The 63,997-nt window shown below is 39.2% G+C and overlaps 2 protein-coding genes, 2 long non-coding RNA genes and 1 pseudogene across 5 annotated transcripts; 2 read left to right on the forward strand and 3 right to left on the reverse strand.

The window, feature by feature from the left end:
* Window positions 1-10,357: 10,357 nt before the first annotated feature.
* LOC143863385 (uncharacterized) lies at window positions 10,358-17,042 on the reverse strand. The gene is made up of 10 exons (XM_077374061.1): window positions 16,674-17,042; window positions 15,551-15,737; window positions 15,307-15,446; window positions 14,746-14,858; window positions 14,535-14,658; window positions 14,098-14,253; window positions 11,680-11,835; window positions 11,310-11,389; window positions 10,627-10,676; window positions 10,358-10,509 (listed from the first exon to the last, which is right to left on the reverse strand). Exons 1-10 carry the CDS (start codon window positions 17,040-17,042, stop codon window positions 10,358-10,360), a joined length of 1,527 nt encoding a protein of 508 aa, XP_077230176.1.
* Window positions 17,043-21,334: 4,292 nt separating this feature from the next.
* On the reverse strand, window positions 21,335-27,874 carry ILR1 (Peptidase M20/M25/M40 family protein). Its single transcript, XM_077374407.1, has 5 exons — window positions 27,408-27,874; window positions 25,055-25,180; window positions 24,565-24,879; window positions 22,426-22,554; window positions 21,335-21,998 (listed from the first exon to the last, which is right to left on the reverse strand). The coding sequence occupies exons 1-5, from the start codon at window positions 27,777-27,779 to the stop codon at window positions 21,624-21,626; spliced, it is 1,317 nt and encodes a 438-aa protein (XP_077230522.1). The 5' UTR covers window positions 27,780-27,874; the 3' UTR covers window positions 21,335-21,623.
* A 1,353-nt stretch (window positions 27,875-29,227) lies between these two features.
* On the forward strand, window positions 29,228-33,502 carry LOC143863387 (secoisolariciresinol dehydrogenase pseudogene; annotated as a pseudogene).
* Window positions 33,503-33,965: 463 nt separating this feature from the next.
* LOC143864045 (uncharacterized) lies at window positions 33,966-41,196 on the reverse strand. Of its 2 annotated transcripts, XR_013241062.1 has the most exons (4): window positions 41,099-41,196; window positions 35,460-35,528; window positions 34,614-35,326; window positions 33,966-34,171 (listed from the first exon to the last, which is right to left on the reverse strand). It is a non-coding gene; the product is annotated as an uncharacterized LOC143864045 (long non-coding RNA). The 2 variants fall into 2 exon arrangements; XR_013241061.1 differs by having other exon boundaries at window positions 33,966-35,326.
* A 3,201-nt stretch (window positions 41,197-44,397) lies between these two features.
* LOC143864055 (uncharacterized) lies at window positions 44,398-60,399 on the forward strand. The gene is made up of 3 exons (XR_013241065.1): window positions 44,398-46,028; window positions 60,015-60,142; window positions 60,258-60,399. It is a non-coding gene; the product is annotated as an uncharacterized LOC143864055 (long non-coding RNA).
* The last annotated feature ends 3,598 nt before the right edge of the window (window positions 60,400-63,997 follow it).

Raw genomic sequence — 63,997 nt, forward strand, 5'->3', positions numbered from 1 at the left:
ATGCACAAAACAGTAGTGCATATAGGTTCTTGATTTGTAGGTCAGATCATGTTGATATGCAACCTAACACTATAATAGAATCCAAAGATGCTGAATTCTTTGAAACCTTATTCCCTTATAAGACTAGTCTAAATGAGAACACACTTAAAAGACCCATTGAATCTATAAATAAAGACCATCTAGTGTCTGAAGAATCAATAGAGCCTAGAAGATGTAAAAGGGCAAGAGTAGAGAAAAACTTTGGTCAAGAGTTCATTGCCTATCTTCTAGAAGGAGATCCAAAGACATATAAAGAGGCAATGTCCCTTCCAGACTCTTCATTCTGAAAAGAAGCTGTCAAGAGTGAAATAGACTCCATTTTGAGTAATGGGACATGGATCTTGACAGATCTGCCTCCTGGTTGCAAACCTATTGGTTGCAAGTGGATCCTTAGGAAGAAATTAAAAACTGATGGAACTATAGATAAATATAAAGCTAGATTAGTAGCTAAAGGGTTCAAGCAAAAAGAAGGAATGGACTTCTTTGACACATATTCACCTGTAACCAGAATAACTACAATAAGAATTTTAATTGCCATAGCTGCAACCTATAACCTGGAAATCCATCAAATGGATGTCAAAACTGCATTTTTGAATGATGAATTAGATGAGGAGATCTATATGGATCAACCTGAAGGCTTTGTAATCCAAGGCCAAGAGCAAAATGTGTGTAAACTTATAAAATCTCTATATGGTTTGAAACAAGCCCCAAAATAATGGCATGAGAAGTTTGATAGTGTGATGCTATCAAATGGATTCATAATAAATGAATCAGATAAATGTGTATACAGCAAATTTAGTGGGGATAGTTGTGTTATTGTTTGTCTGTATGTAGATGATATGTTAATCATCGGAACAGACATTAGTGTAATTAAAGGCACTAAAAAATTTTTATCGAATAATTTTGATATGAAAGATCTGGGAAAGGCAGATGTAATCTTGGGTATTAAAATTAAAAGAAACCCAGAAGAAATAATTCTATCTCAGTCTCATTATGTAGAAAAAATTCTTAGAAGGTTTAATCAATTTGATTGTAAACCTGTGGCTACCCCATATGATTCTAGTATAAGATTATGTAAGAATAAAGGAAGTGGAGTAAATCCACTTGAATACTCTAGAGTTATAGGGAGTCTAATGTATTTGATGAACTGCACTAGGCCAGACATAGCCTATGCAGTAGGTAGACTCAGCAGCTATACCAGTAATCCTGGTAGTGATCATTGGGAAGCTCTAATTAGAGTATTGAAATATCTTAAAGGAACCATAGTCTATGGTTTGCATTTCACTAAATATCCTGTTGTACTGGATTTGAGACCAAATCAAGGAGTGGATATGTTTTCACTCTAGGAAGTGCAGCAGTTTCTTGAAAATCAACCAAGCAAACGTGTATAGCCAGATCAACTATGGAGTCTGAGTTTATTGCTTTAGAAAAAGCAAGTGAGGAAGCTGAATGGCTTAGAAACCTTCTAACTGATATTCCATTTTGGAATAAGCCAGTACCGGGTATTACAATCCACTGTGATTGTCAAGCTGCTATTGGGAGAGCAGGTAATAATGTATATAATGGTAAATCCCGACACATTTGTCGGAGACATAACTCCATAAGACAGTTGTTGAAGAATGGAGTGATAACCATTGATTATGTAAGATCAAGTGATAATATATCAGATTGTCTTACAAAAGGACTAAATAAAAATTTAGTCATGAGCACATCGAGGGGGATGGGGCTGAAGCCCACTGTTTAGATCACCTATAACAGGAACCCAACCTATCTGACTGGAGATCCCAAGAAGTAGGTTCAATGGGAAAACAAATTATTTGAGTGATCTGTTTTGCACCAAGTTGTATGTGAATTAAATTCACTAAGCCTATCCCTATGATGTGGGTGCAACCTGTAACAAAAAGAGGATGAGTTGTAGGATTCTTAATGTTATTTATAGCTGCCTAGCTGATTGTCAGTGGGGTGCGTAGTTACAGGGCACTCCTGATAGATATACCTATATGAGTGTGGAAGTGTGGCCGCTTCCTATGAGAATGAGCTAATTTCTCTAGAGCACTCATGAAAACAGGACATAGCACATGGCCGAAAAGTGCGACACCGTATGAACTTGCTTATGCCTTCTGTGTTGTGTGTGTGGTATGTTGTCTTAGTTTATTACTAAAAGTGCTTGGTTCAAGACGTATGTTCACCGAGTACTTGATAAACTCGATATACCTACACTAAGTAAATGTTCAAGTCCAAAAGACACCTCTACTGACGCATAACACATCTTGCCTTGATCAAATCTATTTACATTTATGATTTATTTATTTCTTGTAATTTTGAATTAGTGGGGGATTGTTGACTTTTATGTGAAAAGAAGTCTTTTTGTAATTCAAACTTACAATGGGGTGTTTTTAGTAATTTTATGTATGCTTTTGGGCTTCCCTCCAAAAAGACTAAAGTCATGAGAAAACTTTAGTCCTAGATGGGAAGTGTGAGAGGATGAGAGTGGCCATATATATACTTTCACTCTCTTAACCTTGTAAATGAGCAAGAGGTTATGGGGATCCTACGCGCACGGATCGCCCACTTGGGTCCGGTGGGCTTTTGATCTTACCATACACGCGCGCCGCCCGGCCCGGCGCGGCTCGGCCGGCCGCGCGCGTGGACTTAAGGCTTTTCTTTTTCTATTATTTATTTTTCCTTTTAACGGTCAAGAATTTATTTATTTTGTTTTAATTCTTTTTTTACCGTTTGAGATTCCTTAATCGTGGTTTAGTGACCGTTTGGAAAACGTCTCTCACGCACTAAAAGAGTGCGACGTTTCATCCTAACGGATCGATTACCTTTCTATATAAATCGGCTTTAGAAAAACAGAAGATTATCCTTGACGGATTCTTCTTCTGCTCTTTCTCTTCTCTGGCTTTCTCTCTGGTTTTCTGCTCAAGGCTTTTGGCAAATATAAGCAAGTTCTTAGGCATCCGGGCTGCGTGAGTGCATACCCCTGGAGCGAGAGTTGTTGTATCCTGGAGGCATACGCCGAGACGCCCATCTGCACCGTTGATTCGTAATAGTGGGGGTGAGATTTGCCTTAAGGACAACGAAGATTCTTCGTGCCTCAACTCGATAAGTGATCTAACGATTTCTTTTTCCTTTACAGATTATTATTGCAGAAAATAGTATTAGTAATCTCTGTCTTCAAGTTGTGAGATTAATTTCTTATAAGGTATTTTTGAATCCTAAATTACAGATTTGCACATAAATTTTCTAACACATCATGGCCCAACAAATTAACAGTTTGGATCACTCAAATAATGTGGGCCCTAGTGTTCTGGACTATTGATGATTTGGATTGTCTGCTTGCTAGAAGAGCATTTACAGTTGGTCCTAATTTAAGTTCTCGAATTGGATGATCAGGATTGCAAATATCTGATGGACCCGCTAGACGTTGTTGGTAAGAGAATCCGGTTTTGTTTCTAGGGTCTTCAAGCATGTTTGCATTTAGAAGACAAATTGGAGTACGTACGCTTGTGACTCAACAGTTTATAGAATGCAACTTGTTGGAAATTTTAAAGAATTTGAAAAGCCAAAAGTGATTTTTCCCTTGTCTTTAAAATTTAGAGGAAAAGATTCAAATTTTGATTTTCCTCTTATTTCAAAAGCTAGTGACTTTTGAGTGTTTTTTTTTTAAAAAAAAATGAAAAGATTCTTTTTAATGCCCAAAACGGTTTCCATTTTACCCCATTAATTGCTAAATAGTTATGATAATAACACCTATTAAAGTTGCAAATCCGTTTCATTTCCAACGGTCACAAATATGAATGTTGGAAGAGAAACGTTCAAGGCTCTTAATGGTGGCTTTTCTCAACATTAATACCCATAAATGATGGCTCTTTCCAACTGACACTTTGGTGCCTATAAAAAGGAGAAGAGAATACGGTTTGGATAAGGCTAAGAGTTTTTGGGGTCTACGTTTGGGGTGGCTTTTGCCAACAGAAAAAGAAAGAGGTTTACACAGAAAAAGGGTTATGTTTTCTGGTTTTACTTCATCTCCTTTTGTTCCTTCCGTGTCTGAGCACAGTTCTAAGGTGGTTCTGGGTGGACCAGTCAGCGAGTGCACGTGGACTGGAGCCAACTTTGGCTGTTTTATCTTGGAGCATCGGTTCGCGGATCCCGGTTGCAGCGGTAGGGGCGGATACGATTCTTAAAGAGAGTGACCAGTGGCACGACTCAGCTTTCTTCTTCTTAATCGGGTTTCCCATAAACGTTTTTCCATCAAAAGAGATAAGTACAATCTGTTTTCCATGTTTTATTTCAATTATGGTTTAATTTACAATACATGGATTTTTGGCTTCGACTTGTACTGTTTTGAGGTTGAGTAACATGTTTTCGTTTCAAGTAACGTGTTTTGGGTTCAACTAAGCCATATATCATTCTTTCATTATTTGTTTATAAGATCTGTAGAAATCTGATCCGTCTATTTTATCCAACAGTCTTAAGATTCATATTTGGGCTTCTTAAGATATAGATTCTATCCAACAAACTTAAGAATCGTAGTATTTCAGATTTACTACTTCTCTTATAAGGGTCAAACTTGTTACTGATCTATGATCTATGGCTTTATAAATAAAAAACCCAATTTTGGTGCAAACAAAGTCAAAAGATATGTTCAGATTTCTCAAAAGAAAATAGAACATTTTAATGATTTTTAGCCTCATGTTATGATGTTGATTGTTGATCCGTTTATGTTTGCTCTTTAAAACATGAAAAGTTCCATGATTTATTTCAATTACAGTTTTGGAATTTTACATGCTTGGTTGAAATTCATATGATGTTTTTTTTTCATCATTTAGTTAAAACACTTTTGATGTTTGGAACTAAATGGATCACATGGATGTGGTTTAGGAAACACCTTGTTTTTAAATTGGTGTAAAAACCATCTCTTATTTGGTTTGGCAAATTAAAAGGTTGAGTACCTTAGCACTCAATATTGTTCTTGGCACCCAAACTAGTAGATTATACTTGTTTGGCTTTGATGATTGATTTCCTTATTGTATCTTTATACAATTGCCTCAACATGTTAAATTTCTGTTTTAAGAAATTTTATTGGTTTATTGATAAAAGAAAAGGGAATTCATGGTTGATCATCATATGGGCTTGATATTTGGACCGTTTGTGGTGGCTCATAAAATCAGTAGCCTATGTTTTGATATCAACACCCATTTACCTAGTTAAATGTTTTGACACTTATTTGTTTTGATAATGGTACATGGTTAGAAAATGATGCTTGTCAAGTGTTTGCTAAAAAGCCTTTAAGAGATAAGCATGTCTTGTTGAATGCTTGTAAATGAATCTAATGGCAATATAAGTAATGATTAATTTTCAATGAGAAAAAATCTGCATTACTTGAATGGGAATGCTATATAGTTCATACACTATTAAAGTTTAAAGTTCTTGTTCTTGTTAAGGAACTTGGTGTATTGCCATCATGTATTGAAAATGATGTTTTATATGTACTATTGCATGAGAACTCTAAGAGCCAAATTGGGTTTGGCATTACCCTAACTAGTTTATTCCATCTAAAGAAGAATTGATGAAATTCATCAATATAATGCATGTTAAAATGTCATTCTAATTTTCTGTATTTTTTTTGGAAACCAAGTAGCTTTGGCATATTGGAACAAAATTTGAACAATATATGCATTATGTGCCTATTATATACATATTCTGCAGGTTGCAGAAAGTAAGTCCATAAGAATACTTATATAAAGATTGGATAATTGAATGTAATTGCGTATGAGTATCGTATGGATATGACTCTAAATTCTTGAATGGGAGGCTAACCATAATTTTTGGACTATGGCGGCTTAAAATGTAAATGCCATGTACTCACTTATGGTTTGTTGCTCGGAAGGTACATGTGTACATCAAATTGGGATGGGTATTACCTGGTAACTCAGAATTAAGAGGTAATTGTTCAAATTGTGGGGGCCCTGCTGTTCAAGAAGGCTAGGTTGTGCTAATGGATCTCTAATTGAGAGAATCCAGGTATACCAATGGGTACTTATTCACCTTAAGTGGTGGAGCGATTTCATGAGAATTGGTTAAACAAATGTATTGTAAAGACCCACTATGATAGCAAGATTATAGCCTTATCCCTAGCAGAAGGTGGAGCCAAATGGCTCAAGTTATGTTTTTATGGCAGATGGGCTGTTATGGCCAAGACCGGTTCCCTCAGTAATTTTATATAGTGACTGCCAAAAAAATAAAATGCTTTAGCGAAGGAAAAATGTAAGACCTTAAATGGCAAAAGGGGCATGATTGCCTCAGGCATAAATTGGTAAAGCAGATGAGGGACAATAACACTCGACTTTGTAAAGGCGAAGATGAGTCTGCAGATCCTCTGGTAAAGCCACATAAAGTGGTGTGTATAAGGCAACGGAAAGGAATGGGGTTAAAGCCCGAGGCATTAACCATTAGTGATGGACACCCAACCTCTGTGAAAGGAGATCCCTGGAATTAGGTTCAATGGGTACTAACAAGTCACCAGATGGTTTGTTAACACTATCACCCCCACTTCTAGATGCAAAATATTAGAAGATAGTGTTCACTGCAAATGCGGTAGGATGAGTTTGAGACTCTTAATCAATTCATAACCTGAATTGGGTGGTGTGTTACTTGTGGTGCACACTTGAGACTGACCTAAGTGAATGTGGAGGTGAGGCTGCTTCCTATGAGAATTTAACGGGTAATTCTCTAGAACATTCATGAGAACCAAGAGGGGAACAAGGCCAAAATATTCCAATACTGTGAATGAATCACTAAAGAATCGAAGGTAGGGTGTGGGTAACAGGTTAGCCAGTTACACCTTCGAGGAAAGGTTGAAGGAGTCTAACTCTACCTGTACTCGGTAACGTAATCTGTTTATCTTAAATATCGGTTGAAGTCCAAAAGACACCGGTATGAATCCACTCTATTTTTCTAATGTGCTCAGATGCTTCCGTTTTCAAATTGTAACTGTATTTTGAATCTTGTGGGGGATTGTTGGAAATTTTAAAGAATTTGAAAAGCCAAAAGTGATTTTTACCTTGTCTTTAAAATTTAGAGGAAAAGATTCAAATTTTGATTTCCCTTTTATTTCAAAAGCTAGTGACTTTTGAGTGTTTTTTTTTAAATGAAAAGATTCTTTTTAATGCCAAAAATGGTTTCCATTTTACCCCATTAATTGTTAAATGGTTATGATAATAACACCTATTAAAGTTGCAAATCCGTTTCATCTCCAACAGTCACAAATATGAATGTTGGAAGAGAAACGTTCAAGGCTCTTAATGGTGGCTTTTCTCAACATTAATACCCATAAATGGTGGCTCTTTCCAACTGACACTTTGGTGTCTATAAAAAGGAGAAGAGAATACGGTTTGGATAAGGCTAAGAGTTTTTGGGGTCTACGTTTGGGGTGGCTTTTGCCAACAGAAAAAGAAAGAGGTTTACACAGAAAAAGGGTTATATTTTCTGATTTTACTTCATCTCCTTCTGTTCCTTCCGTGTCTGAGCACGGTTCTAAGGTGGTTCTGGGTGGACCAGTCAGCGAGTGCACGTGGACTGGAGCCAACTTTAGCTGTTTTATCTTGGAGCATCGGTTCGCGGATCCCGGTTGCACCGGTAGGGGGCGGATACGATTCTTAAGGAGAGTGACCAGTGGCACGACTCAGCTTTCTTCTTCTTAATCGGGTTTCCCATAAATGTTTTTCCATCAAAAGAGATAAGTGTAATCTGTTTTCCATGTTTTATTTCAATTATGATTTAATTTACAATACATGGATTTTTGGCTTCGACTTGCACTGTTTTGAGGTCGAGTAACATGTTTTCGTTTCAAGTAACGTGCTTTGGGTTCAACTAAGCCATATATCCATTCTTTCATTATTTGTTTATAAGATCTGTAGAAATCTGATCCGTCTATTTTATCCAACAGTCTTAAGAATCATATTTGGGCTTCTTAAGATATGGATTCTATCCAACACAACTTCTATTCATCTGTCCTCTCCTACAAGTTACACAAAGCAAGTATGCTAAGTGATAGAATGTTGAAGCTGAAAGAGATCCTCAACAAAAGAAGCATAGATGACCTGCCTGTACAAGTCAAAATGGATATTTTGAAAGCAGTGGTTAAAAACTCGTTGACTCGACTCGAACTCGCCCGAGCCAAAAAAGCTAGTCGAAGCAAAAAAAAATTTGACTCGAACACAAAAACAATATTTACTTGAAGCCAAAAAAAAATTTACTCGAAGCCAAATAGAGGTTACTCGAAGCTAATAATAATTTACTTGAAGCCAACAAAATCTAGTTGAAGCCAAACAAAAGTTCCTCGAAGCAAAGAAAAATTTAGTCGAAGCCCAAAAAAAACTGACTTGAAGCCAAAAAAAAAAATGTTAGTCGAAGCCAATAATAATAACTCGAAGTGAAAACAAAAAGTAGTCCGAAGCTAATTTTTCGCTTCAAGCAACTTATTTTTACTTCGAGTAGTCCTTTTTCGCTTCGATTACCTTGTTTTTGGCTTCGAGTAACTATTTTTGGCTTCAACCATTATTTTTTTCTCTTCGATTACACTCTTTTGGCTTTGATTACCTATTTGGGTTTGGAGAATGAGGGAGAGAGAGGTCCAAACCGTTTTTCAACAGCAAGAAGGAAACCCTAACTTTAATGGAAGATTGGAGGAGGACGAGGCATAGAAAGCAACCCTAGTGTTCATAAAATAAATTTACATCACCTCCTTTAAAAAAGGAACAATGAGGGAAAGAGATAGAGAGAGAGCTTGTACCGGAGAAGATTTCGCCGGAGAGGAGAAGATCTCGCCGGAGAAGAAAAGAGAATGTTGGAAAACCCTCTTTCTCGTTTGCTATAGTAAAAGGTAAAGGTAAAACGCAAAATTGAAAGTTTAAAGCTTAAAGGTACTAAAGGGGCATTTTCATCCTTGAGTTGTTCTTTTCTTTAAAAATAACATTTATAAGGGTTTTTGAAACAACCAACATTTTTTGGTCATTTTATCAACACTACAACACGTAACAGTAATTTACCCTATATACTAGTACGAAGACATGGAGATGCAATAAATACTAGAGAGAGAGAGAGTACTATTATCAAAGTATGGTCGTGCGAATATCAGTCCCATCACATAATTTTCATAATAATTTTTTATTTTGTTTTTGAAAAATCTTTTGAATTTATGATCGTACAAATCTCACATGGTGGGCCCCTAGTATTGGATTATCAGGGAGTCATTATCATTTTGATTTCACTTTCTTGTCTTAGGTTGTGGATGATAACATGACACTCAGGCCTCTTCATTTGCCTCTCTTTGCGGCCAGATTGGTTTGAAAGGAAGAGGTGATAGATATTTTTGAAATTTCTCTCCATCTATATGTAACTCCTCAACTGTAGCTCTTTTCTTATTATGTTTCTTTGGAAGTGTTCAAAATACTGCTCAAGATTTCAGTTAAACAGGAACGATTGTTTATAAATTATACACCAAATCTAGGTGTATCTTCTTCCTCTACAGTCCAATCACTATGTATATATGTTAATCAATTTGGACCCCAGGGGGTTAAGGACTTACGGTTAATGGTTAGAGAAGAAGAGGGACTTGAGACTTGAGACTTGAGACATATGAATGACGAAATACTAGAAATAGGAATAGTTCAAGTGCAAAATGCATGACTACTTTTTGTCAAAGTACTCTTCAAATAATAATTAGAATGATAAAAAATGGACCGTATGTTTCTAAAATGGGATAATAGAATCAAATTTAGGACTGTCCGATGGGCTTTTGTTATAGTTGTCTGTATCCGATCTGGAATAATTTTCGCTCCTATGATAAGGATCCAAAACATGACGATGGATCTTGCTAATTAATGTGTCTAGATTTATCCGTTTTATGTTTTGTTTAGGATGGTCCATGGGGAACGTCTGGGTCCATTGACACCCCTAATCGGAGATTTGAAACCAAAAAAAGAAAAGAAAAAGAAATATAGCATCTCTCATCCACACGAGGAACATGAAAGATCCCACATCGGAAAGGGAGGAAAAGTTATTGGGCTATATATGTGGATTTCCCCCTTCCCTATGCAGACGAGTTTTCAACATCTCCAAGGGACGGGCCCTGTGGAGTGGGTCGGGCACGGTTAGTGCTGCTGGAAAACAAAACCGGGGAGGGTAGATGACACAGAACCGGACAATATCTACACAGTAGGATCGGGGCGTGACAGAACATTTGATGTAGATGAAACAAAGCAAATTAGCATTTTGGCATTAGAAGTTGAAAATGATCATTTGACGATCACTAGGGATAATTGAAGCTAGCGAATGGATGGCCCACGTCGCTGTAGTACTGTTTCAGCCACTTTGTTATGATCTTAATCTCCCTCTTCCTTATGTTTTGAAGCCACTCCGGATCTTCTTTAGTTGAGAATCTAAGGTCTACGTGGTGGGCCCCTGTCACAAGACAACGAAATGTATTGATATTTCAATATAATGGATAAATATAAGTTTGTGTTTGAGAGAGAGAGAGAGAGAGAGAGAGAGAGAGAGAGAGAGGTTTCGTTTGTAAACCTTGTGGTGCAACTATGGCAACAATGCTCTTTGATATGCTCTTCAACACCCTGTCAAAGAGGCATTTATATCAATGTTTTTGGGGGTGAATTAAATGAAATGATATATGCACGTTTTCAATTTGCTGGTGATTGCTTTCTGAGAGTAATAAGTTGTAACTGTTAAAAGTATAAAAGATAAATAATGCCTTTCTCCAACAGCTTAAGGTTTTGGAGAAGTTGGTAAGTTAACAAACTTCCTTTCATTATTTATGTAAAGAGAAGTTGGTAAGTTAACAAACTTCCTTTCGTTATTTATGTAAAGGAGTGCAGATATCATTCCCATTAATTAAAAAGTTACAGCTAAAGGTTTTGGAGAAGTTGGTAAGTTAACAAACTTCCTTTAATAGCTAATTAGGAAAGTGTAAATCAAAGAAAGGAGTGCCTTTATTTATGTAAAGGAGTGCAGATATCATTTCCATTAATTAAAAAGTTAAAGAAACCTTGAGGAATTCTAAACTGAAGGGTGCCCTTGCAAAAAAGACATGATGGTGATGTGCAGCCAATGGGGGAGCCCTTTCACCTCTTTTTTGCAAGGGCTCCATTCAGTCTAGACTTCCTCATAAACCTCTTGTACAAAAAGACATTCGAATATTAATGGACATAAATGAGAAGAAAATGGGAGTTATGGATTCATGAAATTACCCTCCACCACTCCAAGGGTCCCTTAGGCCGTTGAAGAAGATAATGTTGCTCCCAAATCGTTTCAAGACAATACTAATATTCTGCCACAGTGAAAAAAACAAGTATAAGAATTGCAAGTTTCAAACCAACTTCTAATGGGTTGTTATTTACCGCATGAGATTTTAAACAAGCTCTCAGCCATTATTTGTTTTGGATTTTGATGATCGATTTTCAGTCCAAAATAGATTATTGGACTCAAATTGGGTTCAAATTTGAGTTCAATAATCAGTTCAGACACAACAGATTCTCAAAATCCAAAACAAAAAAGGCGTCAATTATTTCAAAATTTGAAGTAAAAATCTTTCAGACTGTAGTTTTTTCTGATACCCACATGCCCACCGAATTCCGTTGTAATCCAAGTTGGTCTCGCTGGATCATAAAAGGAATCTTTATAGAAAGTTTCTTTATTATTGTAGTTGTTTTGGGAAGGATTAAATATACTGTCATTGCTCATCCCACCAATTGTCAGAATCATCTCTGTAGAAGCCTGCATAAATTCAAATATATACTATTCTTCAACTCAACTCAACTCAACTCAACTAAGCCTTTGTCCCAAAGTAGCTGAGTTTTTTTTTTTTCTTTTTTTAAAAGGAAAATATTTTTCATAGTCACAAGATAGTGTAACAGGGAGGTAAAAAAATACTATTCTTCATAAGTAAATAATCTACTTAGCCAAAGAAAGGTTAGGATAAATTAATTAACTAACTATAAAAAGGGTCAACCCTGTGCCATAGTTGTAAGAAAATGATATTTCCAACCCTTTTTGCTGTCTTTTCTTATAATAACATCATGTTATGCTATGCTAAATGGCAAAGAAGGTTTTTGATGGTAGTAGTTAAGTTCTTAATGAAGAGTCAAGGCCTTATCTGCCACATCACAAAAACTTCAAGAAAAATCAAGCAAATGTGGAATGAAAATGCTGCCGGGGGGGGGGGGGGGGGGGGAGGATGGTTAGAGAATTTCATTTACGTAGAAAAAATTGTGTAATTGCAGTGGATTGTTTTTCTACTTATTTTTGGGATTTCCACTTTAAAGTAGATGAATGTAGGATCATGCAGTGTTTCCAGCTGCCTTTCTATGGCTATGTTTGGATGGCAGGAAAAATACTTCCAGCGGAAAAACATTCCTTGGAATTATTTTCCTTTCCATTGTTTAGAGGGAAATGGGATGCTTTTGGCTTATTTAGAGAGATATCGTCATAAATAAAAACTTGAACTTGGTTGGTTTGGTTCTGTTAGAATATGTGAGATCTCAACTGTTAGATTAGTATTATCTTTCCTCTCTAGAAACTATCCAACGGTGAGATCTCAATCTAATCTAATGGTTGAGATCTCACATATTCTAATACGTTACACTTGTATTGCTTTTTGAGTAATCCAACAATGAAAAAGTAGGAAATTTTGAAAAAAAATTCCTTTCCAAACTTTTTTCAGAAAATTCTTGCAACCCAAACAATCCAAACAGGACTTAGAGAATTGAAAATTCTGAGCATTATTGACTTTCCTAAATTTAGAAAAATACAAAACATGTACATTTCACCCCATGAACCTTTTTTATAGGCCACCCCCTTGAACTTGACGTGAACTACGTCTTGCTCTCTTTTTATTTTCTTTCAAAAGAAAGTTATTTTTCCAGGGGCTGATATCTGCACGACTACATTTTGATCATGGGACGAATTTTTTTAAATAGCTATCAAAGCTATAACCATGGTTTTAAATTTCGGCCGAAATCTGAAATTTCAGATTTCGGTTGAGACCGTAACTGAAATTTGGCGAAACCTGAAATTCCGGGTTTTACCAAATTTCGGACATTTTAGCCAAAATTTCATGAGTTTTAATAAATATAGATATATTCCAAAATTTCAGCCAAAATTTGGTAATTTTTTAAATAATAATAATTTTTAGTTACCGGATTTCGGCCAAAATTTTGGTTTCGGTCAACACAAAAATGATACCCTAAACCGAAATTTAAAACCATTACTATAACTACTCCCAAAAAGCTCTCAGCTTTGTCTTGTTGCATGTATTTACCTTTTAGCATAGTGGTGTAAGTAGTCACCATGGAAGAGACAAGCGTTGGATTTACCAAGAACTTACCTCATAGAATAGTGGTACGTAGTACGTGTTTGGTTGTCTGTAGGGAGTGTAATTACCAAATATAGAGAGAGGAGGTAGATGGAAGAGAGATCAAAGAGAGAGAAAGTATCATTCCCCTGACATCCAAGCAAAAGAAAGAGCCTACCTTTCTTGGCTGGGATTTTACCCGGAGGAGACAAGGGTGACACATCTTAGACAAAAAATGATTAACTAGGTGACATCTCTCGTAGTCTCCTAAACAAAGTGATTCCTGCCGCTTTTAAAATATGTTCGTGCAGATATCAGTCCCCTTTTTCTATCTCCACTTTTATTCTTGTTGGGGAAAAAGACAAAAGAAAGAGTGCTGCTATGTCAAACTGTTGCCTAGCCCATAGTGGAACCTAACAAATACCAACAAGCCACATGACACAGGTGGGGTACTTATGCCATTGTAAGAGATTTTCAAAAAGAAAAAAGAACTATGATTGAAAATAACTTGCACCAGACCGGATTGGAGGAACATTCCTCTAGACCCGCTAATACTCCTAATAGTCTAATAGCAAAGGGTGTGGAAATATCAATTTCTGATATTTCCACACCCGCTGCTATTAGAGGGGTTGGAGGAAGTTCCACCAGACCGGTCTGGAGCAAAGTTCTGTTCGGATTCAACAGACCTGCCACCACCATGCCTCCATCCCATGCGGATCTGAAGTATCATTCAAATCGAAACACGTGGCATTCCCTGTATAGTTATAGTAGATATTCGCTGCACCGTACAATCTCGCGAATGTGTCATTCCCCACCGTCGGATCGTCTATTGCCTTGCACATCTGTCCAAAGAAAAAAAAAAAAAGCTTCAAACTAGTCAAGGGCTCTCATTAAATAAAAGGGAGCTCTTGTTTTCACCCCCTTTGTTTTGGTCCCTTGCACCTCTGAGATTTTATATGGTGTAAGCCCTTACAGTCCCTTATAGGATGATCCAAACCGTCCATGTGATGGAACACAACCTAAGTAGGTTGTGCCCCAAAAATATTTCTATCATCAGCTACAATTCCAAACGAGTCAAATGGGTGAAGATAATGAAGAAAAAACAACGGGGAAAAAAAAAAACCTGTTTGACAGGATAAGCCGGTAAAGGTTGTAGGAAGTTGGAAGGTGTGGGATAATCTGTCATGGCACCGTAAACGTACGCAGTTGAGAGCCAACCCTCTAGATAGCCAGCATCGATATAGTTCCTGTAAGAATTATATATCTATGTGAAGGAATTAACATTTGAAAAAGATATACAAGTGATTGTGGTGATGTAAGAATCGATTATTTACTTGCAGATTTTAAAAGAACTTCGGAGCTTTTCGAGTCCACCAGGCTGTTGCGCAGTATCCTCGATTTGCTGCCATGAGCCTCTGATTGTTCTGTAACAGCTTTCGCTCTCACTCTGATGGTTAAGATCAACTGATCAATCCATCTATATTTTGATTTGATTACAATAGTTAAAACATTTTTCACAGTCACAAGATAGTGTAACGGGACTCGCACTCCTAGCCCATGCTATACATTGTTAAAAAATAATGGGCCCAACTCCATCAAAACATGAGGACAAAATAGTGGGTTCCACCATATGCATGGGCTTGGGTAGAGATCGTAGGACACGCCCAATCAATGGATATGAGTCCTCACTCTATGCATGGATTTGGGTAGATATGTGGGCCCACTCATGAATGTAAAATGGTGGAGCCAACCATATGCATGGGTTTAAGTATAGATGATGGCCCTACCATGTCAAAACATTAGCTATAAAATGGCGCGTGTGTGTGTGTGTGTGTGTGTGTGAGAGAGAGAGAGAGAGAGAGAGAGAGAGAGAGAGAGAGAGAGAGAGAGAGGACCCTAAAATCTTGTGTGACAATTTCGTCGAAAGTGTATGGGTTAGCAAGATTAATGTCCTCAAAATCGAGGATTGGAGCAGATGATGCCAAGGCCCCAATAGCAACATGTGGGTATTTCAACCTGAACCATGCTGCCAACACTGCAAAATTCCAATTGTCACTTCAATATACTAAAAAACCAAGGTAAAGAAATATCATTTACAAAAGCAAAAAAAAAAAAAAAAGTGAAGAAAGAAAGCCGTACTTCCTCCATATGAACCCCCAAAGACAACCACAGGAGACTCTTGTGCAGTTAAATTCTTCTTCAAATCAATGATCAATGTTGCATAATCAGCCAAAGCCTGTGTTGAGCTCAAATACCCAAGCGTAGTTGCATTCTTGTAAGCCACCTCTTTACCACCAAAAGGAATCGACTCCCCATAATACCTATGCTGCAACAAAATCCCAAAAAAAAATAAAAATCAAATCAAATCCTACCCACTTTTTTGCTTTGAGCTAGGACCCATATTAATTAGTTTCTATGTATTGGGTTTCACTAATATACTCCATGGATGGGAAATAATAGCATATACTATGGATCATAGAACTAAAACACGTCAAAATTGCGACTTTTCCGAGTTGACGACTCACCATATTTTGATGATGGGACGAGCAAGGGGCGGAGCTCCATGTAGCATAAGTGGGGCAGCTGCCCTTGTTGAGTCGGCCAAAATCCTTAATAGGCCCAACTAAATTGGGCCCAGCCTTAACCCGCCCACCTTATGCATAATGCCCCCTTATGTATAACCTGCCCACCTTATGTATGAGTCCTCGCTCCGCCACGAGCCACACTGTTTTACACTTATCTGATTGGTTGCTGGGAGTTTTTGGGAAAGAATGACCTAGAGTGGAATTGAACAAATCCCTACTATATGCCCACATGGCATAGGGAGGGGTAGTTTTGTCATTTTCAGAAAAAAGGAATTTGGGCAAGCAGGTGTTAACGTGTGAAGAGGCTATTTGATAGTTCCATACCCAGTTCCTAACTTGGTTACCATATCATTATTCTTTTGGGAATTGTAATAGCTTTCTATCGCGGCTTCAAACATTTAAAACAAGATTAGTTCGTCCCATCATCAAAACATGGTCCTCCATTGCGTGTCTATATTTTAGTACCAATGCACCAATAGGAAAAAGTCATCTGAGTTTTTATGGGGTCGCCAATCACTCGTTCGGGTTGACTCAACTTGACCCACTTCGTGTCATCGCAGAGTTTACGTGTTCTTAAACAATGCCATGGGTATATTATCCCCAATAACTTTGAGATCATGGACTCAATACGTTCATACGCAGTGCGTAAAATATAACATGAAAGGATTCGAAATAACCTCAATAAAAACAAGAAGGGCCTGGAAATAAGGCGCGGTATCGAACATGAAGCCAGTGTTCTGCGCAAACCATTCGATATCGCCTTCGTTTCCCATATAAACAAAGATGGGCGATTTGTTTGCAGCACCCCCCCAATAGGTGTAGTTTATGAGATATCTCTGTTGGAATGTTTGGTAGCTCTGAGGCTGGTAATTGAAGTGATCAAGAGTCTGAGTAAAGTATTTTGTCTCATAAAGCTCCTCATATTGAGTCGAAAGAGATAATGAGAGAGAAGAAGGAAAGAGAGGGGGGAAATTGTTAATCGAGTGAGTAAGAGAAAAGAGAGACAAGTACAGTGAAGATAAAAAGAAGAAGAGTTTTAGAGCCATTTCCTTCTTCTTCTTCTTCTTATCTGTGGTTTAAAGATTGAGAAACCACCTTGTTAAAAGATAGAGGAGAGTCTCCTTTGTATCTATGTTGTTTGAGAGAGAGATGGAATTCTGAGTTATAGAAGGTTTTCAAGCTTTGTTGAGTATTATTTTAGTTGGGAGGATGGCTGAGAAAACTTTGGAATCCTCGACTATTTTGGGGTGCTCGGCCCGCCATGGGTGTATCATGGTCAAACTACAAACAATAAACACTCTAGCTGTCCTATTTGTCATCATGGCATAAAAAATAATTATCAATGGTTCACATTCAATCGATAAAAGTCCGAAGATCGAATGGACCGTCCTTAGACAATTTTTACTGTAGGATCCGCTTCTGTTGATGGGCCGGACTCAATCACACATGACACACTCGCCCCGCCATGGGTGTTTCATGTTCAAACTACAAACAATACACACTCTAGCTGTCCTATTTGTCGTCATGGCATAAAAAATAATGATCAATGGTTCACATTCAATCAATAAAAGTCCGAAGATCGAATGGACTGTCCTTAGACAATTTTTACTGTAGGATCCGCTTCTGTCAATGGGCCGGACTCAATCACACGCTCGGCCCCGCCATGGGTGTATCATGGTCAAAGTACAAACAATACACACTCTAGCTTTACTATTTGTCGTCAACTCGTCATGGCATAAAAAAGTGTTGAGAAAATCCGCCGGGCAAAATAATTTGATTGTGCACAAATTTAACGGAAAAGATAGAAGTAAACACAAGCCACAAGATGAACACCGAGATTTTACGTGGTTTGAGCCTACTCCATGAGTAAGAAACACGATCTTCCACTATGAGAAAAACAATATACAAGGATTACAATGGATTAAACCCAAATCCAAAACCCGCAATCCTTTCCTTGCTTCTCAACCCAAGACCGTAGAAGAGAGTAATCCAAGAGAAACCCACAAGAGAAACCCCAAGAAGAAACCCAAAAGAGGAGCCTAAGAAAAATCCACTTTCTCCTTCCCTCTTTGTCCCACCCTCTTGCTCTCTCTTTCTCTCTCTTCCCTTCTCTCTCTTTCCTCCTCTTGGCAGCTGAACCCAAACTTGCCACTCACAAAAGAAGAAAACCAATAGCCTTCTTGTTTTAACCAGGTTTTCTATAATAAAAATAACTAAAAATAGAATTTCCTATTTCTCTTTGCCTTTGCACCGAGTGGTGGGAAATAAGGCAACTTTCCCAACAAAAAGAATGATCAATGGTTTACATTCAATCGATAAAAGTCTGAAGATCGAACGGACCGTCCTTAGACAATTTTTACTGTAGGATCCGCTTCTGTCGATGGTCCGGACTCAATCACATGCGTGGCAGAAAAATGAATACCTCGAAGATCCCGGATGGATTCAGGCATAAGCAAAAATGATCATTGGGTTCACATTCAACGAAAAAATCTGAAGTTCGAATGGACGGTCTTTAGACAATCTTTATGGTGGGACTCACTTCTGTTAATGGGCCGGACTCAATCGCACCTTTGGCAGAAATATGAATAGCCCGAATCCACTTGGGATCCGGGGATCCGATCCAACAACAATGTAAATTTTGGATCCCATCTGGTCATGATTTGTGGAGGTCCTATGTACCCACAAACCAGGCGTCACTGACTCACTATGGAAGAATTTTGGTCCCGTCTAACCTGGTTGAACCGGAATTATCAGAATGTTTAACCTCCATCTTTGTCGCCCCGAAATCAGCCTCTCACGTTTTTGGGAAGAGTTGAGATTAATATCTCCAAAAAGTGTGCTTTTTAATGTCCGCCCTTCACAAAAACATGGAGGGCTGATTTTTAGGAAACACATTTAGGCCATATTTGGCAGCCAAGAAAAATTATTCCATGGAAATTTTGTGGGGCCAATTCTGTGAGGAGGGAGGAGTTGAATGGGATGGAGGAGGATAGCATAAAAAAATCCTTAGAAAGTAGTGAAAAGAAATATGTATTTTGAAGGGGAATGATCTCAAAGGATAAAATCCCCTCCTTTAACGATTTCTGAGAATGGTTCACTACTCTACTCGAGGATAAATTCACCCTCTTTTACTGTTTTTTTTTCTTACCTTTGAAAGTTAACAGATAACGGTTAGGGGGGGAGGGGGGGTGTGTGGATTTTATCGGTCAAAAGGGGGGGAATATCATTTCCCATTTTGAATTGGTTTTTTGGTTGTCGTGGTTAATTTGCAATAGCCCTCCCCTCACTCCCACCCTCTCAAGTCTCCCGCCATCTCTCACAACCGGTGTTAGGTATCTTACTAGTACGCCAAAAGCTCTAGAGCTGATGGAATGCGTTAGGCAAGGCCCTTTAAACCTGTCTCATACCATACCAGGTTGGCTCCCTCCCATACCTCGGTAGGGCCCCTATCCACGACCGAAACATAAATGTTACCCCTAGTTTTCTTTATTTAGATTATTTTCCTTATGAATATGCTTTTGTACTGCGTAGATTTCCATCTTTATGTTTCCTATTTTGCCAATTTCTTTTCCCGTTTTGGTCTTCTCCATTTCTATACAATGGAGATGGCGTATGGCAATTGAAATCAAGGAAAATAATCAGAGAGTGCTATTTACCACATTGGAGGCCTGAGTTTCCTCGAATTAACTAACCATTTTCCCTCTTTTTCTATCATCTACTTCTGTATTTTCTGTTTTGACAGAAGAATGTTCTATCAGCCGGCCCACAAATATTCCATGGAATATATTTTCATGGTTGCCAAACATGGCCTTAACCGCAATCGAAAGTGAATTAATTTCTTAAAGTCTAAAGCTAAAAAAGTTTCTTAGATGCTTAGAACTCACCATTAACCAAGTTATTATACAAATTAGTAGACAATCTAAATTATAGTTGATTTTTCTTCCAACTTTCCAAGTTAGAAGTTGATTATGTAGGGATGTCAAATTACAGGACATGAGCACAACAGCTAGATCCATAGGGTATGATTCAATCCATATCTTCACCTTGTAATATAAGCAATTGATAGTTAACGAGCATTCATTTTCACTGTTAAAAGTTGTTTGACTACCCAAAGACTTAATTGGAATCTAGAAGTGTTATGTTTACGCGGGCATGCCTGAAGAGTGATGTTAATTTTCCAAAATTCAATTCTAAGAGGTAATCAATCCGTCCCCTGGGATTGAATTTTTGGGCAGCTGAGAAGAGGTGGAGAGCTCCACTACTTCCTTGGGCACTTAATTTTTTTTTAAAAATTGACATATTTCATTGATATTGGAATAGCATTGGGGACCAGGCATCCTGCATTACAGAATATCAAAGAGACCTTCCTTGGGCACTTAATACCTTCTGAAACAAAGGACTTTTAAATTAATTACCAAAAAACAAAGCCTAAATTCAGAAGCAAGGATTGCAAATAACAAGGTCGAAGTAGATAGATATTCAGTCAATTAATCAACAGAAAAGCACAGGCAGGGAACAATGTGTGTATATAGAACAGAAATTAAGAGGAAATGCTCAACTATGTGGATGAATCAATTCCTTCTAGACTTCATGCTATTAAGTAAAATTACAACTAACAGTAAAAATCTATGGAAAATTTAAGATAAATTTAATATAAATCAAGACATGTTTTGTATTGGTTCTGAGGCCTTGTCTTTGAATGCAGTCATCCTTTTATATAGATTTCTATTGCAACTGTCTATAACTCCTCTTGGCCTTTGAGGAAATATGTCATAACTGTCAGCTCCCAATTTTAAATTTCAAATTCTAACGAGTTGAGAATAACTATCATCAACCTTATTTTTTGGGAAAATGACTGTTGGCAGATAACTGTCATAATTCCAAAGAATCAATAACCAATGAATGGTTCCATCTCATGAGACTGATCTTAATTTCGAAAATGGGTGTAAACAAGAGCATTCACCAATCAATAATTACATTTAGACCATGTATGGCCACCATGAAAAAAGAAAGAGCATTCACCAATCAATAATTACATTTAGGCCATGTTTGGCCACAATGAAAAAATATTCCATTGGATATTGCCAAACATAGCCTTAATGCGCAATTGATACAAGCTAGTTTATTTAGTTGTTTGACTACGCAATAATGGGGAGTCCTTACAGACATCTCATGAATTAGTGTAATAAAATGTGGTTCCTGACACTAGAAGGATAAAATCACAAAGGGAAATGACCATTTTTGTGGTAAGCAGAGAGCAACAAATTTTGGCCATCTACAAAATGGGGTTTAACATATCTTCACTAGGAAACAAGATCAAATGCTCTGAAACCTTCAATACAAGACAAAACTACTATTATAGATCATGAAAACAATCCTATAGTATCATCTTCACAAAATCTCAGAGAATTATGATGCTGTAACTGTAATTATTTCTTTTGTAATGGAAACATGTCCATTAGTTGAGAGGCTTCCTCTTTTCTCCTTACGGAACCCAGTACAACAAGACGCATTTGGGTGTGCATATAATATGGGGAAAAGTCTCATAAACTGTTGATTTAAAAAGTATCATCTGTTATATAAAAGAGAACTTACAAATGATGAAAAGAGCAGAGGCTACATACTTGCTAGAATTCATCTTTATGGCCATCCAAGTAAGTGAGTGCAACAGCAGCATGAAGTGCTGCGCCAATTGGAAGAACCTCTTCATCAAGAAAGAAGTGTGGGGAGTGCAATGGATGGATTGAACTGAGAGTTTCGTTTCTTACACCGACCCAGAAAATGGCACTGGGCATCTTTTGCGAATAGAAACTGAAGTCCTCTGCTCCCATGGACACCGGGCTCAAGTGCACCTTGGCTTCTCCAAGGAGGCCCTCCCCGACCTTCTTTGCATGCTCGTACATTGATTTGTCATTCACGGTAGCTGGATACGGTATAAGTTCCTTCTCCATGAAGTCTACACTACCATTGCACTGGTGCACTGCTGACTGCATCTCTATGATCTGTTAAGAGAAACATGGAAACATCAGATGTATATAATCTGAAAGGTGCCACCCATATGTTTCTGGCAAATTTTATGGGCCTATCAGAGTGAAATGAATGCAGAAATCTCCCCGAGTGAATCGCCGGCTTGCTGAGTAGACTCAGTTTACCATGGCCAAGTCCGAGTTTTGCCTCACAATGCAATTAAAAACTCCTTTGATCTGGCCAAGTTAATGAAAAATTGACCCTGTAAAAATCATTGATCTGCCCAAGTAGACTCCTTTTCATGTTGGCCAAGTTGCAAGTTATAATCCGAGTTAAACAGTGGTTTCAGCAACTCTTTCCTTATAAATGAACAGGTGAATACAGATAGGGTGGCAATCTACTCCTCCTAGATCCAAAGACCTGAAATAATAATGACTATTTGCAGATAAATGTTAGTAGTACCTCTTTGATCCTTTTTGAAAGAAAGGAGAGGCCTTCAGATGTCATGCTCCTAAAAGTTCCTCCAAATTTGACAGACTCTGGGATAACATTGTGTGCTTCTCCACCATCTATGAACCCAACAGAGACCACCTGTATTTGGAACAGAATACATGCAGAAGTGACTCTTGGGGTTACTGGACCTAAATAAAGTAAAATTGTTATGAAGAAAAATATTTCCACGGATTGAAACTATAGTTCCACTACAATAAGGCCCTGTTCACTTTGGATTTTGACAATCGATTTTGAGTCCAAAAGTGATTATTGGACTCATAATCGCATTTAATTTTGAGTCCAATAATCACTTTTGGATTCAAATCTCCAAAACCAGCACAGCCTAAATTTATTAATTTTATGAAAAGGTCCGGGTTAAGTTTTGCCAATTTATGAAGCTAACATCATCTTTTTAGACAGAGAAAAGATGGTATCGGATCTGAAAATTTCAAACATGATGAAAATAGTTCTATGCTTAACTGTTCATGCCATGTTTAATTTGTTATTTATGTGGCAAGTCTAAATGGATCTTACCATCCATTGTTTACCACAATTACATGGTATCATCTCCTATATGCATAGAATCCAGGGCATTGGTTGGTGCATCTGAGAGATCTACATCCATGTGTTACATAAGCTTATTTCTTAATACTGTTACTTTATTCCATAGTTACTAGGGTGGGAAATGAATTCGGGAAGCAAAACATGCAACAGAAATGGAAAACCAAATGAAAAAAAATAGAGGGAAAACGAGAAACGGGAAAATGATATAAAATCGAATGAACAATGCAATAGAAACATTTCAGAAACGATAGAGAAATATTGTGATTTGTGGACACGGACATGAGTGTCACGTGTCGATATAGACACGGAATGTTGGACACGGCAAACCCGCAAAATTTAGAAACGAGGACAAGGCTAAAATAGAAAGTATATATAATTGTGCTTTGTGGATGCGGATTCATGTCAAGTTTTGACACGGATACGATTATCTGACATGGCAACATGGTGACACGTACATGCATATAAAAATTATTGATCACAATCATAATTGGTAACAATATAAATATGGTATTCATTTAACAAACTAATAAGTCTTAGAATTAATCAACTATCACCTATAACAAACATGAGATGATCAAATAACAAAACATTCATCAATTTAATCTAGTTCTCTTCCATCTCCACTATCATCTATAACAAACATGACCAAAAGTGAATTCTCTCTCCTGAATAGACTCATACCTCATTCCTTCTACAAAGATATCATGGAAGTGCTTGATATCTCTTCATATAGTTAGTCTAAGATGACCAAAACAATCCTTCGACTCCCAGTGACCCGGTAGTCGAAGGATTGTGTGGGAAACACACCAAAATTTGTTAATTTCACATTTCTATTTGAATATTTTATTTTTTATTTCTTATTACAATATATGCTATTGTTTTCCCTTTTTATATCTATTCTACAATTTTTTTGGTTTTTATTTTTTTACAAAACGATTTGTGTAAGTTTCACACATGTTTCCCACGCATTTCATATACGTTTTCTATGAGTTTTCCATATGTTTCTCACATGTTTCACACTTGTTTCCACTAGTATCTTATGATTCTTATCCCATGTGTTTTCCATGCTTTTCGGAAACGTTTCCCTAAGTTTTATTAATAACATTTCGGAAACATTTCCAAAACGTGTTTTAGGGGAAACAAGTTTCCCACCCGCCCAAGGAGTTTCGAGTTACTATGGTTTATTCAGTTTTTTAGATTACCCATTAAAATTAATTTTTCATCCTTCCATAAATAATTCCAGTTAGTAAGAAAAAATATAAGAAAATGCAAGGTTTGTGTTTATTGAGTTTTGAGATTGCAGCTCAAAATTAATTTTCCATCCTTCCATAAATAATTTCAGTTCGTAAGAGATACAAGAACAAATATTAGAAGAAAATGCAAGGTTGAGTGATATTAACTTAATGTTGGATGTTTAAGTGACTGAAGCAGAAGATATGGATAACAACAGTTTTAAGGGGTTGAAATGGAGTTAATGTGCAGTGGCAACCACAAACCCAAACACCTTAAGCTAAGAGATTTGCAAAAATAAGGGAGGAACTTTACTCTGCCCTCCAGAGGATCTGATTCTCGAGATACAAGCTGCTGGAGGCCAAGGATCGCAAAAGACGCTGCAAGAATTGGATCTCTGGTTTTGTGTGGTATTGCAGCATGCCCACCTTTCCCTTGAATTGTTGCTACGAAACGCCCGGATGCAGCAAGGATAGGACCTGGCTTTGAAGCAATGGCACCAGTCTGCAGAGAGGGCTCGACGTGTAATCCAAAAATGGCCTGTACATTCTCAAGAGCACCCTGTTGTAACATATGGTAAGCACCACCCTTGCCCTCCTCTGCCGGTTGGAAAACGAGCTTTACCGTACCCTTTAAATTGAACAAGGGAAGCTATTTCAATTAGTTTTTCCCAAAATGAATAGGAAGATGGAAATCAAGCAGAAAACTGCGAAAGCTTCATGCAAGAAATGACAAAAGAGTAGGGTGATGCAAAAAGTTTATGCTTCTAAATAAGAAGCAAATTGGCAAAGTGCTATTGACTTACCTTCAGTTCATCCTTTCGGCGTTGAAGAAGTTTAGCTGCCCCAAGAAGCATGGTTACATGAGCATCATGACCACATGCATGCATCTTACCATTGTACTTGCTCTTGTGCTCCCAATCTACCAGCTCCTATCAAAGGGTCAGTATTTCAAGGGATCAGAAACTCATACGGATAGCAAATTCAAAAACAGATAATGTTCACAAGAATATAACAAATTTAACATAACTAGATATATAAATTCTGGGAACCAATTTCCTGTTCGATTGGGAGGAGCCATTATTCAAACGAAGCACAGGTGTGAGCTATTCTCATGGGTTTAAGGCTGTGTCCGACCCATCAAGGTGGAAAGACACTGCTAATTAGGGAGAATAATCCAATGTTTTAGCTTCGATCAATGGCCAGTTGTTTGGGCCATGGCAGTTCACTAATTTCATTAACGAGATAAGGGATTTCACTGCCTGTAATATGCCATTACTGGCTTCTTGTCACAGCCAGTGGAGCAACAAGGAGATGGCTGATATATTAGCCAAAAGGGGTGTGAACAGTCCTTAATATGTGTGACACCCATATGTACTGGTTGCTGTTTCAGTTTAATGGGGGGTACTTCTATCTGTCTTGTTGGGTATTGTCTTCTTCTCCACTCCACGTGGGTTTCTCCTTTTGCTAGTTATCTAGTGTAAGTAGGATTGTTATGGAGCATAATACCTAGTTGGACTAGGAGAGAAAGAGAAGAGTTACTCTCAGGGTCTCCTAGTTAGACTAGAATTAAGTCTTGGGGCTAAGGGTTGAAATTATATATATATATATATATATATATATATATATATATATATATATATATATATATATAGAGAGAGAGAGAGAGAGAGAGAGAGAGAGAGAGAGGAGTTCCTGCGCTCGAGCTCAGATAGCTTATCTGCACTCGAGTCCTGGAAACAGGGGTGGGGCCACATTGGGGGATGATCCTAAGCATTCATTTGACAGGCCCCATCATGGATCGGGGGTGTACCAAAAATCAGCTCCATTGGACCCTCTTAGGGTGTCCATTTGTGGGGGAGAAAATGGACAGATACTGTTTGTCCACAAATCTGCCCATTTTTAACCCCACAAATGGACACCCTATGGTGATCCAATGGAGCTGATTTTTGGTGGACACCCTATCCATGAAAGGGCCCATCAAATGAATGCTTTGGATCTCTCCCCCCCCCCCCCCCCCCCCCCAATCTGGTCCACGCCTGTTTCTGTGCTCGAGCGCAGGAACCCTTTATATATATATATATATATATATATATATATATATATATATATATATATATATATATATATATATATATATATATATATGAGAGAGAGAGAGAGAGAGAGAGAGAGAGAGAGAGAGAGAGAGAGATACGTGAGTGGGGGAGTGAGAAAAGAAAGGGTGTTCTCTTTGATTTTCTCTAGTGTTGAGAAATTGAGAGGGTGTTGTCTCTTGGTTTAATTTTTTGTACTGTCTTGTTGAGAGGACAAGGGGAAAGGGTTACAGTTTTTCTGGTTAATCCATTGTAATCCTTGTACTTTTGCTTTCTTGCAGTAGAAGATTGTATTCTCAAGCATGGATGTAGGCATTTTGGCCAAGTTAAGTAAAATCACGGTGTATGCATCTTATGGTTTGTTCCATTTTACTTCTTTGCGTCTGATCGGATCCGTGTTCTTCCTGTCGGATTTCGCAACATGGCTCAAAAAAAAGAGGAATGATCAGGTGTATAGTGTTTACAACAGAAGCTATGGTGTATGGATTCTTCACCACTGTTGAAGCAAAGATCCCACATTGGAAAAAATTAATGGATGTGAATGGGCTTATAAGAACTTGGGCACCCTCCCCTTAACAGCCACCTTTTAAGGGTGGGTTCTACCCGGGTCCCAACAACTACAACACCACTTTCTTATAATCATAAGTGTTGACGAACAAGGGAAGCATGGGACTGATCCAAGTTGAACATTACCTCGAACAGGTGGTGTGCTCTATTTATCACTAACGTCACATCATTATTAAGTATGATGATTCTTAGTGAGTAAACCAACTGCTAGCGATGTTATTCCGATCCGAGCCCATGTATTTTGGGTGCTTATCACCAACACCACATCATTATTAAATTTTTCCTCCATTCATATAAAAAAAACACCAAACTAAATTTCTCCTATGTCAATCCTATGCCATCAGTAGGCACACATGAATTCCCACATATTTGCTTTGGTTGCACTACAATCGAGACTGAGGCTAAATTTAGTACATGAACCATCTAAATGTTATAGATTCTTTTATACTGAAAAAGGGTTGATAGAATGTGAGAAGTAGAATTTCTAGAAAAATACCTGCAAGGGAAGAGCATCCATATCTGCTCTGAGAGAGAACCAAGGGTATTGACCAGACCCAACTGCCCCAACAACACCAGTTTTCGCGACCGGCCACGAATACTTAATTCCAATCAAATCAAGCTCTGATCTGATCAACTCACTAGTCTTATACTCTTCAAAACCCAACTCCGGATTCTCATGAATTTTTCTTCTTATTCTCTTCATCCATTCAAAGAACTCGGGCTCTCTCGCCGATTTTAGCAAGTCCTGAGCTAGAATTTCAATCTCAGGGGATTGATTATGGAAAGCCCAGGAAAGTGTGAATGTTGAAGTCAGTAGAGAGAAGAGAAATAGGAGATAGATTGAGGGAGAAAGAGAGGGAGACGCCATGGAACAAGCAATTTGAGTTGGAGTTCAGAAGCAAAAGCTGCCGGCTTAGTTCTCAAGGTTACATACTATGTCATTATCAAATGTTAGTCACCAAGCTTTTGGGGGTAGAGGAGCACGTGAGACGCATGTGGGAGAGGAGGGGTGAAACTAGGAGTGCAACTTGGGTTGGGTTCAACCCGAACCCGACGGGTTTAAACCGATTTTGGCTCGGGTTGGGTTGGCACATCTTCGGGTTAGGTTGAGTTGGGTTGGGTTAGGGTTGGGAAAGTCCAAACCGATTTAAATTCAGATTAGGTTAGAGTTGAGACCTTGGTAACCTGACTAGACCTGAACCTGACCTTCGTTCTCTAATTTTATTGTGTTTTTTTTAGGATTAAGTTTTTTTTCTTGTATTTTTATGTTTGGCCCTAGGTGAACTTGAACCAAACCCGACCCAATTTGGGAAAAAACAGGTAAGATGGGTTGAGTTAGGGTTGACCATCCTCGACTCGAGCCTTCGATTGGGTTGGGTTAGGGTTGAGGGAATGCTATCTCAGGTTGGGCAATGGTTGGCCTCAACCCAATCCAACCAAACCGAGTTGCACCACCGGTGATGCTTTGGTGTGTGTGTGTGTGTGTGTGTGTGTGAGAGAGAGAGAGAGAGAGAGAGAGAGAGAGAGAGAGAGAGAGAGAGAGAGAGAGAGAGAGGGAGGTCTTTTGGCCTAATTCCCTTGGGTGCATTCTCATTGAATGCTTCTACACCTCTGATCAAGCATGTTAAGGGAAGGGAAATGATATATTCATCTCTTCTTTTACCAGGGGCAGCCCCGACTAGTGTAGAATAGTAGTCATACATTCACTAGAAGGGGCTCTCCCAAGTAAGAAAGGAGGAAAATATTTCACTTCCCTAAAGAATGTTCTTTGAGATTAGGGGTGTAAACGGATCGAATTCGAATCGGATATGGCTATATCCGAATTCGATTACAGTATACACTATACGAATTCGGATTCGAATTTGACGGATATTTAATATCTATTACTGAATTCGTATCTGTCGGATATTGTTCGAATTCGGATATTATCCATATCCGTTTATCCAGTAAATTCAAACAATTTATTGCAGCACTTTATCTTTCTTCTCCTTCTTACTCCTCGAATAATTTTCCAAACCCTAAAACCAAACCTCTACCTTTTCTTCACAAAATTAACTCTCAAATCCTAAAATATATGAGATCCTCTTCTTCCTTTTAAAACAAAGGCAGAGAAAGAGAGGCGGTGGGGATGGATGATGGTGTTGGTAGTGGTCTTTGGGTTTTTTTTTTATGTATATGATGGAATGGGTTTGGGCTATTTTGAATAAGGGAAGTGGGAGTGCTGATTGTGGAAGATGAAGAGAAATGGGGATGGAGATGGGGATTGAGTTAGAGATGGAGGTGACTGCGGTGATGGTGATGGGGATTTAGTTAGAGATGGAGGTGACTGGCGGTGATGAAGGTGGCTATGAGAAGGTGGAGAGGGGCGGCGGTGGATTTTTGGTGGGGTTGGAAGCACCAAGGAATGCCAAAGATGGTGTCTTAGCCTCCTCCTTTCTCCTCTCTCTTGCTTCTCCTTGCAAACCTTAGAAGTCCCCTCTTTTAACTCCATTTACCATCAATGACTATGGCCTTTTTGCTCTAGAATTCTCTAGAAACTATGACGTCTTCTTTCAATCACCATCCATTTGTCTCTTTCATCCTACAGCCCACATTTGTTGCTTCATAAAGAAGCCATGTCAAACTCCAAGAATGCCCTTAAAATGAGAGATTACTTCATTTCCTACCCAAAACACTTTTTGTTTTTTGTTTTTTTTTTTCTAAAAAGAAAATTCACTTTTCTTTTAGAAACAAAAGATAGTGTGTCATTACTAAAAATAAATATTAATGATATTATTAATAATAAATAAAAAGGATTTACTTCTCAGATTCGGATGTTAAACGGATTGGATATACTATTTACCAGATTCGCATCCGCTAAGAGCCGGATATCTCATAAACGGATTCGGATAATATCCGCTTGAAACGGATCCGGATAATATTCGCTATAAACGGATTTGGATGCGGACGGTAATCGAATTTTCGAATATCCATTTACACCCCTATTTGAGATGTTTTTTTAAGTCATTTCATTTTGCATCTCTTATCTTTCAAATGAGATCTCTGTTTGGCATTAAACCTGAACCCACTTGGTTGCCCTGTGATGGCTCATCAGATCAATGGTATTGATCGATAGGAAAATACGTCATGTGCTCATCACAAGGCCATATGTAAAAGATTGGGCCTATGAATATTGTTGGCCATCACAAATCTTGCTTACTACCCTTCTTCCCTCCCTCATCAGATGATTTTAGATCCTTGATCAATTATGATTAAAAAAAAAAGATGTCCCAGTGATGTCTCTAAGGGCATGTTTGGCTACCATGTTTTTATGATAAATTAGTGTTTCCATGAAAGATGGGTAGGGAAGGTGAAGTGACTAAAAATAAGGAAATAATGTCTCCAAGTGCTGAGAAGTGGCTAAAAATCATTTCCTCATTTTTTTGGACTCCTCACCCTCATCTCATTCGTGCCCTCTCAAATCTCCCCTTCTCCCACCCACCCCACCCGTCTCTTACCCCTTGGAGACACTAATTTATCATGAAAAAAAAAAAAAAATCCAGGCAGCCAGACATGGTCTGAGTTGTTGATTTTTGCATGCCTCAGTAGGATATACTCATTGGCTGCACATCACCATCCTGCATTAATAATGGTTGAAAAGTCGAACAAGATGTGATGTGCGCCAACCTTTCACCCCCTTTTTGCAGGGGGTGCCTTTCAGTTTAGACTTCCTCTTTTTCTTTTATTCCCTTATCTAACTCGAACCCAACCCAACCCGATTTTTCAAATCGGCTCAGATAGGCACGTTTACAGTTGAGGTATTTAGAGGTGAGTTAGGTTAGTGTTGACCTTCATCGGCCCATGGTTTGACTTGAGTAGGGTTAAGGGTTGAAATAATACTATCCTGGGTTGGGGTTGGGTCGGGTTGACCTCGACTCGACCCAACCCGGCCGAATTGCTCCTCGGCTCTTTATGCAAGGGTGCCCTTGCATCTATTTTTCTACTATTTGTTTATGAGTTTTTATATGGTGCCCGAGCATCAAGTCCCATGAGGGTGTTCTGCCCTTGATGTTTGATCCAATAGCAGCTCACTTTTTAGGAGGCTGTTGTTGGATCAAACATCAAGGGTGGTACTTTTATCATACGACCGACACGGGAATTGACACTTGAGCACCATATAATTTATCATTTGTTTATACATGAGAAAAACAACTTGAACCAGCCCGGTTCAAGTTTTGTTTAGAGGGACCTTCCATTTATGATGATATCCCTCTAAATAAGCCCTAATCATTTCATTTTCTTTCAAAATTGTGGAACAAACCCAACAGGGTAGAAGGGACAATGAGATTATAGTGGTAAAAAAGTCTCCATTTTCTTGCGTAAAACAAATTTTATACCTATTTTTACACTTAAAAATAGGTGTAAAATTTGTTTGAGAATTTATATGATGCCTGACCGTCAAAATAGCAAGGGCTAGGTGGCCCTTGTAAATTACCCTGTCGGCCATCATATAAAAACTCAATTTGTTTTACATCCATTTTACGTGGACAACAGTTTCAGCATTCCAGTCATAAACAGTTCATTGTAGTGAATCATTAATAGTTATTGGAAGTGATCTTAAGCATTCAATCAAGACTGTTCATAATGGATGACCAGAATAAGTATAGCCATGACCCACATCGAACACCAAAATATTCAGTCTGCCATGGTTAGGATCCTATGCTTAGGCCTTAGAGTAGTTTTCAAAATTAACCCCATCATGTTCTCAAAAGAATAGGGAATGTTGATCACCACTAGACAGTATGAGAATCACTACTTGCTGCTTTTAACCTCCTTCAATTCACCCCTCCACAATACGAAGCTATTAAATCACCACTACACAATATGAGAATCAGTTGTAAGATTTTTAATGGACGGAATTCAGATTCCACGAAAATGAAAATGATTAACGCTGATCATTTTCGTCTGAACATAAGATACTTCTCTCCCTTTCGTATCTGTTCTATAATGCCCACAAAAATATAATATATTTCAAGATATGCTTTTTTTATTAAATACTTTCTCGGTGCAAATTTGTATATACACCAAGAATACTCGGTAAATACAAGTGGTTCTACCAAATTTGTATATACACCAAGAATACTTTCTTGTTTCAACCATACTTTCTTGTATTTTTTTAATTAAATACAAGTGGAGACTGAAATTTTGGTTGAGCATACTCGGTAATTTCGGCCAAAATTTCGAAAGAATACCATATTATTTTAAAAAAAAATTGAATTCTCGAATTCCCGAAATAAAGTGAGGAGTGCCCTCATCAAATACAGTAGTGCTGCTAACATTTCCCTTTATTTTATTTTGTTTTTTGAGTGGCATTTTACATATTTTATTCTGGAAAGATAATATTCTTCCATCAAGCCACCATCAATCTGCCCTTCACAACATCGATGGATTGCATATATGATATTAGCATTGCTGTTTTCTTAATCCGGCCTAGCAAAACTCACCAAAGTTGCCTCTTTGATGAAATTCAAAACCTCCTAGAGATGCTCTAATAAAATGAGACAGGACCAGGAGTAGAACACTTCGGATGAGAATTTTATTTTAGCAATATCTCTCAATGGCTTTTGCCAAAGTGTTAATCCCATGTATTCTCTTCTTTAATGCTTACACAGATTTTCCTATTTGGGTTGTCACTAGATTCTCTAAACTGATTATTTTTCTCAAACAATATTGACTTTGTCCTATAGACTAGAAGGTAAGGTGGCGCTGATCACTGGCGGAGCAAGCGGGATCGGTGAATGCACGGCCAAATTGTTCCACCAGCACGGAGCCAAAGTGGTCATAGCCGACGTCCAAGACGAATTGGGCCGATTAGCTAGCAAAGACCTCGCCTCCCCTGATTCCTTCATCCACTGTGATGTCTCAGATGAAGAACACGTCCGAAATGCTATCGATAGTGTCATTTCGAAGTATGGGAAGCTCGACATTATGTTCAACAATGCAGGCATCGTAGACCCGTACAAGCAAAGCATTACTAACAATGAGAAGGCGGACTTCGAAAGAGTACTTAGTGTGAATCTACCAGGCGTTTTCTTGGGTATTTTGAAACAACCAATTATTCCAAAAGCTTAACCTGTTAGAGTTAGTGTTATTTGATCATTTATACTTCAAACAGGTATCAAGCACGCTGCTCGGGTCATGATCCCAGCTCGCTGAGGCAGCATAATTAGTACAGCTAGTGTTGCTTCAGTCATAAGTGGGAACATTACTCATGCCTATACATGCTTGAAGCATGCGGTGGTGGGGCTCACGAAGAAAGCGGCTGTTGAGCTCGGTTGGTTTGGTGTTAGAGTAAATTGTGTTTCTCCTTATGGTGTGGTAACCCCTTTGCTTGAGGGATTTTTTCCTGCAAAGGGTGAAGAGCTTGAGAAGGCAATGGAGGTCCCTGCTAATCTTAAGGGAGCCTATCTTAAAGCAGAAGACATTGCTAATGCTGCTCTCTATTTGGGAAGTGATGAGTCCAAGTATGTGAGTGGTCACAACCTTGTGGTAGATGGTGGTTACACCATAGTCAATCCAATGTTTGCTATGCAATTTTCAGCTTGCCATTAGCTTTTACCCATTGCCAATCCCAGGGGCGATGCCACATGAGAGGAAAGGGGGGCAATTGCCCCCCTTAATTTTTTGGAAAAAAAAAATATACCTTCATGTTTTAATATTTTTTTATCATTACCCCTTTTTTTTAAAATATGCCCCCCTTTCCAATCATCCCTAAGATAGAAAATAAGTTTAAAATTTTAATTTTACCATTTTTATCTCCCTTTTTTGTGCAAAATTTACTATAATTTTTGCCCCCGTGCAAAATTTCAGATAGAAATTTTTTCTATCTTAATTTTAAGATAGATAAAAAAATTACTATAATTTTTGCCCCCCTTGTGCAAAATTTCTGGCATCGCCCCTGGCCAATCCTTCTAATGACACTGTTCAGTTCCTCCAATAGCAAGTATGCTTTAAAAACTCTGTTTTAATGAAAAAAGGTTTGCATTCGTTAAAAAAGATATGAGTGGGAAATACAGATGCCTAAAAGCATTAGAACAAAAGAGTGATATTTCTAATACAGAAACAGAAAGTTATTTGTGATAACTGGCATGCAGTCAAATTCAAAAGTCTACACACAGAAAAGTCTGTACAGCTTCTTCACTTGTGGTATTGAAGCATTTCTTTCTGAAAGCTTGGGAGCGAAACCAGCAACAACTTTGGCAGCATCTTCATCAGTGATTCCTTTGAAAGCATCAACAGAGACTTGGTCATCAAAATTAAATGATAAATAGAGTTCACAAACTTATGTTAGAAGCAGGGAAAACATAAATAAATGAAGTCCATGTCTCCACAATTAGGGGGGATTTTTTTACAAAACTAAGAGATTGTCAAAAACATATCAACAACACCGAATGCCTGTCCTGTAATGGCAGTTGGTACGAAACAAAACTAAGCCCCCTAGTCAATTAAAAAGGAAAAGAAACTTGGTAGCTTCATTTGAGGGAGAAATCTGCAGCCAGCATGGCACATTTCTATGGCATACACAACCACTTGATTAAAATTGATGGTGAACTCAATCATTGTACAAATAAGAGGTAAGAGCAAATGCAAATAAGGGACAAATGGGTAATAGACCTAAGCACGAGTCAAAGGGAAAAAAACAAAAAAGAATGGTCTACATTACCTAAAGTCATGCAGTGCGGCAAAAGATCTAACTGTTGATCTAGTGAAAATCATCACGAATGACAGCAATCAGCTTTGTTGAGTCATGCCCATCTATTAAAAGGCCTTGCATTTCTGCATAATTTGTGGGAAGTTCATATAAAATTGGCGCAGTGGGTTCTTACTCTTTCACTGTTGCCAAATTAGCTTCTTCTTTTCGGAAAAATTGTTACTTGAGTTAGACCCAAAGCAATTTCAATAACATTCAATTTGATGTCATTCTCTATAATTCATGAATGAATAGTGCATTGAACTATAAAAAGTTGAAGATGATGTCCAAAAAAAGTACATTTTACTCCTTGAGGTTGCACATCTTGAATTGGCCCCAAAACAATATCATTGTAGGGAATTTAACCACATAGAACTCATCCCTAAAAGCTAGCCATTAGAGGGAGGGTGCCCATTCCCTTATAACCCTTTCTCATCTATTTCACTTATCCAATGTGGGACTATTTGCTTTCGACTGGAACAAGTAGAGTCCTATCAGCGATCAGATTTGTATCACTAAAATGTGTTAAATACTCCAAAATAAAACGCAATAATCAGATCAATAATGTATTGAAAAACTATCCAAATAGAAATTACCAATCCAAGAGTCCAAAAAACATTTCTCACCTATTTATGACGATTCAAGACATGTAGGTGAACAGATAGATGCAAAGTCATGGAAAGGACCTGCAATCAATCAAACCAAAAAGAGATGTTTTATTGGAGCATGCCCCACCTTTTTTGCATGTAAGAAAATGAAAAGAAGTTACCCTACAAAATATAATGATAAGGAATACAACAAAACAAAACAGAAGCATACTCCAAGTTCGGAAAACTTCACAATTCCTAGGCTCTTTTCTATTTCTCTTCCTGCATCCACATGGAAAAGCTGATACAACAGTAAGTAAATTGCCATTCAAAAAAAAAAAAAAAAACAGTGAGTAAATTGCAATTCAAATGGAAAAAGAAAATAAGGTAAAGATCAGAAAAAAATACTCAAAAAGTGTGTTATAAAAACTTGTGAGATGTGATAACTTTTCAGATAGAAAAGATTGAGATGATACATCTTGAGAGGCAGAAAGTCGCAAGATGACTGGATTGAAGAGTCCTTTTCCATAAAAGAATGACCTCCACAGAAAAATGCAAGTTTACCTGCTTTTCATAGTGTTTTCTAGTTACTATTCATGTCTCCCATCTAACTTTTTCATACAAGAATGGACTCTGCAAACATTTTATCCGTTAACTGTTTAAGGTTCCAAAATACAATTCGATGCAACTTTTTATAAAAGAATGAAATCTGCAAATATTTTATCCGTTAACTGTTTAAGGTTCTGAAATGCAATTTGATGCAGAAGTTCTGATGTTTTATAATTTTCCATGAGTGAAATATAAATAGGAAAAGTAACGAAAGAAAAGAGATATAGGGTGGTTGAAGCAATAAGTCCAATATAAAAGAAGCATGCAATCTAGGTACGAGTATGTGAAGATTACACGTAAATGAAAATCTTCGAGGAAAAAGAATGCAAGACATGCATAAATTATTCACGAAGTGTCAACAAACCAAAGAACCCAAAAATTAGAAAGAAAAATCCAATGGTGGGCAAGCACAAAAACAATCTTTGTTTACAACCCAAAAAAGCACAATTTGGAGTTGCCAAAAAAACCTAATTCGGAGTTTTAAAAAACACCCCCAATTTGGAGTGACGATTCCAACAACAAAAAGCCCCAATTTGGAGTCACGATCGACTCTTGAAAGAACAATCCAATTTGGAATCACGATCGATTCTTGAAATAAAAAATCCCAAAAGCTTAATGACCAGATATATAAATTCTGGGAACTAATTTCCTGTTCGATTGGGAGGAGCCATTATTAAAACGACTCGGAGGTGTGAATAGGGGTGTAAACGGATCGAATTCGAAGTGGATATGGCTATATCCGAATTCAATTACAGTATACACTATCCGAATTCGGATTCAGATTCGGATTCGACGGATATTTAATATCTATTACCGAATTCGTATCCATCGGATATTGTTCGAATTCGGAAATTATACATATCCGTTTATTCGGTAAATTCGAACATTTTATTGCGGCACTTTATCTTCTTCTCCTTCTTACTTCTCGAATGAATTTTCCAAACCCTAAAACCAGACCTCTACCTTCTCTTCACAAAATTAACTCTCAAACCCTAAAATATATGAGATCCTCTTCTTCCTTTTAAAACAAAGGCAGAGAGAGAGAGAGAGAGAGAGAGAGAGAGAGAGAGAGAGAGAGAGAGAGAGAGACGGTGGGGATAGATGATGGTGTTGGTAGTGGTCTTTGGTTTTTTTGTGTGTGTGTGTGATGGAATGGCTTTGGGCTATTTTGAGAAGGGAAGTGGGAGTGCTGATGGTGGAAGATGAAGAGAAATGGGGATGGAGATGGGGATTGGGTTAGAGATGGAGGTGACTGGCGGTGATGGAGGTGGCTATGAGAAGGTGGAGGGGCGGCGGTGGATTTTGGTGGGGTTAGAGGCACCAAGGAATGCTGAAGATGGTGTCTCAGCCTCCTCCTTTCTCCTCTCTTCACTTTGCTAACCTTAGAAGTCCCCTCTTTTAATTGCATTTTGAGTTTTTATATAACCCTAAGTTGGAAAATTGATCTGAGCTGTCCATTTACCATCAATGACCTAGATGGCCTTTTTGCTTTAGAATTCTCTAGAAGCTATGCCATCTTCTTTCAACCACCATCATCCATTTGTCTCTTTTATCCTACAACCCACATTTGCTGCTTCATAAAGAAGCCATGCCAAACTCCAAGAATGCCCTTAAAATGAGAGATTACTTCATTTCCTACCCAAAACACTTTTTGCTTTTGTTTTTTTCCTAAAAAGAAAATTCACTTTTCTCTTAAAACAAAAGATAGTGTGTCATTACTAAAAATAAATATTAATGATATTATTAATAATAAAGAAAAAGGATTTACTTCTCGGATTCAGATTGTAAACGGATCGGATATACCATTTACCAGATTCGCATCGGCTAAGAGCTGGATATCTCATAAACGGATTAAGATAATATCCGCTTGAAACGGATTCGGATAATATTCACTTTCAACGGATTCGGATGCTGACGGTAATCGAATTTTTGAATATCCATTTACACCCCTAGGTGTGAGCTATTCTCATGGGTTTGAGGCTACATTCGACCAATCATGGTGGAAGGCCGCTGCTAGATATGGGCGACTAATTGATGGAGGAGCATCCTCTTGATATACATTAGCTCCTACATGGCCCCTTAGTGCAGGTGTCTTGTATAGTCATTTTACTTTGTCTTAATTGTACTTAATGGTCTTTTTGTTTCATTAAAGGTAGTATGGTCATTTATTGTATAAGGGGCTTCCTATATAAAAGCCTCTTTCCCTTTCATTTGTACAGGTTTGAAATTGAAATTTTCAAAAAGATTCTCATTAGAGAAAAAATTGAGATAGAGACTGGCTCTTCTCCTTATCCTTCATTTTTTCTCTAGGATTATGGAATTTGAAGATTAGAGTGCTGATCTTTCTTCTGTGTCTTCCATTTTCATCATTTCATATTGAATGCAAGAATCATCCGGTGATTTCGCAATTGATCGAGCTCATGCATCCCCTTGCTTGTGACATACATAAAGATATATCATTTTACACAAAAAAATAAAAAAAGTGAAAAAAAAATTCAGATCTATCCGATCTTCAAGATCGTGGAATAACACTTTCGGATCCAACCGTGTTACTAATCCAATGATTTAGCTTGGATCAATGGCCAGTTCTTGGGCCATGACAGTTCACTAATTTCATCGATGAGACAAGGGATTTCACTGCCTGGAATATGCCAAAACTGACTTCTTGTCACAACCTCCTAGTCAAAAAGGAGATGGCTGATACATTAACCAAAGGGGATGTGATGTGAATAGTAATTTTGTACGTGGGGAAATCTCTGCTCCTATGCAATGGTTGGGTATTTCTATCGGTCTTGTTGGGTTTTTCCTTGTTTCACACTCAACTCGGGTTTCTTCTTTTGCTAATTATCTAGTGTAGCTAGGATTGTTATGGAGCATAGTACCTAATTGGACTATATGCGCCCCCCCTACATTTTAAGCTAAGGTGTAGATAAGTTATCTACACTAGGTTGTATGAACACTCTCTCTCTCTCTCTCTCTCTCTCTCTCTCTCTCTTTATATATATATATATATATATATATATATATATATATATACACACTAGTAAAAAACCCCGTGCGATGCACGGGCTGACAAAGAACTGTACGGACCACATCATAGGATGATCCAAACTGTCCATGTGATGGAACCCAAATTCGGGTTTCGTGTTGGGTCGGGTTGCCCGGGAGCCCAACCCTACTCGACCCGATTTTCAATTCGGGTTGATTTTTCCCAACCCAACCCAACCCAACCCGATTTGCGAAAAAGCTTAACCCGACCCAACCCAAATTCGGGTTGAACCCGACCCGCACGGGAACATCCAAATAACAACGATGGTTTCAAATTATATATAGTGCTAATGTCCTCACTACCATATTTTATAATGGCACTACTCACCGTATTTTGATGATCGCACTCCTCACTTTATTAAAATGTACGATATGGCCCGTACCATAGGATGATCCAAATTGTCCATTAGATGGCCACTGCCTACATAGGTTGTGCTCCAAAAATAATTTTCATCGATTGATCCGAACCCTCCAATCTTTAGAGGGTTAAGTTGCTCCAAACCGTCCATGTGATGGAACACAACATCAATCGATTGTGCTCGTAAAATCATTTCCATAGGTTGATCCTAGCCCTCCAATCGATATAGGCTGATCCTAGCCCTCCAATCGATAGAAGTTTCCATAATTGTTGTTCCTCTTCAGGTGCCCGGAATCCGTCAATGTTTTGCAAGTGTCCTGTATATGTAATATAAAGTAGTTCTTTTGTCATTGTCATATGTCTTTACCTCTTCTTGGTAGTTTTTTCCCGTAATTGTCATAGACAGATACCCTGTGTCGGTATTTTCGTATGTAGATTAAGATTTTACCTTCAAATAATTTCTCACAGAGATAGATGTTAGATATGTGGGGAGGGAAAAAAACGGTAAAAATCGTCCACACTGACGTGTTAAATGGACAATAATTATTTCTCTTCTGCTATATAGCATACTAGTAGAAAACCCCGTGCTTCGCACGGGCGAACCACGAACCCCTATTTAAGTGTACATAAAACCCTATTTAAGTGTACATAAAAATGGATGTTTCCCGTAATTGTTATAGACAGATACCCGTGTCGGTATTTTCGTATGTAGATTACGATTTTACCCTCAAATAATTTCTCATAGAGATAGATGTTAGATATGTGGGGAGGGTAAAAAACAGTAAAAATCATCCACACTGACGTGTCAAATGGACAATAATTCTCCAATTTCTCTTCTGCTATATAGTATACTAGTAGAAAACCCCGTGCTTCGCACGGGCGAACCGCAAACCCCGAACCCCTATTTGAGTGTACATAAAACCCTATTTAAGTGTACATAAAAATGGATGTGAGAGGATCAAGGTTAATTAAAAAAAGTGGAAAGTCCAAACATACCCATGATTTGGAGCCATAAAACTGCATAGATTGCATAAAATGAGTTATAACATACTCAAGAAATCATCAAAAAGGCCCAAGGCCTTCAAAATAGGCATGATAACTATTTTAATTACATGTTCCCTTTGAAAGAGTTTGGTGTCGTGTTGTTACAATATTAATAATATTGTCTGTATATGGAGGCTTTTCCTTTTCTTCTAGGTATGTTGCATGAGCAAGCACAAAAATTTCACCAACGAAGGGAATCCTCATGATAGCATACTTGGGAGCTTCAACCAAGGAGTAAAAGGTGATGGGTGAGCACTCCGAATCCGATCCGACCGATAAGGGATTTGAATGGATCGTGGCTAAGACATAGGTGGATCCGATCCGAAGTGGATCCGTTGACACCCCTAGATTTTAGTCAACAATCTCAATAGGAAAGCAAGAGAGAGACTCAGAATATAGCGAACAATGGGTGGCAAAAAAACTCTGAAAAGAGATTAAATCAAAGAGAAAAAATCCGTAAATAGATGGCCAAAAATTGTCTTATAAACTTCACTGATGGGTTATTTCTAGATTTTTGGACTTTAAAAAAATCAATAAGAAGTGCAAAACAACGGGAAAACATGACCCCTGAAAGAATTAATGACATAGACCGAAATGATGAGAGCCACTTCCATCCAAAGAAAACAGAGTCACATGTAACTCTATTCAAGCAATTTCTGGTGAAAATGGCAGTGCCTAATTTAGTTTCAAATTTTGAGTGGCTGGTGTGTAATCATGGTCATACCATTTTGAGCAGTAAAGGCATGATGGTGATACCCCATCATGACAAAAATATGGGAAACTGCTGAAGTTAAAAAAACAGTACATAATACCTTAAACTTGACAGAAATGAGTGTTGGACTGAAGAATGAAGAGTACACCCTCCAAGTGGAATTCTCCTGATGAAAGAATTGTCGTGGGGCCTATGTTACAAAACAAACTGCCAAAATTGAAAGTCAAATGAAATGAAGAGCAACAAGCGCTGCATTCTGGATTCTTTGGGCTAGGATTCTTATGTATAAACATTTGATTGGATTTAATGAGCAATGCATATTAAATCCCAAATAAAAGAAGTAACAAAAAGATAGATAGACATGGAGACTTATCATAAACCACATATTAACACCCATAAAAAACAAAAACAGGACAAAATGGATTATAACTTCACCCAGAACTTTAGATAGAAATCCAAAAAAGGTACCTATGCAATCCATTATTTGTTTAAGCCTCATACATGTGTAGAAGCCCATGGAGCACATAAGAAGAAGAAGAAAGAAGAAGCATAAAAGAAAAGGAAGGTAAAGAATAGAAGTTTGGAAATAGTACCCAAGTTACTGTTCATGCGTACGTGTCAGGTGGGCCCAACAGAAACCATTGGTGGAATGGTGGGCCCATCTTTGAACAACGTAGGCCCCGCCCATACCATACCATAGGATAATCCAAACCGTACATTTGATGGGCCATAAACGTAAATAGGTTGCGTCCCAAAATATTTTTCCATAGGCGGATACTAGCCCTCCGATCTAAATAGAAACTACATCTTATGCAACCTCTATAGATTGTAGGGTTGTGTTCATCCTACGGAAATGATTTTTTGGGCACAACCTCTTTACATTGTGGCCCATCAAATGGACGGCTCGGATCATCCTATGGTCTGAACGGTACACTTCATTTTCAAAAAAATGGGTGGGGCCTAAATTGGTACGAATAGGATGATCCAAACCATGGATGGCTTGGATCATCCTATGTTGTGGATGGTACGCTTCAATTTGAAAAATATCGGTGGGGCCTACGATTGGGCCTCAATGTTAGTGTACGACCAACTCCATATAGGATTATCCAAACCATGGACGGCTTGGATTATCCTATGTTGTGGATGGGCTTAATGTTACTGTACGACCACAGGATGATCCAAACCATTCATTTGATGGGCCAACCCTTTTGGGGGCACAACCCATTTACGTTATGGCCCATCAAATGGACGGCTCGGATCATCCTATGGTCTAAACGGTACACTTCATTTTCAAAAATATGGGTGGGGCCTAAATTGGTACGAACCACACCATAGGATGATCCAAACCATGGATGGCTTGGATCATCCTATGTTGTGGATGGTACGCTTCAATTTGAAAAATATCGGTGGGGCCTACGATTGGGCCTTAATGTTACTGTACGACCAACTCCATAGGATTATCCAAACCATGGACGGCTTGGATCATCCTATGTTGTGGATGGGCCTTAATGTTACTGTACGACCACAGGATGATCCAAACCATTCATTCGATGGGCCAACCCTTTTGGGGGCACAACCCATTTATGTTATGGCCCATCAAATGGACGGCTCGGATCATCCTATGGTCTGGACGGTACACTTCATTTTCAAAAATATGGGTGGGGCCTAAATTGGGCCTTAATGTTACTGTACGAACCACACCATAGGAGGATCCAAACCATGGACGGCTTGGATCATCCTATGTTGTGGACGGTATGCTTCAATTTGAAAAAAAATTGGTGGGGCCTACGATTGGGCCATAATGTTACCAAGTCCATAGGATTATCCAAACCATGGACAGCTTGGATGTCCTATGTTGTGGACGGACCTTAATGTTACTTTACGACCAACTCCATAGAATGATCCAAACCATTCATTTGATGGGCCACAATGTAAATAGGTTGTGCCCCAAAAATCATTTCCATAGGATGATCACAACCCTACAATCTATAGAGGTTGTATAAGATGTAGTTTCTATTTAGATTGGAGGGCTAGGATCTGCTTATGGAAATGATATTTTGGGACGCAACCTATTTACGTTTATGGGCCATCAAATGGACGGTTTGGATTATCCTATAGTGGTATGGGCGGGGCCTACGTTGTGTAAAGATGGGCCCACCAACTGTTCCTGTTGTGTGTGTGGAGAGAGAGAGACCGGTCAAATGGTGGGAAAGTGAGAGAGAGAGAGAGTGGAGAGAGGCCGGTCAAATGGTGGGAAAGTGACATATCCTAACGTTTAACGTTAGCCAGCCGTCAGGGGGGGAAATATCAGCGCCCTAAAAAAAAACCTACGGACTAAAAAATTCGTGAGATTTTGGGCGGATTTCTCGAGACCTTGGTGGTATGTTCGTTTCAGATTGGATTTGGGCTACACGGGTCTAACGAGATGTTTCCTGGATTTTCCGTTTCCAATTTCTCTTGCTTCTCGAGTCCCGCCTCGAGACGCGCACCACAACCACCATCCAGATACTTCCGTCAACCTCAAAATTTCTGGATTTTTCTTCGACTTCGGCTAGATTTCAGCCATATTGTCCCACCTGCTCTCTCTCCTCAAGCCCCCCCTCTCTCTCTCTATCTGTAACATCTCTTATTTCCTGTAGAACTAAAACCCCATGAGAGGTCTCTCTTAGCATGCAAAAACCCGAAATGGAACTCACAGACATCTCTTTTTGGTGTTGATTCTGCACCTTCCAATTCTTCTAGGGTTTCCATGGTTGTTTTGTTGATCTTCTTCATCATCTTCCCTATATGTGTGAGATAAAACCCTTCTGATCTATGAATATCTTTGTTCTTCTATTGTGGGTCACTTTTCCCAGTTATTTTAGGTTTTATTTCCCACATATTTTTTTATATTTATCTTCCTCTTTTTTCGCATGTCTTTTTTTCCATTTTCATTTGCTACAGATCTTTTTTCGCGTAGTTTTGGAACTCTCAAGCCTCCTATGATTTGCAGGGGTTCGACGAGGGTACCAAGTTCCAGGATTTCCCTATAGAGCAAGGGAGTTTTCCAAATGCTAGATTGTGTGCCCCTTTTTTATTTTTTTTTCCATTTTTTAATTCATGGATTTATTGTTCTTTTATTTCAGCTGAATTGAGTTTCATTTTCAAACACTGAAGGTGCTTATTCCTCCAGATTTCTTCCATTTAGGTATTTCCTGTTAAATCTGCGGAGAGAAAAGGAGAGTAGAATGCTTGAAGCATTTCGTACAGGGCATCGAAGTGGAATGCCAAGATCGTTGCTCCCAGCCCATATTTACGTTTGTAAATATTGAAGGGTTCGAGTCGTTGATTTAGTCGGTGAAGTTAATGGGCTTAAGCCCATAAGGCCCACTACACTTAGGTCCATTATCCATAGGCTTATATGAGAACATATATCCAACAATCTCCTCCTTATGTTCTACGTATAGCATGATCCATAGATAGATAGTTGTAGACACCCCATTTTGACCGTGCCCTAAACCTCCCATGTTTGAGCAAAAACTAACCAAACCAATGTTTTAAAACTCCAAATTTCACCCTAAGCTAGGTTAGAGTCCTATCTAGCTCCCCGCAAAATTTCATCAAAATTGGAGTGCGTTTGCCTAGCAAACGAGCCAAGATAGTGCCGTAGTATAAACCAGAAAAGGGGGGGTGAATTATCCTGGAAGGGTCACGGTCTGGGGCAGAACGGGACACGATTTCAATGTGCGCTTATCAATTTTTCCGCCATTGGCGCGCCCATCAATTTGGAGTGCCGTTATCTACATCCTGCGTTGCCTATAAATACCAATTTAAGACTTCATTTAAAGAGAGGGGTTTTTGACTAATCTTTTAGAGAGAGATAGAGTGAGGAAAAGGAGAGAGAAAGTAGATCTAAGAAAATCCAAACCCTAATATTCTTCTTCTCCGGCAAGATCTCGTCGGAATCCGGCCGTTCCGCCGGTGATCCAACCGCCGAAATTCTTCTATGCAACCTCTATTACATCCTCTTCCTTCTTATACTCGTCAAAGCTCAAGATTCACGCCTTAGAGACCTAAATCTTTCTCTCTAAATCCTAGAGTAAACCCTCTTCATCTTCTCCGGCAAAATTTCACCGGAATCCGGCGGATCTCCATGGAATCCGGCCAGCCATCTCTATTTCCTTTATCCTAATTTTCATCTCTATTTGCTACTGTTTTTGTAATATTGATTACCTCATCAAAATCAGGTCAAAACCCTCTGCAAATTCCTCATACATCTTTGCAAATTCGAGCACCTTTATTATCAATTCCAACTCGAATTCCATTGCTCTTCAACCATCATCACAGTCACCTTCACTAAACCCCTTGTTTCCTTCCAGCCTTATTCCATCACTAGCTCAAGTTTTTGTGTCAAACATTGCAGCAGGGAGGCTCCTCATCTGGGCAAAAATTGCTGAAAGAGATCAATGAAATTCGTAGCAAAGAAAGAGAGGGAGAGATCTCTATTCTAGAGTTCCAAAAGCAAAAGAAGAAAAATGGGTTTGCATCCCTCTCTATTGACCGAATCTCTTGCTTCAGCTACTTTATCATTTCCATAGATTTAATTCCAGCGAAATAGGCTTTGGCGAACTCCTCTAGTCATTCACCATGGATTCCGGTGAAATTTACTTGCTCCGGTGACTCCGTCAATTAATTTCTGTCCAAAATTTATTCTTAGTCAATCAGATTTTGTCCCTAACCAATAAAACCCATTCCACCACCATAGATCCCATCATCAGTGCTCTTTTCTCCCCTATCATTGTCCCATATTCCTCTCTTCCAGGTCCCAATAATATTTCTTTCAATTGTTAGATTTATGGGCTGCAAAGAAATGGGGTTTTCATCTTGAAAGTCAAGTGGAAAAGGAGCTGAATTTTTGGTTTAAGATTTGAGGAGCAGAAGGTGGAGTAATTTGATTTTTAGGGAAGGATACAAGGACACACATCTTGGAGATTTATGGAGGAGAGCAACAAGACCTTTTCACTTAATAAGGCTTCACCAGCTACCTTCCGGTAATCCCATTCCATTCTCTTTAATTTGAAGAAAAACATGTCCATCTTGTTAATTTAGGATTTTAAAATCCTATTTTCATTGTATCATCTGAAGGGAATTTAGAATACTGGATCATACCCTTGGTCCGAATTACAAAATTCCATATGCTTGTGATTAAAGAGAGTTCTCTTCCTTATGTTCTTAGGAAATGACATCAGGGCAACCATGTTTAATAGAGGCACCAACTCAGATTGTTTTTCCCATTTCCTTCCTTTAGTTATTTTGAGGATTATACATATCCTAATTAGTGACTCTAATAATGACAGACAAGATGAATTAGTGCAACTATGTAAGCATGGTTATCTTGGCATCATTCTCTAAAAAATATTATAAGCACTGATATCCATGTCACATATTTTAACAGTGGCTATGCTCAACGGTTCTATACTTTTGTAATTGGCTTTGGGCTATTTCAAGCATATAATTGATGACCACATAATCAAGACCGAATTGAAGAGTATGACAGAATAAGTAGAGTCATTATTATAATATTGTGGTGAAGATATTGGCTACTTATTATTGATAATAGCAGCTCTCACTCTTGATAATGGCAGCTCCTTCACCACTTTGATTTTTGGCAGCCATTCACATTTGATATCAGAAGCCCCTATCCCATGTGTATATGGACAGCCCTTCATACCCCATTTGATATGCACAGTAGTTCCTATCCCATGTGTATATGGACAGCCCTTCATACCCCATTTGATATGCACAGTAGTTCCTATCCCATGTGTATACGAACAACCCTCATATCCCATTTGATATACACAGCAGCCCTTTTTTCCCATTTGTATATGGACAGCCCTCATCATTTTGATACCAACAGCCCTCACACCTTGATACTTACACCACCTGTGGTATTTTCTCCTTTTGTTATATGCTCACATAAATGATAGTTCCATTTTTATTTTATTTTTATTTTTATTTTTTATTTTTTTTTATTTTTATTTTTACCTCATGTTTTGGTAGGGTGGGATCTACTTTCTTTTTTCAAGAAAGTCAGTTAACCGTACATAAGTATTGGTAGAGCCACCATTGTTCTTTTAGTCTAATTTTTGGACCCAACTTTGATTTAATGGGTTAATGGGTGGCCCCACTACTTAGCACTTACCAATGGGACAACTGGAGGGAAATGAGCTCATCATATAACTTTGGATATTAGAGAAGTAAGTAACATTCATAATTAGAATTCACAAATCCCATCCTTTGGTTTGTTTATTTTGGAAATGTTATCATTGAAATTATGTTCTACTAATTATATTATTTTGGCTAGTTTCCTTCTTTCTTTTTGGCCTGCTTGCTTCACGAGAATTATTAAAACCTATTGACAGCCCTTTAATCATCATATTTGTTAGAGGCATAGTTAGCTTCTTAAATTATTATTATTTTTCTTCTCTTTTCTTTATTGGAATAGTAATTGTGCTTAATAGTTTTTCTTTTAATAATCATTTGATATTCTGAGAATTTTATGATTTGTCTTAGCTATGAGATAATAAGAAAGGTTCTATTTGCTCTTACTTTGGGTTAATCTTCTTTGTTGAATGTGATTATTCTTTATTTATTTTCTTGGCATGTGTTGATTTTGGATTCAGTTTCTTTTGCTTCGATTATGAGGATTTGGTTATGTAAATAGTATAGATATACGGTTTAGTCTAGACTCGATTTTTTCATAGTCGGGCGATGAAGGTGATAGCCCAAGCCCATCCTAGGAGACTTGCTCAGTCTTGCTAGCATTTTTCTCTATCTCATTCTCTTACTAAACCTCCTCTTTGTGTGTCGTTTGGTTTTGGGAGAACACCTTACTCGGCTTGGCAACATACCCCTACCCTTATGGGTATTGGGTTGCACATTTGTTGCACCCTAGGGCTAGGTAGCTGTCCGGCCCGGCTGGGTGTTTTACCTTTACTAAATATGCACAAGGTCTCTTTTTCCTTATTACTTGTGAGCTTTATCTTAGTTTGATAGTCCACTAGCATAGGAATCCGTCCTTAGTCTAGAGAGTCAGTCCTCTTATTCAGGAATCAAATTCTATCATCATAGGGGTTAGGATTTTATCCAACCTTTCATCAGATCATGTTCTTCTATCCGCTCTTGCAAGGTATAGGATGTTGTCCAACCCTTGCAGAGTCGTGTTTCTGTTCATTCCCCCGCAAAGCATAGGATGCTGTCCAACCTTTGCGGGATATCAGGAGTCTGTCCTCCCCTTATGATGATAGGATTCAGTCCTCTCGTGTCAAAAACATCAAAAACATCTAAAAAACCAAAAATCTCAAAAATCTTGAGTCATTAAGAGAGTAGTTAGGAATCTTTTCCGAACTACGTTGGCTTGATCCCTTTCAACAGAGTACGTAGTGCAGCTTGGGATCCACATCCCAAGTCCAGCCAAACCTTTAAAAATAAGCATTTTAAATCTTTCAAAATTACAAAAAATCTTTCAAAATATTGTTTTTTCGAAAGGATCTTCCTCTAGAGTTAGGAGGTTGTCCTAGTTAGAGAGTTTTTGAGTCGGGAGTTGCTCCCTCGTTCATTGTTTGTTTGTTGTGTGTTTTATTTGTTTGTGTTAGAGTTAGGAGTGAGTCCTAGCTAGGAGTTTTACGCCTCCGTCCGGTCAGTTGGCGATCCACATCGCTAATTGATGACTAGGTCTAAGATGCGATAGATCCTACTGTTTTTCCTAGGATATACAGCCTAGCTACACATAGATTATAGGAACCACCTGCATTAGCTTAGGGCTAACCTGCATTTAGTTAGGGCATATAGGGTGTCCTAAAATCTACAATCCATTGGAATTTAAATAATCACACAAGAAGCTTTAAGAACTAGTCCGGTCTTTTAGATCGAGTCTAGGATAGAGGTCTATATGTCTTAGGCATCATAGCTTAGAATAGGTGCGAAGAACTACGTTGCCTTGATTCTCGTGGAGGCGGGGATACGTAGGCTTCTTTGGATGAACATCAGATCATCTATAGACTCGGGCCTAGGTATAGATTAGAGTTTTAGGATTGTATGGTATCGAGTCATTTTCTATGTTTTGCAGTGTTTTCTTACTTTATTGCGCAGACCTTATGCTTTTAGCTGTAGCATGCATGTGTTTGCACACCAGAACTTAGACACCAATTTAGGTTTGACATTCATAACCTAGTTATTCTCAGGTGACACTTTTATTTCTTTTATGTGTGTTTATTATTCCTCCGAGACATGCATGATTAGATAGACGTCTTCTCGGAGATTTGTGTTCCCATTTCATATGATTTTCGCCCAAAACTCTTCAAAATTATTAAGTAAATGGCATAAGAGACCAGGTGTTTGCACTTGGGCGGATGAGGTGCTCTTTAGACCTTCCGAATTCGTAACCAGGCACGAACCTTATTTTATATCTCTGGTTATCCGTTGCAACAGAGCATAGTATGGGATCCAGGGCCCATTTGCCTTTTTCCTTGGATGGCGACTCTTCTTTGTTTAAGGTACGCCTCGAATCTGGGCTAGTCCCCGAATCGAGAGGTATCTCACCTTTTTATCGCCACTCATGCTGTGAGGGGCATTCTTCTTTCGAGAGTTCCTTGGTAGAGCTCTCCATTCACGTGGATGATCCATAGAGACCTTAGCGCGTGGGGCTCGTCCCTCACCGCCGCCTCTCTCGGATCGGGGTCCACAATAGTGTGATGTTCAAACAAAATATTGAACTATCCACATCACATTGTCATAAAAAATCGGTAATCCAACTGAAAAAACACGAATACTTTTATGAACAACCAAGAGTTTCATATACAATAAACTCAACCCAAAAAGTAGTTTCATATATATATGAACCCCACTGCTCGAAGAAGAATTCATTCATGGGGTATGATTCTCATCAAGATCTAAAATAAAGTGTCACATATAAGTGAACTCTATACACATACAGAAAGAAGGCACTCAGTCTTTACAACTTTAGAAGATTTACTCATCAAGTAAGTCATCTTCATCAAAGTCAAAATCAAGATGCGCTCCTCATTTTTTGCCAATTCCTGTGAATTACCAAAATGGATTTCATGAAAATGAATCCAAACAACAGTGTAAAGATGAAAGTATCTAGTTCTTCCTGAAAAAGAACTCAGTACAAATCCATAATTCACGAAAGTATCTAGTTCTACCTGAAGAAGAACTTAGTACATTCCAAAAATGGTTGAAAAATGTATTAGTTTCACTCTCACAATAAGCATCATTATCAAGTTTCAATAAAGAACAAGACCAAAATAGCTTGTTTTGCAAAGAACCATTACACCATAATTGTCAAGTTTCAATAAAGAACAAGATCAAAAAACTGGTTTCTTTTGCAAACAACCATTTCATGCTTTCATAAAATGTTAAGTCATCTTATCCATATTTGAGTCAAGTTGAATTATCAAGTGTGGAATGTTCAACCCTTCCCAAACAGGCTAACCAAGTTTGAGTTAAATTGTATCATCAAATGTGGAATGTACAACCTATCTCAAAAGAGGGTATATCATCAAGTATGGAATAATATACAACAACTTTAAACATAAAGAAAACATATCAAGTGCTTATCTAGGGCCATACAAGGAATATCCAAAAATTCAAATTAACATGGAGAATGTAGATTAAGTCCATAACCTGGATAATATAAGTTAAGTCTTTTCTATAAAGGCTTTAACTTAATTTTCCTCTATCTTTACAGATTTTAATCCCATTTCCTTTATAATTTTGAATGTTCGAGCTTTAGACAATCTTTTTGTGAGAGCATCGGCCATATTATCCTTCGATCTCACATCAATCAAAGTGATAATCCCGTGTTCAATGAGATAATTCAGCATGGCATGTTTCAGCCTAAGATGTCTCCTCTTACCATTAAAGAGTGAGTTCTTCACAATCGTAATTGTAGCTTGATTATCACAGAAGACACTTAAGGAATGAATCCTTAATCTAGTTAGTGGAATGTCCATAATCAGATTCTTTATCCACTCTGCTTCATCTGCAGCTGAAGCTAGAGCATATAGTTCTGATTCCATAGATGACAAGGCAATGCAAGTTTGTCTCTTTGACTTCCACGCAACAGCAGCTCCACCCAGGGTAAATACATAACCACTGGTAGACTTACTGTCTCTTAATTCTGAGCCCCATGATGCATCAGAATATCCTTCCAAAACAGGAGGATGGCTACCATAACAAAGAGCATAATTTTGAGTACCTTTAAGGTATCTCATCAGCCTCATAAGGGCATCCCAATGCTCATGGCCAGGATTACTAGTAAAACGACTCAGCATGCCAACTGTAAAGGCTATGTCTGGCCTAGTGCAACTCATAGCATACATGAGACTACCAATCACTCTAGAATAATCTAACTGATTCACACTGTCTCATTCATTAGGGATCAGCTTCTTAGTATAATCAAATGGTGTCTCAATCGGTTTGCACTCATTACATCCCCATATAGAAAGTAGTTTTTCAATATAATGGGCTTGGCTAAGGAAAATTCCTTGCCTTTCAAAACATACTTTCATACTAAGAATGGTGTCAACAACACCCAGGTCTTTCATGTCGAATTCTTTACCCAAGGTTAGTTTCACGTCACTCACTACAAAGAGATCGGAACCAAGAATCAACATGTCATCTACATACAAGCAAATAATTGCGACCTTATTCGACACAGAACGATAATAAAGGCATTTATCTGAGTAACTTGACAGAAACCAAGGCTCTTTACTACTTTGTCAAATTTCTGATGCCACAATTTAGGTGCTTGTTTAAGACCATATAAAGATTTGTTTAATTTACAAACTTTATTCTCAAAACCTTTCATGACAAACCCTTCAGGTTGATTCATGTAGATTTCCTCTGACAGTTCTCCATTGAGAAAAGTTGTCTTTACATCCATTTGATGCACAACAAAATGCTCAATAGATGTCAAAGCAAGAAGAATTCTTATTGTAGCCAAATGACAGACCGGTGAGTAGACATCAAAGTAGTCTATCCCACTCACTTGAGTATAGCCCTTAGCTACTAAACGTGCTTTATATCGAGCTATAGATCCGTCAGGATTAAGTTTCTTCTTCAATATCCATCTACAGCCCACAGTCTTGGCCCCTTTTGGCAAATCGACTAGCTACCAAGTTAGATTTTGTAACAGAGGGCTCATTTCATCATCAATGGCTTCTGCCCACAACAAAGAGTCCCTAGATCTCATCGCTTCCTTATAGGATGATGGATCATTCTCTAAATGGTAGGTCACAAAGTCCTCACCAAAATTTTTGGGTACTCTATCTCTTGTAGAAACTCTTACAGGAACTAACTCAGATATCAATTTGAGACTAGTGTCAGAAGTAATTGGTTTAGACCCAACCGGCAATTCTGTAACCACCTCTATATCGCCTGGTATGGTCAAACCCTAATATCTGAGAAATTTATTCTCAAAGAAAACTGCATCTCGAGATTCTATAACCATACTGGTTGATAGATCCAAAAACCGATCAGTAGCACTATCTTCTGCACCTCCTAGATAAACACAAGTGTTTGTTTTAGGTCCCACTTTAGGTCTCCTAGAATCTGGTATCCTTACATATGCAATACAGCCCCAAGTCTTAAGAGTATCATATCTACAAGGATGAGCATGCCATAACTCATAAGGAGTGGAGGAACATTTTGAGTGTGGCAATCTATTCGGGATGTGATTTGCAGTCAAAGCTGCTTCTCCCCAATAGCAATTAGGCATGCCGGCTGTCAATGACATGGAGTTTAACATTTCTGTTAACGTCATGTTCTTACGCTCAGCTACACCATTAGATTGAGGCGAGTAAGGAGCAGTAGTTTCAAGTATTATGCCCTGAGAGGCACAGAATTCCTTGAACTCTGTCGAAGTGTATTCTCCTCCTCTATCACTCCTAACTCTCTTAATTTTCAGGTTCAGTTGCAATTCAACTCGATTCTTAAAAACTTTAAACTTAACAAAAGCTTCATTCTTTGATTTTAACAAATAAATATGACAATATCTTGACATATCGTCTATAAATGTGATCAAATACTTCCGACCACCTCTAGTAGTAAAACTTTTAAAGTCACAAAGGTCAGAATGTATCAACTCAAGAAGTTGTGTGCTCCTAGAAACCTGACGAAAAGGTTTTCTAGTGATCTTAGTTTGAGCATAAATCTCACACTTGTCAAAATCATAGTATATCAGAAATTCCATAAGCATCAGTGAGCGATGCTCAGTTCCAATAACTAATCTCTTGGGCTAAGGGACTACTCCTCCCAACAGGGGGCTTTCAGTTGTGTGTTTTTCAGATATGCTCATCTCATGAGATTGAGTTTATATATAGTCCCTGATCTGAAACCCGTTACAATCCAACGGTTATAAACACACCCATATGGTAATACATTGGAGATTTCATAAAAAAAGGTGGTGTTGAGAGGGTAAGAAAAGCCAAAACAAGGAAACAAAAAACTCCACCCAAAATATGATTCACTTTTTCCTTGTTTTAGTAGCTACTTCTCACCCTCTGCTTATTCATGTCCTCTCAAGTCTCTCCTTCTCCCATCCTCTCACCACTTGAGAAACTAATTTTATCATGAAAAGAAAAAAATCATGGTGGCCAAGCATGGCCTAGGACTCCCTTTTTTTTCTACGTAAAATTGGTTTTGTGTAAATTTTGTTTTAATTCATGCCCATTTTAGATCCAATGAAAACTTTTCTATGAAGAATAGTTATGTGGTCTAAATGGAATTTGGGCTCTCTTTATTTCTATGTAAAACGGGTATGTAAAACGGGAGCGCACTCCTGGTCAAGAACGAGTCCGGGCAGAAAAATCAAACCTCGGAACCCAGTTCACTAAAAAGCTTGGGTACTCGCTGCTTGGTTTGCCCCAGCCCGTCTCCGCAAAGACCGGGAGCGCACTCCTGGTCAGGAAAGGGCCCGCGCAGAAAAACCAAACCCACTCGGAAACCCAGTTCACTAGAACGTGGGTACTCACTGCTTGGTTCACCTCGGTTCGTCTCTACAAAGACCGGGGTCAACAAAAACTTGGATGCCTGCCCGAAGTACCGTTCTGCTCGGAAACGAACTGTTTTACAAGTATTACTGACCCACAGGGTTGAGTTAATTAATAATTAGCCAAAGGTAGACATGAGCGGAAACAGTGGACGGCGAAATGCAACTTCTATTCATAAAAGGGTGGGCCTCGAAGGGCCATTACAAAAAGTAGGGCCTCCCAAGGGCCATTACAAAAAGAATCAGTGAACTGCCAAAAAGGAAGAACGGGTAGCTCAAGGCACCCCATAGCTACCCTAATGCGAAGGACCCCCCGCCGCGGCATCCTGCCCTCACCTGCCAGCGGGTCAGGAAGGACAAGGCCCGTGAGAACGACGTTCGGGTTAGACCCCTTGACCTACTCAAGGCAATCCATAAACCCCAACTTGTACGACTCCGTGGATAAGCTAATTAGCTCGTCCTCTTTTTTCTGCACGGCGTCCGCCACGGCCGCTATCTGCCTCTCCTGGGCTCTCCCTCTCGGCAATTCGAGGGCGTCAGCAACCTTCTCCAACTGGGCGGCATTCTCGGACTTGAGTCTTTTTATCTCGTCGTCTCTCTCCTGGATAGACCTATTGAGCTCAGCCGCCTCCTGGATCAACTTGCCGTTCTCCTCCTCAGACTTGGTAATTGCGGAAGAGAACTTCCGACTCTTCTCGCGGAAATCGTGATAGTACACACCGATTTGATAGAGCGAGGAGAAAATAGCCTCTTCGGCCGCATCCGGAGGCTCGTTGAGAACCTGGAGCTGATCCTGGCTCAGTTGGCCCTTGCTAATGATCTCCCTGGCAACACGGCTTTCACCCAGGCCAGTGTCGCTCTTCTGAACAGCCCAGTTGGGCCGGAAAACATTGTCCCCAGACCTCGCGGGGGTGGGGCGGACTCCGGTAGATGTGTCGCCCTGCCTAGGTGTCCCCGCTCTCCGACCGTAGGGGCCGACAAGCCTCACCGTTGGCTTGCCCTTGGGGGGCGGTACGTCCTTGGTTGGTGCAGGACTGGAAATCTCGGGGGCCTTCCTCTTCTGGCCCTGGCCCTTGACAAAGGCTCCTCGCCTCACCTTCTCCAACTTGGACTGCGTCTGCATCTCTGAAAGTCAACATGGACGAACAAAAACCGGTCAGGAGCAAAAAGGAGGAAAAAGAGTTTAAAAGTAAGACTAGCCACATACGTGACGGGGTCGCAGTACTAATGCCAAGCCCGACCAGAACCTCTTCCCCAAAGAATTCCGCACAATGAATGAGGCCCTCCCGGTGCAACTCCTCACAGACTAGGGTGAACTTTCCCATATCTTCGCCCTCAAGGAGCAGCTTGCGGCTCAGTGCAAGTGTGTCTGGGGTGTCCCATTTTAGAGGAACCGGCCAGGGCTCAGTAGGCTCTCTGTCCTCGACATAGAAGAACCTGTTCTTCCATAGATGTATGGAGGATGGAATGCCAGTGATCATTTTCACCTCAGGGCGCTGGCTAATATAAATCCAACCCCCGTCCTTATGCCTCTTCAGGTGCGCACACATGCGGAACAACGACATAGACAAACTTCTTTGAAGCCGGCCCTGGACAAGGTATATAAACCCGATCAGCGTCCTCCATGAGTTCGGCGCGATCTGAGCCGGAACCAGCCCGTAATATTGAAGGACCACGACGAAGAATGGGTGCGGAGGGAACCTGAGCCTGGCTCTTAACGACTCGTCGTATATACAGACGTTGGAGCTGTCGTTGCAAGCCCTATCTCCCTCTATCGCAGCGCTCAACCCAAACCTTTGGGGAATACCGTACCTATCCCTAATGTCCCCCAGCCTGGACTCCTCAAGGATATTCTCCTCGTAAAGAGCCTGAACGTTGTATTGGGGATTGGCGTCCATCCGGGCCCTAGCTACGACCTCAACGGCCCAGCCCGGGAGGAATGTTGTGGACGCCTCAGCGGCGTCGCTACCAACGCTCACCTCTGCTCGGAAGTAACTATCCATTGGGGGCGGGGTGGTGTTCACATCCAAAATCACCTAGTCCTCATTATCTACGAATTCTACACTAACATCGGGACTCGCCATATAGGGGCCGGGAGTCCTGGGCGGATTATTTTGTGTCCTCCCCGACGACCTAGACCTTGAGCTACTGGAAGAGGACTCCCCTGAACCGGACTCCAAACCGGACTCAGAGCTAGAGGTACTACGGGACATGAAGAACGCAGGAAAAGAAACAAGTAAAAGACGCGCTCAAGAAGATTACCGGTGCGAACAGAAAGCTCCTAATCCACGGACGGTCACAACCACGAGCTACCCGAGCCAAACAGGCAGAGCAAGAACAAAGGAGAAAAAGCAAGAGAGTAAAAGTGAAATGTGAAAAGTGAAAACCTCCTTTTATAGACCTTGGCTTAAGGCGGTTTGCATTAATGAAAGGCACGCGCTTCGAGGGCCCTTACATGGTGCCAAGTGTTCCTCATTAATGAAAGGCTCACGTCCCGAGGCGGAAAACGCGCGTGCAATACACAGGAGGAAAACGGTCGGTTATTTAAACTGCTTGAGCGCGGGATACCTTCTGAGTAATTGTGTCCGGTCCAAACCGGACAGAATATGACGCATTCGCTTGCCCGGCCCAAGCCGGACAGAATATGACGCTTCCGCAAAAAGACAAAAATCAGTCCGGCCCAAGCCGAACAGGATATGATGTGTCCGTAAAACGACAAAAATCAGTTCGGCCCAAGCTGGACAGAATATGGCGCGTCCGTTAGACGACAAAAATCAGTCTGGCCCAAGTTGGACAAAATATGACGCGTCCGCAAAACGACAAAAATCTGCCCGTCCCAAGCCGGACAGGTTATGACGCGTCCGTAAGACGACAAAAATCAGTCCGGCCCAAGCCGGACAGGATATGACGCGTCCACTAGACGACAAAAATCAGTCCGGCCCAAGCCGGACAAAATATGACGCGTCCGCTAGACGACAAAAATCAGTCCAGCCCAAGCCGGACAGGACTTGGCCGGACAGACGGCTTAGCCGGACAGACTCCCTAGGCCGGACAGACGGCTTAGCCGGACAGATTTCCCAGGCCGGACAGACGGCTTAGCCAGACAGATTTCCCAGGCCGGACAGACGGCTTAGCCAGACAGATTTTCCTCTCCGCTTCTGGCCGTCCCAGGCCAGGCGGACGGCTTGGCCGGGCAGGTTTTCCACCGAGCCGTCCCGAACACCGGCTCGTTCTACCATTCAGGAATGTAACTCATCACACTTCCCCAAATCACTACAATGACTTGGAGAACTGGGGGGCAACTGATGGGGTATGAAAAACAACAACTAATTAGCTGTCGACACTTGGCCCCAGGAGGGCCCACCATAAATCCAGCGTCGGCCCAGGGGCAATCCGGTAATTACCTAAGAGTAGGTAAACCTAAACTCGCAAAAGGGCCGATACATGTCCTGGGGTGGTAATCCAACCATCCCAGGTCTCCCTCTATAAAAGGCCTCTCAAGGCTCAAAGCGAAGGGTAATGACTTCTAAGCTACCACTCTTAAAATTTGGCTCTGCACTCTTGCTCGTACTGACTTGAGTGTCGAAGGGCCCATCCGGAGCAACAACTCCGGGTTGGTCTTTTGACATCGTTTGCTCTTGTGCAGGGCTCAGCTCCTTCACTTCAGCTCCTCGGGTCCTCCAGCCCAGCTCTTACGTCACTGCCGTATCTGTTACCGATTTTAGGCCTAACAGGTGGCAAAAAAAAACTCTGAAAAGAGATTAAATCAAACAGAAAAAATCCGTAATAGATGGCCAAAAATTGTCCTATAAACTTCAGTGATGGGTTATTTCTAGATTTTTGGACTTTGAAAAAATCATTAAGAAGTGCAAAACAAAGGGAAAACATGACCCCTGAAAGAATTAATGACATAGACCGAAATGATGAGAGCCACTTCCATCCAAAGAAAACAGAGTCACATGTAACTCTATTCAAGCAATTTCGGGTGAAAATGGCAGTGCCTAATTTAGTTTCAAATTTTGAGTGGCTGGTGTGTAATCATGGTGATACCATTTTGAGCACTAAAGGCATGATGGTGATACCATCATGACAAAAATATGGGAAACTGCTGAAGTTATAAAAACAGTACATAATACCTTAAACTTGACAGAAATGAGTGTTGGACTGAAGAATGAAGACTGCACCCTCCAAGTAGAATTCTCCTGAAGAAAGAATTGTCGTGGGGCCTATGTTACAAAACAAACTGGCAAAATTGAATGTCAAATGAAATGAAGAGCAATAAGCGCTACATTCTGGATTCATGCGTAGGTGTCAGGTGGGCCCAACAGAAACCATTGGGGGAATGGTGGGCCCATCTTTGAACAATGTAGGCCCCGCCCATTCCATACCATAGGATAATCCAAACCGTCCATTTGATGGGCCATAAACGTAAATAGGTTGCGTCCCAAAATATTTTTCCATAGGCGGATCCTAGCCCTCCGATCTAAATAGAAACTACATCTTATGCAACCTCTATAGATTGTAGGGTTGTGATCATCCTACGGAAATGATTTTTGAGGCACAACCTATTTACATTGTGGCCCATCAAATGGACGGCTCGGATCATCCTATGGTCTGAACGGTACACTTCATTTTCAAAAATATGGGTGGGGCCTAAATTGGTACGAACCACACCATAGGATGATCCAAACAATGGATGGCTTGGATCATCCTATGTTGTGGATGGTACGCTTCAATTTGAAAAATATCGGTGGGGCCTACGATTGGGCCTTAATGTTAGTGTACGACCAACTCCATAGGATTATCCAAACCATGGACGGCTTGGATCATCCTATGTTGTGGATGGGCCTTAATGTTACTGTACGACCACAGGATGATCCAAACCATTCATTTGATGGGCCAACCCTTTTGGGGGCAGCACCCATTTACGTTATGGCCCATCAAATGGACGGCTCGGATCATCCTATGGTCTGGACGGTACACTTCATTTTCAAAAATATGGGTGGGGCCTAAATTGGGCCTTAATGTTACTGTACGAACCACACCATAGGAGGATCCAAACCATGGACGGCTTGGATCATCCTATGTTGTGGACGGTAAGCTTCAATTTGAAAAAAAATTGGTGGGGCCTACGATTGGGCCTTAATGTTACCAACTCCATAGGATTATCCAAACCATGGACAGCTTGTATCGTCCTATGTTGTGGACGGGCCTTAATGTTACTTTACAACCAACTCCATAGAATGATCCAAACCATTCATTTGATGGGCCACAATGTAAATAGGTTGTGCCCCAAAAATTATTTCCATAGGATGATCACAACCCTACAATCTATAGAGGTCGTATAAGATGTAGTTTCTATTTAGATCGGAGGGTTAGGATTTGCCTATGGAAATGATATTTTGGGACGCAACCTATTTACGTTTATGGCCCATCAAATGGACGGTTTGGATTATTCTACAGTGGTATGGGCGGAGCCAACGTTGTGTAAAGATGGGCCCACCATTCCACCAACGGTTGGGCCCACCAACTGTTCCTGTTGTGTGTGTGGAGAGAGAGAGAGAGAGAGAGAGAGAGAGAGTGTGTGGAGAGAGAGAGAGAGACCGGTCAAATGGTGGGAAAGTGAGAGAGAGAGAGAGGCCGGTCAAATGGTGGGAAAGTGACATATCCTAACGTTTAACGTTAGCCAGCCGTCAAGGCGGCGTGGGGGGGGGGGGGGGGGGGGGATATCAGCGCCCTAAAAAAAACCCTACGGACTAAAAAATTCGCGAGATTTTGGGCGGATTTCTCGAGATCTTGGTGGTATTTTCGTTTCAGATAGGATTTGGGCTACACAGGTTTAACGAGATCTTGCGTGGATTTTTTTATTTTATTTTTTCCATTTTTTAATTCAGGGATTTATTGTTCTTTTATTTCAGCTGAATTGAGTTTCATTTTCAAACACTGAAGGTGCTTATTGCTGCAGATTTCTTCCATTTAGGTACTTCCAATCTGATCTGCGATTTTGATCCATTTTGTGGCTTTCTTTTATGATCTCTGCTGTTGAAAGAAGAAGAAGAAGAAGGAATCCCTTTGTTTTGAATGATATAGCATGTAAGTAAGATTTGTTCTCCTTATGCATTTGCCTTTTTCAGTTTTTCTTCCCAGGTTTTCTTTTTCCTTCTCTTCTTTCTATTGTTCAGCTGACTATTTATTGTTGTGATTGCAGATGATTTTGCATTAGTAAAGCTTTGAAATGGTCGGAGAATAATTGAAAAAACACTAAAATTTCAGGTTATCAGACAAGTTAGTCGTGTAACATGTGATTCTTTTATTTTATTTCTTTCTAACTTACAATATCTTTTGCTCAATCTGTGATTCTTTTACGCTCTATATATGTTTTTTATTATTTTCTGCACTGCCAAGTTTTAAAAAAAACCAACAAAAAAACAATAAACAGTAATAAAAGCCCATCACATCTCGCCATACACCACAAATCTATTAGAAAATCTCGCGATATTTTTGTTATACACACAGGCGCAGGATCACATGTTGCGATACTTAATGCTCAGTTTGGTTACGTTTTTTTGAGTAAAATAGCAGGGAATGTAATTCTCCTAATTATCCGAGGAGTGTTTGGTAGGGATTTAGCAGAAATTGAAATTTTGACCGCTGGTTATGTCGGATGCTTGTCGGGTGACGTGGAACCCTCGAAATTCGCGGGACGAATTTCTCCAAATCGAAGGAAAAATGAGAGAATTTCTCAGGAAAATTCTTTTTCACCGTAATTGTCATAACTTTCTACTTTTGCTTGTAGTTTTTTCCGTAATTGTCATATCTTATTACATTTTGTTGATATTTTTTTTCGTAATTTTCAAACTTTAGAACCATTTCTAGGTAATTTTTCATTTAAAACTTTATAACTTCTGCTATTTTACTTCTTTTTTTTTTTTTTTTGTAATGATTACTTTTTTTTGTTTATTTTTACTTTTGCTAGCAACCTTTGCCATGTGCGCATATTTGCACAAGGATGGCCACATGCCGAGAAGTGGCATAGGAGAAGTTTGCTAGCAAATTCCTATAAAAAAAAAAGAAAGAAATGTTATCAACACTACTGTTTTCTTATGAAGGCACTCTCACTTTATTAAAAGTACGGTATGGCCCACACCATAGGATGATCCAAACCGTCCATTAGATGGGCCATAGCCTAAATAAGTTATGCTCTAAAAATCATTTCCATAGGATGATCCTAACCCTCCAATCTGAATGTTAGAGGGCTGATCCTAACCCTCTATAGATTGGAGGGTTAGAATCAACCAATGGAAATAATTTTGGGGCATAACCTATTTAGGCTATGGCCCATCTAATGGATGGTTTGGATAATCCTATGGTGCGGGCCATACCGTACTTTTTATAAAGTGAGGAGTGCCCTCATCAAAAAACAGTAGTGCTGATAACATTCCCCAAAAAATTTTAAAAAAATACGGTAAAAAAACTCCTGCACATCTCCTACCCCCAACCAAACAACGTCGGGGAGATTTGCTCACAATCTCCCCGTTGACTGATTTCCTTTTGATTTCTTCTTCTCTAAATCCCCCCAACATCTACCAGCATCCAAACAGAACATAAGGGTGGCAAAACCCATCTCGCGACGAAAAACCCACGCGTCCCCCTATCACCTCATCCCAATTCACGTCAGATATATTCTTGGCATAGTCTTATCTTCTTACCCCATTTAACACGGGTCAGAGATATTTTGTTTTGCATAGACTATATTATGTAAGAACCAACCCATGTCAAATCTCAAATATTGCTTTATTGTTCTATTTTACAATGTTTTAATCAAAATGCAATGTTCTCAATTATTTCATCTCTCTATTGTCAATTGTTTTAATGCTTCTTATAATTAACCATTATCTTTTTCTTCATCACCCGTGTTTTTTACTAGTACTTACATAAAAAGCAACTAAGGGTTAAATTAGGGCTGTTCATTCGGTTAAAACCGAACCGAATTAGCCGAAAGTAACCGAACCGAAATATTTCGGTTAGGGAAAAAAGATAACCGAAACCGAACCGAATTAATTTCTAACCGAACTTGAACCGAAACCGAAAAAAATTCGGTTCTTCGGTTAGTTCGGTTATAACCGAAATTCCATAACCCAAAAGAGATCAAACTATCAGTCTATCCCCACCCAAATCTCACCCATCTTTAAAACCCATCTCCCACACCACCCAGAAAAACCCAATTGAAACCAAAAACCAACAACAAAACCAATACCCCAAATTCCATAACCCAAAAGAGATCAAACTATCACCATGCAAATATCACGGATCAATATAAACCCATCTCCCATACCTTCTCTTCCTCCCTCTTCTCTTGTTATTTTCCCTCTCCTTCCATGTGGGTAGCCTACCTGATGATCCCTCGAAGTTATACCTCTCTCTATTCTATCTTTTTTTGATGATTTGGGTTCTTTGAACAAGGGAGAATAGAAGAGGGGTTTTGGATGATTTGGGTTTTTTGCTTCTCTATATTTGCCCTTGCTAGTTTGGGTTTGTTTTTTGGAAGAAGTGAGAAAAACAGTAGCAGAAAAAATGGGTGTTTTCTTATGCTTCTCTCCCTTCTCTTTCTTTTTGCAGAGAGAGTCTTGCAGGCAACTCACGTGGGTTGTCATAACTTTCTTGGAAGATGTAAAAACTAGCCCATGGTTTTGAATAGACCAGCCCATGGTTTTGGAGAAATGGTATTAGTGCTCGAAAGCGGCCAAAAGGCAAAAACATTTTGAATTTCACTAAAAACAAATGGGCAAAGATAAAAAAGGACAAACAAAAGAGCAGATTGAACCTTAACAAAAGTTACTATACGGTTAATCGGGTATAACCGATTTTTTTTTAACAAAAACCGAAGCTGAAACCGAAAACCGAAATTGGTACAACTTGTTAACCGAAACCGAACCGAAGCATAAAAAAACCCAACTGAAATAACCGACCAAATTCGTTTCGGTCGGTTATTTCGGTTTTAACCGTATAGTGAACAACCCTAGGTTAAATGGTAAACAAATATCTATACCACTTTAGAAATAAACAAATATCAATACCGCTTGAGAAATATCTCTGACGTTTGATTGAGAGAGAGAGGGGGATCGTCGGAAATATCGGGACGTGGCTTGCTAAGGCCATTAGGTCATTGAAAACCTTATGAATAGAAAATTTTCATTCGATAGTTTCTTGTTGACAACCTAATAAATTAATCTGCAAATATGATATTATATTTTAAAGAGCTGTCAAAGCACTGGCCCACAATAATATAATTATCCAATCACTGTGAATTTTCAAGGTAGTGGGGCCACCGATTGGAAGATTTATAATGTATAATGTGTGGCCATCAATAGTTTCTTGCTGACAACCTAATAAATTAATCTGCATGATATTATATTTTGAGGGGAAATCAATCTTTTGGACACAAAATACATCAGTTGTGACACGGCCTCAACATGGGAAGCACCTCTCTTCTCCCTCTTTTCCAAACAATCTTGTCTTTTAGTATTTAAAGAGCTGTCAAAAGCTTATTACATTTCCCAAAAAAGCTCTTACGAGCTGGGTTTGTGCAAATATCAAAATATGGTTGTGCTGGTGACATTTCCCTATATACTTATTCCCTGTTTGAGAGCAGCTGGGAACGCTGAAATCGGGTGTATCAGAATCCAATCTCGAATCCAGTGCCTGATTCCGACAATCCAAGTGCATTGTTTTGTTTTGATATTTTGGAATAGTAAGTAGAAAGTAGAAATTTTATACGGTGTAAGCCCTTGTATTACCGTATTTTTCAAAAAGTACTGTATGGACCACACTATAGGATGATCCAAACCGTCTAAGTGATGGACCAGAACATAAATAGGTTGGGGGGTCCCAAAAATAATTTCCATAGGATGATCATAGCCCTCCGATCTATATTTGTTTCCATAATAT

Source organism: Tasmannia lanceolata, unplaced genomic scaffold, assembly GCF_043159265.1.
Source record: "Tasmannia lanceolata isolate RefF3 unplaced genomic scaffold, GAP_Taslan_0.1 ptg000044l, whole genome shotgun sequence".
NCBI classification, from domain to species: Eukaryota; Viridiplantae; Streptophyta; class Magnoliopsida; order Canellales; family Winteraceae; genus Tasmannia; species Tasmannia lanceolata.

Bases quoted from the DNA above. Each gene is read 5' to 3' on its own strand.
- ILR1 (XM_077374407.1), bottom strand. From the start codon at position 27,779: ATGGCGTCTCCCTCTCTTTCTCCCTCAATCTATCTCCTATTTCTCTTC. The intron at 25,181-27,407 runs GTATTTTTCTAG...ACCCTTTGATAG, and splicing joins TGGATGCTCTTCCCTTGCAG to GAGCTGGTAGATTGGGAGCA. The intron at 22,555-24,564 runs GTAAAGTTCCTC...TTCCAAATACAG, and splicing joins CAGATCCTCTGGAGGGCAGA to GTGGTCTCTGTTGGGTTCAT.
- LOC143863385 (XM_077374061.1), bottom strand. From the start codon at position 17,042: ATGGCTCTAAAACTCTTCTTCTTTTTATCTTCACTGTACTTGTCTCTC. The intron at 14,659-14,745 runs GTAAATAATCGA...TAATTCTTACAG, and splicing joins AGTTCTTTTAAAATCTGCAA to GAACTATATCGATGCTGGCT. The intron at 10,677-11,309 runs GTAATTTCATGA...CCTCTTTGACAG, and splicing joins GACCCTTGGAGTGGTGGAGG to GGTGTTGAAGAGCATATCAA.